Source organism: Anomaloglossus baeobatrachus, chromosome 12 (assembly GCF_048569485.1).
Source record: "Anomaloglossus baeobatrachus isolate aAnoBae1 chromosome 12, aAnoBae1.hap1, whole genome shotgun sequence".
Lineage (NCBI taxonomy): Eukaryota > Metazoa > Chordata > Amphibia > Anura > Aromobatidae > Anomaloglossus > Anomaloglossus baeobatrachus.
The window spans coordinates 111,562,332-111,634,420 of NC_134364.1; the positions used below are offsets into that span (position 1 = coordinate 111,562,332).

At 45.1% G+C, this 72,089-nt stretch overlaps 2 protein-coding genes across 2 annotated transcripts; one reads left to right on the top strand and one right to left on the bottom strand.

Annotated features, from left to right (window-relative positions):
- Nucleotides 1–667: 667 nt before the first annotated feature.
- On the top strand, nt 668–20,041 carry LOC142257525 (uncharacterized). The gene is made up of 3 exons (XM_075329669.1): nt 668–705; nt 3,635–3,729; nt 15,084–20,041. Exons 1-3 carry the CDS (start codon nt 683–685, stop codon nt 16,217–16,219), a joined length of 1,254 nt encoding a protein of 417 aa, XP_075185784.1. The 5' UTR covers nt 668–682; the 3' UTR covers nt 16,220–20,041.
- Nucleotides 20,042–33,822: 13,781 nt separating this feature from the next.
- LOC142257679 (olfactory receptor 5G9-like) lies at nt 33,823–35,612 on the bottom strand. Its single transcript, XM_075329816.1, has 2 exons — nt 35,608–35,612; nt 33,823–34,759 (listed from the first exon to the last, which is right to left on the bottom strand). The coding sequence occupies exons 1-2, from the start codon at nt 35,610–35,612 to the stop codon at nt 33,823–33,825; spliced, it is 942 nt and encodes a 313-aa protein (XP_075185931.1).
- Between the last annotated feature and the right edge of the window lie 36,477 nt (nt 35,613–72,089).

Here is a 72,089-nt window from a genome sequence, read left to right on the forward strand (position 1 = left end):
AACAATGGCAACTTAACTGGTGCCTTTGTCGCCGATTCTGGCGCCAAAAGGACAAGCATATTACTTCTATTACCGCGTCATGCTTTCCGAATCTCCCTGAAAAAGACATCATTGGGGGGGGGATTCCAAAAAATTGTACACATGGAGGTTTTTTTTTAGTTTTTCGACCAGAAATTGAACGAAAACTCCATATCTGCCTCAAAAACCTCCTAAAAAAACCTCATAGCTTTGTTATTCATATAAGAAGATTTTTTTAGGGGTTTTTTCCTTAAACAACGTGTTTTTCAGGGTTGAAGTGAAGGCTCTTTGAAATAAGAGAGGAAAAATAAACAAAATGGTAACTGGGTGTCAGGGAAAAGGATTAATAGGGAAACTGCATGGTTTTTTTTATACTATAGACATTTTTTTCCTCATGGAGGTTGAATTACATTAAATATTTTATTTTTTTGCTTTTTATTGTGATATTATGAAAGAACACAAAGCAATAAAGTTTTCCTGTGGAAAAAAAAAAAAAGATTCATCGGAGGATTTTGGGATTCGTAGTTTATGGCTCTTACTACACACAGCCGGTGAGTGCGCAGAAAAACTTCAAGTCCCGTGATCCACCGGGAGTCGCGCATCAGCCAATCAGGATGGAGAACTGGTAAAAGAGCCTTTGTCCGGCGAAGTAAAGGCTGCACGCATGCGCAGACTGAACCGGGGCAGGTAAGAGGCAGCGCAGGAGCCGGGAGATGACAGTGCGTGCAGGACAGGGGTGGTGATAGGAGGTGGCACTGCAAGGAGCTGCATGATCCGGTGCATAGGATGGTGTAATGGTGTGGAACTACAAGTCCCACACTGCTGCACATGTGTGTACATGGCAGGGTCCGCTCTGTGCATAGATCTAGTGCCCCAGATCGCAGGACACGAGTTGTTTGCACTTTGCATCATCATAATGGCAAAAAAAAAATGAAAAATATGGACCTAACATAATTCAGCTGGTAAAAAATAAAAAACAAGCGCTGTAAGCGACTTATTGGGTCTTTTTGCCAAGTTTTTGGAGCAGAAACTGAGCGTAAAGTCTCCAAATCCTCCTGAAAAAGCTGAAAACTCCTCAAAAATGTGGGGTTTCTGTTCCAAAACTCCTAAAAAGAATAAAAGGGTGTGTTCCTATTCATTTGTATTGCTATTGTTCAAAATTGCTTCAGAAAGAGAAAAACAACCCCCCAAAAAGAAGTGTTTCTCCTTAATGTTGTTAAGGGATTGTGTTTCGCTGTAATAGTGTTGTCAGGAGATAGAGCGTATCACTGTAATGGTGTTGTCAAGGGATCTATCGTTTCGCAGTAATCTGCTGTCAAGGGATCGGGCGCTTCGTCCTAATCTTGATGTCAAGATCGAGCGTCTTGCTGTAACCATGCTGTCAAGGGATTGAGCGCCTCACAGTAATCCTGTAGTCAAGTGATCAGGCACTTTGACTTAATCATGTGGTCAAGAGATTGAGTGTTTTGCAGTAATCCTGCTGTCAAGGGATCGGGCGCTTCATCGTAATCATGCTGTCAGGTGATCGAGCATTTTGCTGTAATCGTTCTATCAAGGAGTCAAGTGTTTTGCTGTAATTGTGTTGTCAAGGGATCAAGTGTTTCATCATAATTGTGCTGCAAGGGATTGGGCGTTTCGTTTTAATCTTGATGTCAAGGGATCTGGCATTTAGTCATAATCATGCTGTCAAGGGATCAAGCGTTTTGCAGTAATCCTGTTGCCAAGGGATCAGGTGATTTGTCGTAATCGTGCTGTCAAGGGATTGATTGTTTCATTGTAATAGTATTGTGAAGGAATCGAATATTTCACCGTAATCTTTTTGTCACGGGATCAAGTGTTTTGCAGTAATCCTGATGTCAAGGGATAGTGCTGTGAGGGGAGGGTCAAGTGTTTTGCTGTAATTGTGCTATCAATGGATCGAGTGTTTCACCATAATTGTGCTGTTAAGGGATCAAGTGTTTCACCATAATCGTGCTGTCAAGGGATCAAGTGTTTCACCATAATCGTGCTGTCAAGGGATCAAGTGTTTCGCCGTAATTGTGCTGTCAAGGGATCGAGTGTTTCACCATAATTGTGCTGTCAAGGGATCGAGTGTTTCACTATAATCATGCTGTTAAGGGATCAAGTGTTTCACCATAATCGTGCTGTCAAGGCATCGAGTGTTTCACCATATTTGTGCTGTCAAGGGATAGAGTGTTTCATCATAATTGTGCTGTCAAGGGATTGAGTGTTTCACTATAATCGTGCTGTCAAGGGATCGAGTGTTTCACCATAATCGTGCTGTCAAGGGATCAAGTGTTTCGCCGTAATTGTGCTGTCAAGGGATCGAGTGTTTTACCATAAATGTGCTGTCGAGATTGGGCGTTTTGTCCTAACCTTGCTGTCAATGGATCTGGAATTTCTTCATAATCATGCTGTCGAGGGATCTAGTGTGTCACTGTAATCGTACTGTCTAGTGATCACAGGAACATCTCGTATTGAGGGAGCAGTACCGAGTATTCAGTGGAGATGCATAATTGCAGTATTCACATTGGGCAGAAGATGGCAGTAACTTCACATTTTACCATAAAAATTTACATGCATGTGGATTTTAGAAAAAGCTCAGGGAGCTCAGAGAGGAGACCCAAAGTGTTCCCCTGATGACATCCTGGAGTGAACCATTCCCATTTTCTGTGGCTCACATATTGATTAGTCGCGGCCGGAGCAGATATTCGCTTTCGGAGCACCACCGAGCTCATTTTGATGACTTATCTTAAGGGTGTGATTCATGGCAGCCCCTTTAAGAAGGATAGTCCCCACAGGATGTCCTGGGGGCTATTCTACATTTAGAAGCCTTTGTATAAACTAGGGAGCTACATGCCAAAAATTGCCAGCATAGCTGTCGGTAATGGAGACAGTTCAGTCCTGCCCAACACCGGAGGGGCCAGTTTGTGGGTAAGCTGTAACATAAATCTTACCCCGAATCAGTAATTTGCCAGTGGTCGTAAAGTGCTTGTCTGATGTCTCCTAATGGGTCCTGTTTTCACACTCGACCATTGACCTTTGAAACTGGACCAGCTACAAAAATTTAAAGGGGGTTATTACCATCTTCACTTTTGGGGATCATCGGATAGAGCTTGTAAAAACAAGCACTTTTGCAATTTACTGCTTTTTAAAATTTCTAGCCGTTTTTGAGATATTAACACTTTTTTTTTGTTGTTTACAACTCGTTGCTTAGGAGACCGACCACCTATGCAGTTTATGTTGCGCTGAAGCTGTCTGAGTTTAGGAGGTAAAAATGTGCAGCACAGATCTCAACTAGCTACATACCAACGCACACAACAAGCCTCAGTTGAAAAACAGCTCATAAATAGTGCACGTTTGGCCATACTGATAGAGAGCAGCGGTGGTCGGTCTCCTAGGCAACCAGCTGTAAACAAATGAAAAGTGTTAATATCTCAAGAACGGCTGCAAATTTGAATACACAGTAAATTGCAAAAGTGCTTGTTTTTTCAAGCTCTATCTTAACAGCGTCCATTTATAAAGATGGGAATAGCCCTTTAAATGAGGTACCAGCAGCACATCTTGAGGCACCTGCTGTAGTTTTGAATGAAATTGATTTCCTGCTCTTTTGCAGGGATATAATCATGGACCAAGATGGGACACCTGAATGCAAAACTGAAGATCAAGCAAGTGTACCCGTGGACGGAGCAGAGTCTGACCCCATCACAAGTAAGTAACATGCGGGACATTGGTTCTTGATTGTCCATAATCTTATTCTGAAGATTCTTTAAGAGGTCTTACCCATAACTATGTAATTGTGTTAATTGGTCTAAAAGTCGCTGTTCTCCTGAATCCGGGGTTGTTTTTGTTTTGTTCCTACGCCTCTCCATTCCTGAGATATAGTCCTCTATTCCTTGTATATAACACTATTCTTTTTTGCCAAATGGGCGTGTCATCAACTTGTCCATGTGGGGTTTTCTTTATGAACAAGCCCAGTTGGGTAGTAACTAAATTTACACAGGCAATGGGGGCCTTTATTACTGCAAGGTAGTGGTCATGCCCCTATAATTGCACGAGATGTAAGGGGTTAATGTTACGTGTGGAATAAGATTCCACTCGTAACATGCAGGCACACATGTCAGCTGTTGAAAACAGCTGATATGTGTGCCGATCAACGCCGCCTGGCAGTAGGGGGCGGGGCTTAACGGGACACGCTCCATGACGGATATATCCGTCCATGGTCGTGAAGGGGTTAATATAGATGAGCCACCCCCCTAGTGTTCAAGTTCGGTTCGGTTCGTCAAACCCCTTCGAACCCCATTGAAAACAATGGGAGACAAACACATAAAAACACATTATACATGTACACATACAGTTAATAAACATTGCCATTACACTTACAGGTCCCCGCAACGCGTCCTGCACTCTGTCTCCCGCCGCTTTTCCTTCCGATAATGGCTACATCCTCCCGGTAACCAGCACTGATGATAGGACCTTCCGTGATGTCAAAATAGCATGTGACCAGTCACGTGTCTAATATTTCATTGGCTACAGACTAGTCACTTGGCTATGACGTCATGCTAGGTCCTGTCAGTGCATCTCTCCGGTACGCGGTACACGTTTGTGTATCTCCGTGTACCGGCGAGATGCTCTGGCACATGGTCGGCTTCCCCGTTCCTGCATGTGGGCGCTCTTTACAGAGTCAGCCCAAATGCAGGGACTGGCTGCCACAGCCGGTGAATTGCGGCACCGGGAATCACGTGATCGGAGCACCGTTGCTATAGTAACCGTCTGTCAGCGATGACGTCACCGCTTACAGCCCGCAGCCTCTGCTCACTCATTGAGTGGTTAGACTGCACGGGGAGCAGCAGCGTCTTCCTCCCATGCAGTGCTGTTTGATGTAGCAGAGCTGCATGGGTTGAAGGAAAGAAGACAGACCAGGATCGTGGAGGGATGAGAGGGAGTAATAAACATGGAGTCTCTAATGTGTCTGTGTATTTATTTCTATTAAAGTATTTTTTCTCTGTGTGGTGTCTTTTTTTTAACCCTTTATTGGAGATTCTTAATGGCCGGGTCAAACTTGCCTGACATTAAGAATCTCTGCCTTAATACTAGCTAGTAAAACAAAGCTAGTATTAACTCATTATTACCCAGTAAGCCACCGTCGCCAGGGCAGCTGGAAGAGTTGGATACAACTATGAAAGTGCCATTTTCTGGGGCGGCTGCGGATTGCAATTCGCAGCAGAGGGGCCCAGAAAGCTCGGGCCAACCTTGTGCTGCGGATTCCAATCCCCAGCTGCCTAGTTGTACCTGGCTGGACACAAAAATGGGGCGAAGCCCATGCCGATTTTTTTTTGGAGGCAGAGGGAAAAGCGCGGGCACGAGATTATGGGCGGGTACTTGCTGATGACAATCACAGCGCCGCCCATAATCTCACGCCTGCGCAATCACATCACCAGCGGTCACACTGCACAGTGCTCACTCCCGCGGGAGTGGCACTGGGCATACGCGAGACCTTGGGAGCACTGGGCGGCGTCCTCAGTTATGGAAATGAGCGATGGGGGCCGGCGTAAAGCGGCAGGAGTGTGACTAACGGATGTAAGAGAGCCCGCCCCCGTGACCATAAAAAAAGATTAGCATACAAAAAGGTTAGACTTTATAAAGTATTTATTTTGGTCTCAAAGGGGGCACAATAGCAACAGGAACCTTTCCAGAATGCAGCCCAGGAGCTGCAGAGGGGGAATCTTTCAGGTTTATTGCAAAATTTCTGCTGACAGGTTCCCTTTAACATCTCGGTGCATTGTCTGTACTGCACTGAATAAATCACCGTGAGCACTCAGCTGGATTACTTCATTCATTTATTGCTGTGCGGCCAGGGCAGGGCCGATATCCGAGGCTGAAGCACGGTGAAGTCAGGCGTGGGTGAGCTGGATCTTTATACAAGGATGTACTACCGTATTTTTCGGACTATAAGACACATCGGACCATAAGACGCACCCTGGTTTTAGAGGAGGAGAATAGGAAAATAAAATTTTAAGCAAAAAATGTGGTCATGACACACTTATGGGGCGAGGATCTGCTGCTGACACTGTTATGGGGTAATGTCCTGCTCATATACTCCCCAGCCTGCTCATATACTCCCCAGCCTCCCCATGCTGCTCATATACTCCCCATGCTGCTCATATACTCCCCATGCTGCTCATATACTTCCCAGCCTGCTCATATACTCCCCAGCCTGCTCATATACTCCCCAGCCTGCTCATATACTCCCCAGCCTGCTCATATACTGCCCATGCTGCTCATATACTCCCCATGCTGCTCATATACTCCCCAGCCTGCTCTTATACTGCCCATGCTGCTCATATACTCCCCATGCTGCTCATATACTCCCCATGCTGCTCATATACTCCCCATGCTGCTCATATACTCCCCATGCTGCTCATATACTCCCCATGCTGCTGATATACTCCCTATCCTGCTATATACTCCCCATGCTGCTCATATACTCCCCATGCTGCTCATATACTCCCCATGCTGCTCTTATACTCCCCAGCCTGCTCATATACTCCCCATGCTGCTCATATACTCCCCATGCTGCTCATATACTCCCCATGCTGCTCATATACTCCCCATGCTGCTCATATACTCCCCATGCTGCTCATATACTCCCCAGCCTGCTCATATACTCCCCATGCTGCTCATGTACTCCCCAGCCTGCTCATGTACTCCCCATGCTGCTCATATACTCCCCATGCTGCTCATATACTCCCCATGCTGCTCATATACTCCCCATGCTGCTCATATACTCCCCATGCTGCTCATATACTCCCCATGCTGCTCATATACTCCCCAGCCTGCTCATATACTCCCCAGCCTGCTCATATACTCCCCATGCTGCTCATATACTCCCCAGCCTGCTCATATACTCCCCAGCCTGCTCATATACTCCCCAGCCTGCTCATATACTCCCCATGCTGCTCATATACTCCCCATGCTGCTCATATACTCCCCAGCCTGCTCATATACTCCCCAACCTGCTCATATACTCCCCAGCCTACTCATATACTCCCCATGCTGCTCATATACTCCCCATGCTGCTCATATACTCCCCATGCTGCTCATATACTCCCCATGCTGCTCATAATATACCCCTATCCTGCTCATATACCCCCATCATCCTGGTATACGGCCCGCATCCTGTGGCACATAAAAAAAAAATAAACGTTCATACTCACCTCACTCCCTGCAGCATCGCTCCTCTTAGCGTCTATGTCAGCGGCAGCGCCGCTGTGTGGAGCCGTCCCCGTTCCCCTGCAGCATCGCGATGTCCTGGACACGTCATTGCTGTGCACGCCGCTAGTCTCCACGCAAGTCAGCTGACCGGAGGAGATCGTGATGCTCCAGGGGAACGGTGAGTAATGTGTACTGATTCACTGCCCCCCGCACTGATGATGATGTGCAGGGGGCAGTGAATACAGCCGCACATGATCACTCCAGGCTGTAGTTGCCAGGGGTGATCATGCAGGCCGGCTGTTTATCCCTCGCCTATCACCCCGCCCACCTGTCAGCTCCGGCTTCAGCACTGAGAGATGATGGGCGGGAGGATGGGCGTGCATATTAAATGAGCGGGTCCACGTGGTCACGGCAGGCTGATACAGCCTGCTCGTGCCCCCGATGACCCACTCCACCGCAACACCCTCATTCCCCGCAGCCACAGTCAGACTATAAGACGCACCCCCCACTTTCCCCCAACATTTGGGGGGGAAAAAGTGCGTCTTATGGTCCGAAAAATACGGTAATTCGTCAAGAGAGGGACACACTTTTTTGGGGTCTTTTTCCATTTTGACCAAAAGATTAGGGTACTAAAAAAAAGGACACCCCTGAGAATTTCCTTAATATGACAGGTTTCCTACACCAGACAAGTCCTTTACATATTGTTTTACAGCCGATGAGATTAGATGTATAGTTTTCTTTCGTAGTACACGACGCATTGAAAGACCTCATTGCCATCTAGTGGTCACTACCCAGAATCGCTGCTACAAAGCATTGATTAGGCTGTGAAAGTGTAGAACATGCCAGTCATAGGTCTTTATTCCGCTGCTTGTGTCTTTGGTTTCCTTTTTAGGCTGTATAGTGGAATTAATCGAAATGAGAACCTTAGGCTGTGTTCACATCTGCTGGTTCCATGTCTGATAGGAAGCATCGTGCTATTCCTCAGAGGTCCGTGGTGTTCGTCACACACCTGCTCCAGCACTTCATCATGGTATATAATGGAAATTGCAATGCAAATGTGAATGCAGTCTTAAAGACGACCAACCACCAGGATTTTCCTATATATACTAAAGCCAGTGCTGTACTGGGGCTATCATATGGATTCTATACATACCTTTAGTTGTGAGATCGGATGTATACTTTCTGAAATACAGGCAAGTAAAGTTTGTGAATTGCACTGATAGCAGCTACAGAATATCTAATAGGTTGGTTGGGTGTTGCTAGTTATTCCGCCACTTTCTATCCTTCCTCCCCCCTGTCTCTGTTATTACAGGGGGAGGAGGGAGGGAGGAAGGACAGACAGGGGCGGGAATACCTAGGAAAACCCAACCCTCCAATTAGCTATTCTGTAGCTGCTATCAATCAAATAACAGTGCATTTCACAAACTTTACTTGCCTGTTTTTCAGAAATTATATATCTAATCTCACAACTAAAGGTGTATATATAGAATCAACATGATAGTGCCAGTATGGCACTGTATTTAGTTGATATAAGAAAATATTGATGGTTTGTCCTCTTTAAAGAGTAACTAAACTTTTTTTTACATTGTTAATTTGCCTTATGTATAGTTATGAATCTTTGTAATATACTCCATTACCTTATTTTGCTTCCTGACCTTTAAAACACCAAGCTGAAAGTGCTGATTTGACTGCTTAGTTCATGCTCTTTTAGAAGTGTCTTTGAACTGCTGCTCTAGCAAGATACCCTACTCAAACACTTCCCTATCTAAGCATGGGGAAGGGAAGCAGTGAAGCTCATGCAGGGAGTGTGTTTGTGAATAGTGAGTACAGATTCTTGTTAGAGCTGCAGTTCAAAGCAGCTACTAAAGGAGCATGAACTATGCAGTTAAAACAGCACTTTTGTTACGGTGAATCTTCCTATTCCGAAGTAAATAATCAAATTTTAGCCACCAATCACATGAAATTTGCAGGTGTTCTTTTTCCTTTTTCTTTGTGTTTTAAAGCACTTTGTAATATACTCCATTAACTTATTTTGCTTCCTGTCCTTTCAAATGCCAAGCTGAAAGTGTTACTTTAACTGCCTAGTTCATGCTCTTTTAGAATCTGCTTTGAATTGCTGCTCTATCAAAATGCCCTACTTAAACATTTCCCTATCTCAGCATGGAAGGGAAGCAGTGATGCTCATGCAGGGAGTGTGTTTGTAAATAGTGAGTACAGATTATTGCTAGAGCTGCAGTTCAAAGCAGCTACTAAAGGAGCATGAACTAGGCAGTTAAAACAGCACTTTCATTTTGGTGAATCTGCCTATTTCGAAGTTAAATAATTAACTTTTAGCCACCAAATGCAGGAATCTATGATATATTTTTTGTTCTTTTTGCAGCTTTGTGTTTTCAAGCACTTCTCATGCATCGAAACCATTAAAATTCATATTTTTGAAGAGTTACATTTAGTTTTTTCAATGCTGTCCTTAATATACACATCTATATATATAGTATTGAGAATAATGCAGAGTACTTGAGAGGAGGTTTTTCCTGGCCATTCAGATGAGGGTCCCCATAAAAGACAGGGCGATAATAATTTTAGTCAGTCAGGAAGAGCCACTTGATTCTCCTATCAAGAAAACAGTGTCCTCATCTCAAAAGTGGTGGAACACCAAATAATTGGCCAGAAGGCTGCGAAAGTACCGAAATCGAAGAAGAAGGCTCTGTGGATCGGTATCACCGGTGCGGTGAACGCCGTGGGCCCGCACGTGCGCAGTGTAGATGTCTGTAAGAAGAGATATCATGATATTAAAAGACGTGAAGAAAAAAATGGGGGAAGCCGAAAAACAGAAGGAGATAAATGGGAAGGAACCAGCAGGGGATGTGGAACTCACCGACTACGAGGAGGAACTGAGAAACATCATGAGCTCGGAAGTGACCGACGGTGTCAGGATCAAGGGATACATAGATACCGGCCTTTCTTCAGGTAATACATCATGTTGTTTTATTTAATCCCTTTAAATTGGTATTCTCATCCTATTAAGTGTTGCCTTGTACGGAATAACTTTTATTATTGGTGTGGGTCTGAAAGCTGGGACACCCCTAAAATCTTAGCAGGTACATCATCAGCTTATAAGATGGCAATACCCATTTGATTTCATTTTCTAACCAGAATTGGTTGTAATACCCCTCCTAACCACATGGTGCGCTGTTACGAAATCCATGAGCTACACAGATCTGACTATATTGTAATGGTCCCAATTTTGGTACAAGAAAGTTTTCACGTTTGAGGAAATTAGATTAAAGTCTATAAAGTGTAATCATCATTTTAATTTTTTTGTTCAATAAATCAATACTAATCATGAAAATAAGAAGCGCTGTAAAATATGTGGGCATCGCCCTTCCTGAAATCCTTTTTTATGCTCTCAGTTTTTATACAGTACAGACCAAAAGTTTGGACACACCTTCTCATTCAAAGAGTTTTCTTTATTTTCATAACTCTGAAAATTGTAGATTCACATTGAAGACATCAAAACTAGGAATTACCACATGTGGAATGAAATACTTAACAAAAAAGTGTGAAATAACTTAAAATATGTCTTATATTCTAGGTTCTTCAAAGTAGCCACCTTTTGCTTTGATTACTGCTTTGCACACTCTTGGCATTCTCTTGATGAGCTTCAAGAGGTAGTCACCGGAAATGGTCTTCCCACAGTCTTGAAGGAGTTCCCAGAGATGCTTAGCACTTGTTGGCCCTTTTGCCTTCACTCTGCGGTCCAGCTCACCCCAAACCATCTCGATTGGGTTCAGGTCTGGTGACTGTGGAGGCCAGGTCATCTGGTGTAGCACCCCATAACTCTCCTTCTTAGTCAAATAGCCCTTACACAGCCTGGAGGTGTGTTTGGGGTCATTGTCCTGTTGAAAAATAAATAATGGTCCAACTAAACACAAACCGGATGGAATAGCACGCCGCTGCAAGATGCTGTGGTAGCCATGCTGGTTTAGTATGCCTTCAAGTTTGAATAAATCCCCAACAGTGTCACCAGCAAAGCCCCCCCACACCATCACACCTCCTCCTCCATGCTTCACAGTGGGAACCAGGCATGTAGAGTCCATCCGTTCACCTTTTCTACAAAGACATGGTGGTTAGATCCAAAGATCTCAAATTTGGACTCATCAGCCCAAAGCACAGATTTCCACTGGTCTAATGTCCATTCCTTGTGTTCTTTAGCCCAAACACGTCTCTTCTGCTTGTTGTCTGTCCTTAGCAGGGGTTTCCTAGCAGCTATGTTATCATGAAGGCCTGCTGCACAAAGTCTCCTCTTAATAGTTGTTCTAGGGATGAGAAGGTGTGCCCAAACTTTTGGTCTGTACTGTATGAAGTAGTTGGCCATCTTTTTGGGAAAACTACCGCACTTCACCAAAGGAATATCCATTACTTATACCTTAAACCCCCTTCTGTACTAGCAGTATCGCTCCAGTGGGCATCGTCCTTTCTGACATCCTTTTTTAAACTCTCAGTTGGCATATAAAGTAGTTCGCCAAGTTTTATGGAAAACCACCAAAGAAATAATCAGTACTTATACTTTGACTCCTTTGCTGCTCTCTCGGCATCACTCCAGTTGGCATCACCCTTCCTGACATCCTTTTAGATCTCTCAGTTGGCTTATGAAGTATCCATTAATAGCATAAAGCCTAGGAGTATTTGGTCTGGAATTGAGTTTTCCCTTTTGTTCTTTTTCTTCAGAAATGTTTCAGGACCTGATGGGCTTTGGGGCATCTCCTGAGCACACAGCCGACAGTGACTTTGGATCCACATCTTCTGGTAATTACAATCATTGGGATTTTCTTAGGAGTTACTCGTGGAACCGTCAATACTAAGTTCTCATTTTCTCGAATTCCTAGATGAGAATCAGGAAATTCTTGTGACCAAAGCGGATCCTCAAGATGTAGAAGAAATCTCAGGAGTGGAGAACGTTTACCGGCAGGGAATGTTACTGGATAAATCTGATTCCGACAATGAAGACTGTGAAAAGTCATAAAGCCTGAAGAATGTTCACATTGTCAAGGAAAAGAGCTGCAAGAACTAGGCAGTAGTATACAATGCTTACATGCTGAGGTGGTGGCCATGAATCATATGTTAGACCTTTTAGCTATCAACCAAGAGAAAGAGCGGGAAGAAACTGCACGACATTGAGAAGTAACAGCCCAATATCGGGCAATGAAGCTCAAACTTCTCATGGAAGCCAATGAAATTTCAGCCAAAAGGCTTTCAATGGAGTCTTCCTCCGAGACAAAATCTCACCATCATAATCTGACTCTTAAGACGGGAGAAGGTGGACCGAGCAACCTGCGAAGAAGTACCTTACGTACAAGAGGAGGGTCTTCTGCTTCACAATGTCGAAAAGGGGGAAAATTATAAAAAATGTGACATTTCAAGGGTCGAGGGTATTATGCTTAATATTAGTATTGTATTTTTTCCCAACTGACTTGTATACCTGTTCCTTCAACTGAATGGCCAGTGTCTTATCCTGAATTTATAGAAAAATATATCTGTTGTAGCTGCTCTGTTTTCTGCCATTTTATTATATCATACCTAGTATTTATCTGTTTAGGTAAACCCAAGGTAACACAAAAAGGTTGAGTATTACTAAATGTGAGGACAAGATAAGAAAGGACATGCAGGGATGACAACAAGAAAACCGTAATATTTAAAGGGAACCTGTAATGTAATTTTTTTCTATATTAAACCGCCCCTAATTTGTTTTAAATTATACATTGTTTAAAAAAGGTTTAAAAAAAACAAAATCCATTAATTTATCTTAAAAAAGACTTTATATGCTTAGGTGAATGAAGTATGAAGTACATACCTTAGGTTTCAGTCATATGGGCGGTGCTTTTCCTAGGTTCAGTCACTGTCACTCAAGTTCAGGCACGATTTTTCTTTGAACTTGCTCACGCCCCACCACCAATTCTCCTCTGCTGAGCTCTGCCCATTATGGTCACATGGTTGTGACATCACCACAGGTCTTTACCACCACTTGTCATCTGCTGATCACCATAGGTCCTTCACCAGCACTTGTCTGCTGAGCTCTACAAATTATGGTCACATTATCGTGACATCACCACAGGTCTTCACCACCACTTCTCCTCTGCTGATCACCGTCGTGAGACAGGTTAGTTTTACCCTACTGATGATGTGTTGTCGCAATAGCAATCCTGCTCAGTACGAGAGGAACCGCAGGTTCAGACATTTGGTGCGTGTGCTTGGCTGAGGAGCCAATGGGGCGAAGCTACCATCTGTTGGATTATGACTGAACGCCTCCAAGTCAGAATCCCCCCTAAACGGGACGTCACCTATAGGTCCTTCACCAACACTTCTCTGTTGAGCTCTGCCCATTATAGTCACATAGTCGTAACATCACCACAGGTCTTCACCACCACTTCTCCTCTGCTGAGAACCATAGGTCCTTCACCAACACTTCTCTGCTGAGCTCTACCCATTATGGTTAGATGGTCGTGACATCACCACAGGTCTTCACCACCACGTCTCCTATCCTCAGCAGAGGAGAAGTGGTGGTAAAGGACATGTGGTGATGTCACGACACGACCATGTCACTGTAATAGGTGGAGACCAGCAGAAAAATGGTGGTGAAAGACGTCGTAATGTCACGACCAAGTGACTGAATTGGTGGAGCTCAGCACAGAAGTGATGTTGAAGGACCTGTGGTGTAATCAATTTCAATTCTGGGAGCGTGACTAAGTTAGAAAAAAGAATCATGCCTGAACTTGAGTGACAGTGACAGGGCATTTTTTTGTTTTTGCAATTTTTACAATGCCCTTGAGGACTTTTTTAGATTCACTTCCTCTCATTTTCAGTAGTTTCATTACCAACAGAGCCAGGGTTACAATGACAGGTAACACCTCTGTATACAGGTGATAACACAGGATCCACCAATCACAATAGGCGATGTCACAGCTGACCCTGCTTCCTCCCCCTTTACAATGACCTTTTCACACGCTCATTAGATGCTTCAATGCAGGGGATTGGGTTAGAGTCTGTTCATTGTGGCTAATGTATGTGTGTTTTTTCCTGTAACAAGAGGAAGTTTGAGTCTGAAAAAGCCCCAGTGGTTAGTGTGAAAATTGCAAGATTTGGATTAGATTTAGATTAGATTGTGTAAAAAAAAAAAATGGCGAAAATAAAAAACAATAGCAATAACTTTCACTTAAGCAAATTGTGAGATAAAACTAGCACTCATTGTTTTGCTGACATCCAAAATCCAAAATTGATTTAGGCTATGTGCGCATGTTGCGGTTTTTCATGCGTTTACGCAGCATTTTAAACTGCAGAGTAAATGCACGCGTTCTGCGTCCCCAGCAAAGTCAATGAGAATTTAGCAAATTCCGTGCGCACGTTGCGTTTTAAACTGCAGCGTTTTCCATCCCAAATTTTTTTCCAAAATCGATGCGTTCTAAAAAGCAACATGTTACTTTTTTTTGTGCGTTTTGGATGCTTTTCCCATTCTGTCTATGGCAGAGCATGCATCCAGAACGCATCCAGAACGCATCCATTCTGCATCCATTCTGCAGCGTTTTGGCTGTGTTTTGAAACGCACATGCATTGACAAAACAATGCAGAATATTTTTTAAAGGCAGAACGCAACGTGCGCACATAACCTTAATGTGTCGGTCCAAAGGATGGACCTTCTTTAGACGGTGTGTGGCATACATGTAATATAAGGTAAGATGAGTTATTGGTCGACGAGTCTAAATTGTTTGGTCAATACTCTGTGTAATCATGACATTTATAGTGTCGAAACCGTGCATAACATTTTTAACTTGTTTTTTGTACTTTTGTCCTAACAGAACCCCTCTCGCCCGACGGACGTGAGTCACTATGCAACCATAAAGAAAGTAGAAGAGATAAGTCCAGTCGTACCCATCAAAAATTAAGGTGCCGCAAGTCCAGCAAACAAAAAACCACAGAGATACATTCAAGTAAAGAATCCACTTGCTGTAAGAAAACAGGTGAAGTCTTAGAGAACACGAGTTCTCCAGAAAACGAAGAAGAAAGTCAAATAGAAGACATTAAAGAAAGGAACATCGGCAAACCACGTCTTCGTAGATCAACTATCGAGTCGAAATATAAGAGTGAAAATAGTAACAAAGATTCCAAGGAGATCTCTAAATTTACTATCCCTTACACCCCCTACAAGGTGCAGAAAACCTATGTATGTACCGAATGTGGGAGAAGCTGTATCTCAAGTTCTCACCTCGTTATACATCAGAGGTCCCATACTGGAGAACGACCTTACTCCTGTAACGACTGCGGAAAAAGTTTTGCCCGAAAGTCTTCTCTGGTCATCCACGAAAGGATTCACACAGGAGAACGTCCATACAAGTGTACACATTGTCGGAAGAGTTTTACTAGCAGTGCCACTCTCTCCACCCACATACGAATCCACACCGGAGAGAGACCTTATGTCTGTTGGGAATGCGGGAAAAGTTTTACCAGTAACTCTTCTCTGTTTATACATAACAGGACGCATACGGGAGAGAAGCCATACATCTGCGTGGAATGCGGAAAGACTTTTTCATGCACATCCGCTCTCGTCATCCACAAGAGGTCTCACACGGGAGAGAAGCCATTCACCTGCGAAGAGTGCGGAAAATGTTTTGCTGATAACTCTCGACTTGTAAAACATAAAGCTGCTCATACAGGAGACTGGGCGTTTGTCTGCACTGTGTGCGGGAAAGGATTTACTTGCTACTCCAACCTCAATGTACATCAGAGGTCACATACGGGAGAGAGGCCGTATGCCTGTAACAAGTGCGATAAACGGTTTGCTCTCAATAGAGATCTTGTCCGCCATCAGACGACCCACACCGGTGAAAGACCCTACGCTTGTTCTGAGTGTGGCAAGTGTTTCACTCGTAAGGCTCACCTAACCACGCACGTTAAAATCCACTTACGTGTAAAAACAGTAAAGGTGGCTGAATGAGCTCAATTTTTCAACAAAATTTAGTAAACCTGCATAGATAGCCACATGGTCGTGACATCACCACAGGTCCTTCACCACTACTTCTCCTCTACTTATCAAATTCAAAATAGCTTTATTGATAGGACCAAATATATGTTGACATTGAAAAATCAAGTGGTAAAAATGGGGATAGGGGCCCGTCCAGGGTGGGGTATAGAGGCCCGTCCAGGGCGGGGTATAGAGGCCCGTCCAGGGCGGGGTATAGAGGCCCGTCCAGGGCGGGGTATAGAGGCCCGTCCAGGGTGGGGTATAGAGGCCCGTTCAGGGTGGGGTTTAGAGGCCCGTTCAGGGTGGGGTTTAGAGGCCCGTCCAGGGTGGGGTTTAGAGGCCCATCCAGGGTGGAGTTTAAAGGCCCATCCAGGGTGGGGTTTAGAGGCCCATCCAGGGTGGGGTTTAAAGGCCCATCCAGGGTGGGGTTTAGAGGCCCATCCAGGGTGGGGTTTAGCGGCCCATCTAGAGAGGGGTCTAGAGACCCATCCAGGGTTGGGAATAGAGGCCCATCCAGGGTGGGGAATGTAGGCTCCTCCAGGGTGGGTAATGGAGGCTCCTCCAGGGTGGGCGATGGAGGCTACTCCAGAGTGGGTGAAAAGGGCTCATCCAGAGTGTGGTATAGAAGTCCATGACATATCAGGCTCTTTTTAGCCTGTGACAGGTACTGACATATTGTGCTGCTTTTTCCCCTACCCCCAGTAGTATGGGCAGTTTCTCTTCTTCCATGGAGTTGAAGTCTGGGAAGAGATCAGACGGTTTCCTGAAGTGAGTGTCCCACACTGCAGAGTTTTTGAGGCACCTCAGTAAGAAGTAAGCCTCATCCTCCACGGCCTCCTGAGGGCACTGCTGGCACAGTCTGCTCTCTCGTATGAAGACAAGCAAAAATCTAAATCCGGTGCTTGTACCGGATTCAAGAACCAGCTTGAAGTAGTTCATATTAAAATATCCAAGTTTATTTAGGAAAGTTGCATATAAAAATACAGGACAGTCATGACTACCCCCTTGTAGCACTAGATGGTCAGTGGGGTCAGTCTGCTCTCTCTCGAGGCTTGTAGTTCTGTTGGTGTTGAACGGATTCAATGAATAGACTGTGGGCGCTCAGCCTGTCCTGGCACAGGATTTGTTTCTCTTTAGGGTTTGCTAGTTTCTCCAGATATGGGGCCAGCTTGTACTCCCTCTATAGGTTCTGGTATATCGTCAGTTTCTGTGATCTGTTTTTTATTCTTCCAGATGCTGAGATATTCCTCCTGTCCTTTGTGCACCATCTTCTAGAGTTTACTTTTGTCAGGCCATGTTGGTTGGTGGCTTGGTCAGGTCAGCTTTGGGTACTTTGTGTTGGAGAGCTTTGATCTCCAGGGTTTTCCTGGTATAGCCAGGCTTTGTGATGGTAGGAGCTGGGACTACTGCTTTGTAGATGAGCCTTTAATGACAGCACCTTCTTTTAGATCTTCTCTGGAGCTCCGCATTGGAGACGTGGTGGTGAAGGACCCGTGGTGATGTCCCAACCAAGTGAGCGGAGCTCAGCAGAGGAGAAGCCAAGTGACTATTTTTCGAGGCATTAGGCTGTGTGCCCATGATGAGCTTTAATCATGTTTTTGACTCTGGGTATTTTCACTGTCTCTAAAATGCAGCGTTTACAGTACCAGCGAGGTGGATATGATTATTAGAAATCTCATGCCCACTGTGCTTCTTTTTTTTTTGAGGTGCGTTTATCCAGTCTGCAGCATGTCAGTTTTTGTTGCAGGTGCACTGAGTTTTCGGTGTAGAATTCCCCATAGACTTGCATTGTATGCGGAAAATCCGCGAGTAAAAAAAAATCAGCGTAAACGCTTGCAAAATGCACATAATCCACATCACTTAATGTCAATACCAGAAAGTTTGAAAAATAAAGTAGCTTTTTTTTTTAAAGCATGATACACCAGAGACAAAAAATGCAGCTAAAAACACAATGTAACAACGCAAGTAAACTAAGGGGTACTTTGCACGTTGCGACATCGCTACTGCGATATCGTCGGGGTCAAATCGAAAGTGACGCACATCCGGCGCCGGTAAAGACAGCACAACGTGTAAAGCCTAGATGCGCCGATAAACGATCGCAAAAGCGTCGTAAATCGGTGATTTGTGTAGCGTCGGACATTTTCATAATGTCGCACCAATAGGAGATACGATGTTGTTCCTCGTTCCTGCGGCAGCACACATCGCTGTGTATGAAGCCGCAGGAGCGAGGAACATCTCCTTACCTGCCTCCACCGGCTATGCGGAAGGAAGGAGGTAGGCGGGATGTTTACATCCTGCTCATCTCCGCCCCTCCGCTTCTATTGACCGCCTGCCGTGTGACGTCGCTGTGATGCCGCACAACCCGCCCCCTTAGGAAGGAGGCGGGTCGCCGGCCAGAGCAACGTCGCAGGGCAGGTAAGTGCGTGTGAAGCTGCCGTAGTGATAATGTTCGCTACGGCAGCTATCACAAGATATCGCATGTGCGACGGGGGCGGGTACTATCGTGCTCGGCATCGCTAGCATCGGCTAGCGATGTCGCAACATGCAAAGTACCCCTAAGGTGAAGAAATTCCGCAGCGTCAAAAAGGCAACAAACACTGATTGTAGGAACGTAGCCTTACCAAAAGCCCTATAGTACAATGGTATATACATGGGTCTGAAAATCACATTCTTTATAACTACTGCATGACCTACCATGATGGATCACAGTACATATGACAAATAATATATGTTCTATGAAATTTACAACTATTGTCACCTTTCAGTTGTCATTAACTTGTCTCCATGATGCTGTGCATTATGATCATAAGATGTAAATTCCGTGTCTCCAAGTTGGGCGGTTTGAGGCTTTTTTTTTTTAGATTTATTCTTGATGCCAAAAAGCATGAACATATCACATGGGCCATCACATTTTGTGGCCAAAGCAGCTCCAATGTTGGCCAAAGAACTGAAGAAGATCCAGATCCCGCAGTTTTACTCCTTTCAATCGTGGACCTTTGCTATTTAGTGCTCTTATGTAGACTTTGATTTCTTCATGAAATCAGTAAATAACATTCATTAATGACTGCTCAAGTGGGAACTCATTCCTAACGATGGGCCTTTATGAATTCTTATGATGCCCTTCATTTGCGTTGACTTGTTCAGTAAAACGACAGTGAATGCATTAGGTTAACAGTTGTGTTACATTTCGGTACCCATAATTATCGAATGGTATTGTCACACTAGGTACGGGGAAGTACCAAGCGAATGGTGAAAGGGAAGGGAAGGGAAACCATATGTCTCAGGAAGGGGGAGATTGAGATCCATGACCAAGCCTACTGCTGGGCCATGGCTTCCTTCACCGTAATTATTGAACGGTATTATCACGCTAGATACGGGGAAGTACCAAGCAAACAGTGAACGGTAAGGGAAACCCTGTGTCTAAGAAAGGGGGAGATGGTGACCCCTGACTAACCCTACCACTGGGCCCTGGCTTCTCTCACCACCCTAGATATGTTCCGCACCTATGCGCCAAGCTGGATACCTGACTCTGAAGTAGGGAGTGGATGGGATGAGCACTTAGTCAACCCCACTAAGCTCTAAATAAGACACAGAAATAACAAACATGGGGAAAGTAAACAAATTATCTTCAGATGCCGTAGGGAAAGGAACTGCAACAACAACAAGATTTCTCCACAAGAACACAAGCCTTAAGGGTATTAGACCTTTCACCATTACAGAGTAATGGGAAATGTGCGTGTATAAAGACACCAAGGGAAGTGCTGATGGAAAACAGCTGAAAGGGTGAGGAACTCTGCAGGGTCCGAAAGAGATGAAAGCCAAGCAGAGGAGATACATAGGATACCGAATACACCAAGCAGGAATAATAGAAGGTTAGATAGCAGTTATGACAGCCAAACGCTGGGACCTTCTATAGCCGGACACCACAGGATTTTCTGTCACCCGTGACATACCCGTATGTTAAGTAGTGAGTCTTGGAATGATGACATTAGGCTCAAGCACAGAGATTTTGTTCCCTTTCCCCAACTTCTGCTTATCTAGGGTCTGTTGATAACCAAGATTTGTATGGACTCCTTGCTACCGCAACTTGACTTTGGCGTCCATCGCAGCTTTTCAAAAGTAAGATATCTTCTCAGTCTCGTGAAAATTCTGTGGTATCCATTATCCATAAATGGATGTTTTTTGGCTTTGGGTAACCCCTACTTTTTAGAAGCGACCCTTGACAACAAGCAACATCAATAATCTGTAGCAAGTATAGGTCCCCATACACATTAGATTAATATATTGGTAGAGTCAGGCAACATTCTATTGAGAGAGACAAGCATCCGGAATGTCCGATTTCGGACTGCCAAGTTTTCGTTCTCTAAGTGATAAGCTACCGCCAGAGATGAACAGGTGACCCCTACATATTGTATTAAAGTGGTATTCCCATATGATACATTTATGCCATATCTAATTGACACGCCTATGGTAGTTGCAAATCGCACAAATGGGAACCACATTTTTTTGGAACCAGGCCTGTAATGGTTTACTATCAGTGGAGACGTTACCCATACACATGAATGGTAACTCCACTGTCATTGAGTCCCTGTCATTAAGTTCATATCATGACTTAGATGTCACAGAATTAATATGGTTTCTCTGCTATTTTCAAAACTCCCATAGACGTCATGGAAAAAGAAAGCCTTCATTCATAGCGGCCCAAAACTGGACTTTTCTTTTGATGAGAATATCATACAGACATTTCTGGCATGTCCTGTAGAAATTTTTTAAGTTGAACTTTCGATGGTACCAAAGGTATGCTCAACAATGGGAGCTAGAAGACAGGAAATCCATTCAGCCATTAAAATAGCGCTACATAGTCTCTCTTGGGGTCAATAGTAAAGAAAACAAAAAAGAAAGGATATTGGTAACCCACCCTGGGGGAAGTAGTGTTATGGGCTGTTATGGGTTGCTGGGGTTGTTTTTCTAAGCTGCAGGTGAAAATGAGCAGCACAGACCAATGGTGATGATGCAGCAGAACTAAACTTGCTGGATGCCACATCCAAAATCAAGGACCCAAACAGCCAATTATGCTGTATGGTAGATGTACCGGCGAGGCCATAAGCACTAGGTGCAGCAGGAATGCGGTTGTACATAGGAATAGCAGAGAAGTATATACAATCTGGTAACATGGATAAAGAAAGTGGATCGGAACCGATCCAAGGACTCCTCTGCTTCTGTAATGTGATGTACCCGGAGATGCAGGGTGAGTGAGTTAGACTAAGGCGGGCTTTGCACGTTGCGACATCGCAAGCCGATGCTGCGATGTCGCACGTGATAGTCCCCGCCCCCGTCGCAGGTACAATATCTTCTGAAAGCTGGCGTAGCGAAAATTATCGCTACGCCGGCTTCACATGCACTCACCTGTCCTGCGACCGTCGCTCTGGCCAGCGACCCGCCTCCTTATTAAGGGGGCGGGTCGTACGGCGTCACTGCGACGTCACACGGCAGGCGGCCAATAGGAGCGGAGGGGCGGAGATGAGCAGGATGTAAACATCCCGCCCACCTCCTTCCTTCCGCATAACCTACGGAAGCCGTGGTGACGCCGGTAGGAGATGTTCCTCGCTCCTGTGGCTTCACACACAGCGATGTGTGCTGCCGCAGGAGCGAGGAATAACATCGGACCGTCGCGTCAGCGTAATTATGGATTACGCCGACGCTGCACCGATGATACGATTACGACGCTTTTGCGCTCGTTAATCGTATCATCTAGGCTTTACACACTGCGATGTCGCATGCGATGCCGGATGTGTGTCACTTTCAATTTGACCCCACTGACATCGCACCTGCGATGTCGCAACGTGCAAAGCCCGCCTAATGGTAGTGCTTAACCTTCTCAGGATCATTAAGAAACAAAAACAGTTTGGAGAAAAAATATAGGCACTCATCGATGCAAAGCACGTCTTTAGTAATTTTTTTTGTTATTGCAAACAACAATTCTGCTGCTCCTGTGGTTAACTGTATCCCTGATGAAAGATACCAGATTATTCAAATAAAGCTTCCAAAGGGCCACTCACCGATGCAAAACACTTCTGTATTTAATCTTCATATTACAAACTGCGGTGTAGGTGTGCGAGCAGCACCCGAACACCTACCCCGCAGCTTGTAATATGAAGATTCAATAAAGAAGTGTTTTGCATCAGGAAGTGACCCTTTGGTTGCTTACTCTGAACAATCTAGTATCTTTCATCAGGGGTACAGTTAACCACAGGAGCAGCAGAATTGTAGACTGCTATAACAAAAAAAATACTAAACAGACATCTTGAGAGCAGAAACAAGGGTGTAACCTGTCACAACAGAGCCTCCTAATTACTCATGCATCAATGGCTGCCTGAGCAAGCTTTAAAAAGCCTTCGGTGATTATATCAGAGATTCTTGCCAGGATACCAAAAAACTCATACTAACTTTCAGGCACAGTGGTTGACCACTGATGATTTATAAGAATGTTTAATTCTCTAGTTTACGGAAAGTTGCCAAGATTACCAGGCACCTCAGAGGTTTCGTAGGCAAAGAGTGGATGCTTGCAAACTGCCATACAACTTGCATTTGCTGGTCTGAACCTGACCCAGCTTTAGTGCAAATGCACTATGTTACTGCAAAAGTAAAGCGGCCTCTGCTAGTAGAATCAGAGTCATCGAGAGAACATCGCCTACCAGCAAGAAAAAAGTCGAGAAGCATAGTTGCATTTTTGAAGATTGAAAGTAAGGCAACCGCCCTATAGGCAAAATTGAAAAGAAGAGTGTGGCAAAATTCCTCCAGAACTGTCTCGTCTCCAGGGCCTGCTCCGGTGACGTCTGTCCAGGTCACTGGGCAGTGTTTGGAAGCCCCGCTGCTGCCGTCCGGTAAGTCCCTGCTGACATATTTTCCTAGCGGTTTTCTTGGTAAGCTGATCCTGCGTTATCAGTATCTTATGTTTTGTATTTATTTTTCTACAGCATGTCTTGTCCAGTCCTTATGTGTAAGGACCGACACCTGACTTAAGACTCCCCTGACGATTACCTTTGTAAGAAACGCGTTGGGAGAACGGGGACATCGGGACCTCAATCCTAATTAAGGGGTCCATTTGATAAGTCCATTAAAAGGACTACTGGGACGCCCAGGAGGATATGAGGATCTTTTTGTTTGGTAGTGGATGGATCGCCGTCTGATTGGGTGAGACTGTTCCATCCTTTCCTATCTCTAAAACACAGGGTTTTTGGACCTTCTTGGTACTGTGGCTGTCCAAGCCCTGCTGGTGAGCTGTCCTGGTGTGCGTATTGAACAGCTCAGCACACTAGTCTTGTTATCTACTCAGGTGCAGTCCTGGCCTTTTTGGAACCCCTATACATGCTAAAAGGGCATTGTTGTGTGCTTTTGGTTTTAAGATAACTTCTGTGAAGTAAGGATCTCCTGCTTCCTTTTAAAGGAATTTATTAAAGGTTATATTTTAATCATTTTTGTACCCCATTTTCTGCTGCTTTGCTATCTATGTTACCTTGAGTGCGGTACATTACCAGTGGCTATTTTTAATGGACTGCTGCCTACTATCGGCAGTGAACCCCTTGACCCTGCAGTAATTCCAGATTCCTGTTAAAGGGTTTCAGGGTACCTCAGGGTCCTGCTTAGTCGGTAGCTTGCAGTTACAAGAACAATGTGATAAACCGATAGTCATACCTTAATAAGAGCGCAGTCTTATTATACAGTCCGAGCTGTATAAATTGAAGTGATATTGGAACACAATGCACGATCTGGCCGGCGGATCTCACAACTCAAGCGGGCCAGCTGCATAGAACTACATGAAGCTGTCGTGATCAGATCGGGAGAGCTGCCATCCAGTCCGAGCATTTTATTCCGATGCACATCCGATTTATATAGCCGTCTGACTAAAGGTGACTCTAAAATTCATTGATAGAGGAGAATTATTATTATTATTTATTATTATAGCGCCATCAATTCCATGGCGCTTTACATGTGAAAGGGATATACATAATAGGGACGAGTACAATAATCATAAACAATACAAGGCACAGACTGGTACAGGAGGAGAGAGATCCCTGCCCGCGACCGCTCACAGTCTACAAGGGATGGGTGAGGATACAGTAGATGAGGGTAGGGTAGTAGGTAGGGTAGGGAGAATGGTAACTTATGATATAAGGAAATGTAATCTCTCTATGTCATGACAGTAGACAACCGTGGAAATATATAGAAAGGAAAAAAGATGAGTGGAGATAAGCAAGCGTGCTCATTGCTCACCACTGCTTGATCAAGCTTCGGGGGGCTCAGGTGCTTGGCTGACTATTGTGGGTGCTCGGATGTGTCGTCCTTAAAACAAGAACTCAAAGAGCTGGATCCTTTTACTGAATGATGGGAGGTGGCACCCCCGTGCGAGCCATTTGCAGTGTCTGATTGGCTCTCCCGGGGGATAAGAAAAACATTTTCAAATGTGTGTCAAGAAAAAAAAAAAAGATAAAATACCCCCGCCCTCTGTTTCCCTGGAAATGCTCTGTTTGTGTATGAAGAGCCGGACTGTTCAATCATTGACTTTGATAATACTCGTTTCTCGAGTTGAGCCTTTTCAGAGAGTTTGACCTGCTCGACTCAAGTAAATTACCCCCAAAAACAATCCTTATAAGCCCCCGATAAACCTAAGATGGTGGTCAGTGTATGGTCAACCAGCAGCGATCTTAACCGTCTCTCCCATAATCAGGCGCGATTGCTCTTCCAAGTGATCTTGCTCTATGAGAGCCGCTGATGTCTAACGGCAGCTCATCTCCTATTGAACAAATGGATCTGCAGTCCGAAATTACACATGCCGATCCTTAAATTCCCCTAGAATTATCTGTGCATGTCTTATATACATTAGACTGTTATTAAGACTCATCAATATCAGCAGGATCGCTTGACCCACGTCTAATATTTATGGACGGCATTGGAATAGGAGACAACATGCTGATTGCCGGGAGTCTAACGACTGGGATTCCCAGTGATCCTGACTGACACCAGGGCTCTGGAACCCTAAAAATGGTGGTCTGCACCCAGTCTTGAATGAAATGAAGGTACTCTACACTAATTTCAACTAGAAGTCCACCTTTATGATCCTCAAGTCATTTAAGATGCTGTCTGATATAAAGCAGATCTATCAAACGAGACCTTCACAACCAGTGAAACATGGAGATATTAAGACGTTGTGAAGATACAGGATCATTTTCCATTTTGGGTTGAACCATGAAATTGGTACTGTATAATAATGTACTAAAAGAGGACCTTACACTGGTTTGTTTTATTACTACAGGGTTCATCCTCAAGTTGGTACTGATTATGGGACAATTGTTCTTCCGTTCCTCTCAGTTCCAAAGTTATACCCTCTGGAAATAAATGCTCAAAATTTTGATTCCTCATGGGCGTATACCATAGAACTCCGCCTTTTCATTGGGCAGCATGAAAGGTGAAAGAGAAAATACGGACAGAGAAGTCCTGCTCAGTTGGTTGAAAGGAAACATTTTTCATCTTTATTTCCGAGGGGCATAACTTTGGAACGGAGGGGCACAGAAGAAAAAGAGAAACTGTTCCAGAATCAGTGGAGGAGCGGCAATTGTAGGAGGTACTCAGTTTAAAATCTAAAATCAAGTGAGAGGTCCATTTTAAGGAGAACATCCTGTTGTCTGTGTCCAGGCAGAAGCAAAAATTAGGTTGTGCAGTAGGACAACCATCAAAAACCTTACAGAAGGTCCACTAGTGTAAACCTTCTTGAGTAAGTTTCAATAGTTATGAAAAGTTTTTGAACTTTATGTTTTAAAGGGATAATGGAAGTAAATGAGGAGGGAGATGGAATATTGTAAACTAACATCTTCTCGAGTCATTGGTCCTGTGATGTACTTGGAGTTGACATGTATGACATCCATTCAACAATGTGTCCCTGATATTTTCTCTTTAGGACTTTACACTGGTGGTTTATGTCTCGTTTTTCTGTCTTCTTTGTTGTTCTTTTCGGGCCACTGCTAATTTATATTTTATTCATGCCTCGTAGCAGCAAGGAGCCTTCGGCACATTTTGGAGGATTCCACCTGCAAAAAGAAAGACGTGTGACATATTTTTATTTTTTTTTATTTTTTAAGGGTTTCTATTTTTTTCTATTTTTATATCAGTCGCCTTTATATAATTATAGCGCATTTTATTCTTGAGGGTGTGAAACACTCTTATTTAATATACAAAAATGTCAGGTTTCCCCTTTTTAGAAAAATCAAGTCGTCTAATAACATTGAGTAACGACATGTTTATTCACTTATTGATTTATTCACATGTTGGAGAAGGTAAGCCTGGCTTTATCATCTTGTAGTGTGGTGGTATACTTGTATGGTTGTTGTTTGGATTGAACATGACTGTTCAGCCTCATTTTATCATATGAATCAGTGGCGGACATACCGCTGATGGATTCGGTGCAGCTGCATCGGGGCCCGGAGGTTCAGGGGGCCCATGCTAGCCAAGTAATAATGAGGGCAATCTGGACAGTTCTCCGGAGCTCAAGGCTCCAGGGGGCCCTTGGCAAGACTGCCCTCATGACAAGCAGTGTGCCAGGCAGGGAGCGATCCCACACCTCCGCACAGTGCAGGCAGCAGGACTCAGGATTCTGTCCCCTGCTCCCTGCCCAACACTTTCTCTGTCACATAGGTGTGCGCACCTTGATGATGTCAGTACAACGCACATGCCTGTGTCATTTGAAAAGTCCTGGCAGAAAAATATGTGGACATGGGGGTGAGGGGTGACTTTTTTTTCTTTAATAGGCTGAGGAGGAGACAACAACGAGAGGGGAAGATTGGAATCGGAGTAAGAGGTTGAAGAGGGGCTTCAGGGCCTTATGATGACCAGGGGGGACATTATATCTGAATTTACAGGCCACCTGTCTGGTCCCCTCTGCCCTCCAGCAGCATTCACATCTGTATGTTTGAATGCCCTCCATAATCAGCCTTGTGTAATGTTATTCCGTAAAAATGTTTAAAAAAGGATTTATTAAGTGCGCTGTTTCTGTGTTAATTATACCTTGACTATTCAATAGGGCTTTGTTTCCCCAGACTAGTCGGCCCTCTTTCCATAATATCACACCCCTGTGGGCATAATCACATGATTTTCACAAGCCAGCATTACCGCCAGCCCCCGGAAATTTTGCGCATGCGCACGGCTGTATTCACTCACATTGAGCCTCATCTGAAGTCGGGTGTACACGTCCCGGCTTAAGAGAGGTGCACTGAGCATGATGAGAGTGCAGAAGCTATTCTTCTCTTTCCCCCGGCAGAGATGCTGTTCATCTGACCTTCCCAGCCGGACGTTCTTGGCTGCTCCGTTCCTGGGGCCTCAACACATTGCACAGGCTTCCTGGGAACGCCCATAGGGTGAGCATGTGGCTGGGCCACTTTTCTTCATTGGCTATTATGCCCTGATATAGAAGTCCCTCTCAGGTTGGCTGAGAGGGTTTAGTTATTTAAAGCACCTACCACTTAAGGGAGGTGCCTGGGCAACAAGTTAGTTACGCTGCTAGTTCTCAGGTCTTCAGTGCTGCTGCTGTTGCTGCTGTTACTGATCTATATTCTGTTGCTGTTTGTGTTTTAGTGCACTTCTAATCTGCTGCTGCTACTACCATCCACATCTGCCGGCTACAGTGATGACCACTGCTGCAAGTGTGAAGCCCTGGACTAGCCAGGTAGTCACAAACATAACATCACACACACACCCTTCCCTGGATAGTCAACATCAGTCAAACAAAATCCTTGTTGCCTCCTCCAGGGTCTGCTGTCCACACCAGGTGGGGCGGAGCCAGGCGGTTGGCCCCACCCACCGAGGAGTTCACAGGCCTGGAGGCAGGAAAAGCAGTTAGTTAAGTTTGGAGTTCAAGTGCAGTGGAGTGAAGAAGTTGAGTAGAGAAACTGTTAGTGTCTGGGTAGGAGCCCAGGCACTGTCAGCAAGGTCGGCAGACGGTGGTGGCCGTCTGCAGGAGGTGGTGCAAGTCAGCGGAACCGTAGGACCGGGGACGGGCGGTGGCCCGCCGGTACCGAGCCGGGGAGCAGATCTGCACTAAGCACAAAGACAGGGCCATCAGACCCCGACCAGGCTAGGAGCCGCCGACAACGGTCAAATCCGATAGTGACCGGAACCCCAGGGGTTCCCTAAAACCCAAGACCCGACAGAAGGCAACCATCCACACAGTGAGGATAAAAAGCCCCCGCTATAGGCTAGAAATCCAAGGGCCAGCGCCTGCGGGCAAAACGGGCTCCTTCGGTACATACACGCCGGGGAGCGGACTACCAGTGGGAAACCATCGGAGTCAATTCATACACAGCGGTGCAGGCAAAGACAGCCACCATCAACCGTTCTGGGGAGAGCAAACACACTGCAGCCGGCTGTGGGACTTGTCCATCCAGCCGTTTAGTTTACCAAAGACTCTGTGAATTTGTGCCTGAGTGAGTACAACAGTGCCATCCGGCACCGCGCCACGCTGCCTCCGCAACCCTGCACCCCAGCTACCATGCCTCCCCGTACCACCACCGGGCGCCGGGATCACCAACCGCTACCCACGGAGGGGGAACCAACATCCTAGCTGCTCCCTGCCATCGCTCCCGGGATCCCCGTCACCAGCAGTGGTGGTGCCCATTATCACCACGACACGTGGGTGGCGTCACGGACTATCTCCCCCAAACAAACCATCCCTTTTCACTCGTGGGCGAGGAGCGCTGCTCGAGTCCCCGGGTCCGGCCCACCGCTTGAGCCACCGAGCAGCAGCAGCCCCGGACCCGAGCGTAGCGAGCGCGGCCCCTCCGCCCGCGACCCAAGTATTCACGTAATTTGTCCACTATGGTACCCGATTGTAACGCCTGCCTGGATCCACAGACTCAGATGGGCTGTAAAGGGGAGGCTAGAGGGAAGCCACTCACCAAGTAGGACCCCCAGAACCCTGAAGCCCTTTAACCCCTATACAGGGATTTGGAATTACACAGGACCCTGGAGATCACTACCTGTGGAAGGCTGCAGTCCGATGAGAGTAGTAGTCAGGCAGGGTCAAACCAGGAATTGCGGAACAGGGACAGAATCGGCAGGCAATGACGTAGTCAGCAAACGTAGCAGAGATCAGATCCGGGTCAGGCAGCAAGGTACAAAAACAGTAGGCAGAAGGGTAGTCAAAAACACGCAGAAGTCAACACAGGAATCACCAACAGAATACGACGTAACAGGAGCCAGGAAAATCAGAACTATATCTGGCAGTGATCATGTGACAGGAGGGGAAATAAGAAGGGTGTGGTGTCTTCCCATTGGCTGTAGCTGAACGCTGGCAACTTCACCTGGAAGACACATGCCACCCACAGTCAGCCAGCGGTACTGCAGATCCCAAGCTAACCCAGCCCAGTGGATGATTGGAGCCTGCGCCCACTGGTGCCGCTGGCATCGACATCTCTCCCATCACCAGCACCATCCACGGCAGGAACACGGCGTCGCCTGGCGATCGGAGCAGAAGTCGCTGGAGCAGACTCTGGCGGTGACGTAACACCGATACTACAAGTATTCTCATTGTCTGCTGCTAAACCATCCATCCATTCCGGCTGAATTCATTACACCGATTGCTGCTGCTGTTCTTATCCCAAGAGACTATTGTATCCGTGGTGCAAGCTGCCTAGGTACCGCAGATCCCCTGGGGCTGCCAGCTGCTTACCAGCTTGTGTACCTATCGCCACCCATGGTAGCAGTAGTGAAGACTCAGCAGCCGATTCAGTTTGTTCCTCCAGACAACTGAACGGTTACCCTATTACTAAGCTCAGCTGAGAAGATGGTACGATTCGCTTATTGTAGTGATTGCCTGCAGTGCTGTTGTTATGATTTCACCGTTGCACCAGAGACCAAAGCAACGGCATAGAAGCACTTCTGGACCCCAGGCGGGTAAATAACGCTCAGTTTGTTTTTTACACATTTCTCGGTCTACATGAAAAAGTTTGTGATTAAGCAGTTTTTGCTACTTCAAATATGTCAGTGATTCTATCAGCACTGGGGAAACTAGAACAAGTTATGAAGTCAAACTTTCTTCCAATTTTCCAATTCCTAAAGTACTGGGTACATCCTAGCTCATGTCGGTATAATCACCGCCGGCTGCTGCGGTGAGCCAGCGGTGAGTCAACAGTAATCAAAGACTTAAAGTAATACAAGCTATAATAACACCAAGACATTTATTTCTTTAAAAAACACACATGATTGTTTTTATTTTTCAGCTTTTCAGGAATTATACATTCTTTTGAGGATAATTGGGATCTTAGTCATGTAAAATATAATTTCCTATGTGAAAATTGCTCATATGATGTCTGTGACGACTCATCATCAATGAGGAATATATGAACACTTGAAGTATTCTTAATAATACCAGACATACTATTCCTTTGTTCAGCAAGTGAATGGACATGAGACATTGTTTCATGTGAGACTGTCCGGTGCCTCTTCTTGTATGTTAATTTGTGAAATACCTGCTGATTATGGAGTGCATCAGCCCCCTGCGGTGTATAAGTCTGCATTCTTTGGAGGACAATTATACAGTCTATTTGAACTAGCGAACAATGAGGGAACAGTCATGATTATCTCCCCACAATCCTATAGGGCATAATGCCCTGAAATGGGAGCTGAGGGATATAACATGGTGCCTGCTCCTGTCACCAGGGTTATTCTACAATGCTTAAGCCTAGGAATCATGGTTTCAGCTGGAGGATTGCAGAACTGCTCCACTTCACAACATTGAGCCTACAAATTTGCTTGGAGAGCCCGGGTCACTTGGCCACATACCTGTCTGTGCTTGCTCGGTTTCCTAAGCTTACTACTACCTCATCTGAGTGGGGGGCTCCCAAAATCAGTGTTTTGCTGGCTTGGGTCAGGCGTCTATCAGGCTTCTGTGCTGGCTTTTTCAGGAGGAATGGCCCCCAAATTCCACCAACTATTGTGAGTAGCCAAGGAGATCCAAGACGTTTCCCCCAAGTCACACAGTGTAAGGGCAATGGTACCAAATACTAAAAACATGGAGAAAACTTTTGACTTTGCAAAAAGTAATAAAAATGTCTTAAAACATTCTCTCTCATTATTCTGGCATTTGGCAAATATAAATAATTTTGGTTCCTAACTGACCTAAAATGAGAAAGTTTTATTCTGATTTCATGTCAGATAGTGAGAAAAACCTCCTCTCTTATAGAGAGTGGAGGGAAAAACCTGCAGATGTGTCTTTATAGAGAGCGGAAGGAAAAACCTGCAGATGTGTCTTTCTAGATAGTATATGTAAACTTCTGGTTTCAATTGTATATATGGCCCCAAGGGGTTAAGGTACTTAAGTGAAGTTAGGGTGTGGTATATTGGGCTTAAAGGGACACTGTCACCAGGTTTTTGTTCTGTAATCTCAAAACAGCATGCTGTAAGGATTAGGATTCAGTTTACAAAGTGAGTTTTTGTTTACCTGAAATGTTAGCTTAAGCCTGTTTATCTTTATCATTAGTGAGTCTCAGCAGCACATGAGCTCTACTCTGACTTTGTCCCTTCTGTGATCAGCATCTTCTGTGTATGGAAATGTACACTGAGAGCCTGGTGTGGTCCCGGGCAGCTGTATGGGCTCTGCTACATGCAAAAAAAAAAATGTTAGATTATGTCAGAACGGCTACACCCAGTAATCTAAGTGATACATTGTTGTATTCAGGATGTCTTTGCATACATTATGCTGTTTTCAGATGAGGTAGCAAAAGCCTGCTGACATTCCCTTTAATCCCAGTTTACAATGCTTTCAGGTGTAATGTAGGGATCCAAGCATACAGGAGGCTGGAAGATGCAGGAGAGTTTTATATACTTAGCCCATTAAGCTCGTTGACAAGGGACAATCTTTGACTGGTACTGCTGGAGGTCAAAGAGAAAGATCCTGTGATTTCTTACCTTTATAAACCCAGCAGAAATGGGGGTGGGGGAGCTAGTCCTAAGTGAAGGGAATGAAGTCCATAGCCTATTATATTTTCCCCACCCACTGATGAAAACTCATTCCCCCCCCATCCCTGCTAAGGGCTAAAATGGCTATCTGGGGGGTGTGCATTGCCAGGTGTATGTTTGTTAATAGGATATATATATATATATATATATATATATATATATATATATATATATATATATATATATATATATATATATATATATATATATATACTAGCTGTACTACCCGGCTCCACCCGGGTTAATAACTGCTGTTAACAAAATAGAATGTATTAACAAAAATGTATTCTGCACACAAACCACAAAACAAATAGATATAAATGTAAATATAATGTCTGTCTCCCCCTCTGTATATATCTCTGTCTCTCTCTCTATCTCTTTGTCTGTCTGTCTCTTTCCCTGTCTGTCTCTGACTGTCTCTGTCTCTTTCTCCATCTGTCTCAATCTCTTTCACTGTCTATCTCTTTCCCTGTCTGTCTATCTCTGTCGCTTTCCCTGTCTGTTTCTTTCCCTGTCTGTCTCTTTCCCTCTTTCCCTGTGTCTGTCTCTTTGTCTGTCTCTTTACCTGTCTTTGTCTGTCTCTTTCCCTCTCTTTCCCTGTCTGTCTGTTTCCCTGTGTCTGTCTGTTTCCCTGTCTCTGCCTCTTAACCTGTCTCTCTCTTTCCCTGTCAGTCTGTCTCTTTGTCTGTGTCTGTCTCTTTGTGTCAGTCTCTTACCCTATCTATGTCTGTCTCTTACCCTGTCTGTGTGTGCCTCTTTCCCTGTCTGTGTCTGTCTCTTTCCCTGGCTGCATTGTGACATGCCAATATTCCATATAAGGGTGTGGCTGCGCATTCTTCTGAAGTTCTGGCTGCACTGTGGCTCCCAGCTCCATTCACTTTAATGGAGGCAGGCTTTTTGGTGAATAACTGTAAAGCGCAGGGTTAAAATTTTCCCTCAAAACATAGCCTATGACGCTCTCGGGGTCCAGAAGTGTGAGTGTGCAACACTTTGTGGCTGTAGCTGCGACGGTGCAGATGCCAATCCCGGACATACATACATACACACACATACATATACACATTCAGCTTTATATTTTATATATATATATATATATATATATATATATATATATATATATATATATAATCTTACACATATACGTATCCAACATTTTGCCTCTACAGTGACCCAATAAAGTCTTACTGGAGTGTGATACCCTCACTGTGCCCATTGGGAAGGAGTACGGGCATTCAATAGGATGAGCCCGTGCAGTCTTTCTAAAGACAGCCAGGCCAACAGACAAGTGGATCCCCTAACCGTCATGTCTACATATTCTCCTTTCTCTAAAGACAGCCAGGCCAACAGATGAGTGGACTTCCTAATCGTCATGTCTACATATTGTCCTTTCTCTAAAGACAGCCAGGCCAACAAACGAGTGGGCCTCCTGACCGTCATGTCTACATATTGTCCTTTCTCTTAAGACAGCTAGGCCAACAGACGATTGGACCCCCTAACCATCATGTCTACATATTCTCCTTTCTCTAAAAGCAGCCAGGCCAACAGACGAGAGGACCCCCTAACCGTCATGTCTACATATCGTCCTTTTTATTAAAAGCATATCTTCTTAGAGCTACCCTTATCGCCTTGTTCCTCAGACTATATATAATAGGGTTGAATAGCGGGGTGACATAAGTGTATAGAAGAGATAGGACTTTGTTGGCATTCAGCGAATTTCCACTTGATGGGACAACGTACAGAGAAGCCAGTGTCCCATAAAACATTCCTACCACAGTCAGATGAGAACTACAGGTGGAGAAAGCTTTTTGGCGACCAGATGTGGATGGGATTTTGAGGATGGTGATGAAGATGTAAATATAGGTCACGGTGATAAAAACCAGTGGAAACATTGTTAATGGAGTAGCTAATAATATATTTTCCAGAATCACAGATGATGTATCCGAGCAAGAAAGCTCAAGAAGAGGAACTAAATCACAAAAAAAGTGGTCAATGACATGAGGCCCGCAGAAATCTTGTTTACTGGTCATAATAACAGTCACCAATGGTATAGTAAAGCCTAAGACCCAACATATGGTAACAAGCTGAATGCACAGATTGGGGTCCATGATGTATATGTAACGTAAAGGGTTGCAGATGGCCAAGTATCTGTCATAGGACATAACCGCAAGGAGAAGACATTCGGCAACCAAAGAGATACCAAAGAACTCAAGCTGAATGATGCATGCAGCAAACGATATGGTGACACCATTGTTTATGATGGCACATAACATCTTAGGAACAATATTGGTAGTAAACATGATGTCGAAAATGGAAAGGTGTCCCAAAAAGAAGAACATTGGATGTTTGAGATTGGGAGATATTGATACAAGTATAGCAATCATGATGTTACCAGATATTGTCACACTGTATAATATAAGAAAAAGAAGGAAGCAAGGGATTTTCAGATTGCGGTGCATTTGTAATCCTATTAGAAATATGTCTTTAACTGTACTGTGGTTGTGTTCATTCCTTTGTAAATATTAAACACAGTGTTAATATATTTAACATTTCTTCTCTAGACAAGTCAACCAAGAGTCATAAAATTATAAACCTCAAATCCTGTTATTTGCTTCAAGCATCATCATGATCCTAAGAGGTATCAAAAGGTTTGTGTCCCAAGAAAGTGATGTTTAAATCCTTTTTTTTGTGTTATATTACATGTATTTTTAGGTCATTATTTTCTATATTACTATCAATATTAAAGGGCACCTGTCATCAGACATTTTGCACTAAACCTAAAATATTCCCCCTCTGCAGCTCCTGGGCTGCATTCTAGCAATGTTCCTGTTGTTTATGTGTCCCCTTTCTGACCAAAATAAAGACTTTGTAAAGTGGTACCTTTTTGTATTCAGATCTTGATAATGGTACACGGGGGTGGGCTCTCTGGTGTCCGTTAGTTGGCCTCCTGTCGCTTTAGGCTGTCCCTCATCGCGCAATTTCAAAGAGGTGACGTGAGGTAAGCTGGCCAGCGCTTGCGCAGAACGGTGGAGGCGGCGGTGAAACCGCGACCACGAGATTATGGGCAGGTACTTGCTGATGGAAGTCACAGCGCCGCCCATAATCTCGCGCATGCGCAACACGTCACCAGCGGTCACACTGTGCACATTGCACAGTCCCGCGAGAGTGGCACGGCGCATGCGCGAGATTATGGGCGGCCATAATTTCGCGCATGCGCCGTGCCACTCTGGCGGGACTGCAATGTGCAGTGTGATCGCTGGTGATGTGTTGTGCATGCGCGAGATTATGGGCGGCCATAATCTCGCGCATGCGTTTTCACCGCCGCCTCCACCGTTCTGCGCAAGCGCTGGCCAACTTACCTCATGTCACCTCTTTGAAATTGCGCGATGGGGGACGGCCTAAAGCGACAGGGAAGCCGACTAACGGACACCAGAGAGCCCACCCCCGTGTACCATTATCAAGATCTGAATACAAAATAGTACCACTTTACAAAGTCTTTATTTTGGTCAGAAAAGGGGCACATAAACAACAGGAACATTGCTAGAATGCAGCCCAGGAGCTGCAGAGGGGGAATCTTTTAGGCTTAGTGCAAAATTTCTGATGACAGGTTCCCTTTAAAGTTAAAAAATAGAATTCTTGTAATTTTCACATTGACCACTGGGGCTTTATTAGATTCTTAATTCCTGGTAATTTAGGAAATCTAAATGTACATTATAGCAATTAGAACCTCCAAGAACATTTTTATTTTGAGAAATCCTTTAAAAATTTTTTTTTTGCTAAACAGGAGAAAAACCCCTTAGGTGTGGATGAGTAAATGAGATATATCATAATTCTGCCACTTGTATTTTTGGATGATTTTGCATTAAAGAGTATCTAAAATTGTTGTGAATGTTGAATTTTGTTTATATTTTAGTGACTATATAATAATTAAAAACTAATTTACGCAAGTGCAGCAATGAAATTAATCATGACCATCATTATTACTAATTTTGTAAAAAAACAAAACAAAAAAACAAGATGTGACGGCACAAGCCAAGCAAAGTGTGACGTTTTTCGCCACCAAGTGTGACATTATATATTTTTAACCTGTAATGTTTCATAAACTTCAAATATTACATTATGTCGTTCAGTAGTTTGTGTTTTTTTGGAAAAAAACTAAATAGTGACTTTATTTGTTCTATACTAGAGTAAACTCAAGTTGGATTGAATTCTACTAATATTTTTAAAAATATTTGTGTTTGCCAAAATTCTGTGTTTTTTCCTAGTTTGCTTCTACTTGATATCACCGAAATCGTAGCTATTGGCCGACCATGCTTTCTAAATTATAAAGGACCATCAAAACATTAAAAAAAATCTTATTCTCAACTCGCTACTCACCATCACCCGTCCAGTCGTTTTCTGATCCTCACAGCTCACATTGATACTTCAGGATTCTCCTAGTGAGCTGACGGTCGCAGCTCTGATAAGGTCTGGGAGTGTTCTGCGCATGTGTGCGCAAGGTTACATTATTGTGTGCTTGCGCAGAACCATCCTGGACCTCATCAGAGCCAGGAGCAGTGCTTTTTTTGCGGTGGTACGCGCCGGTACGGTGTACCGGAAAATCTGAAGAGCGCCTCTGTCTCTGTCCACATGGCTAATTTGTAAACTATACAAATTAGCCATGTGGAGCGGAGGCACAAGCCAGAGGCGTTTCTAGGGAGAGCTGGCGGGGCGCTGTCGCCTGATGTGGCGGTGTGGAAGTCTGCCCGGGAGTGTCGGCTCACTAGGAGAGGACAAAAAAGTGGGGATCCAGCACCATATAAAATTCAAAATGTCGTCTTTATTTCATCGTTTAAAGGGAACCAATCACCAGGATTTTCCTATATAAGCTAAAGCCAGTGCTATACTGGCACTATCATGCTGAGTCTATACATACCTGTAGTGGTCAGCTCGGATGTTTAGGTTTTGAAATCCAAGAAAGTAAAGTTTATAAAATCGGCAGCTTCTTGAGTGACAGCAGCAAAGGAGCAGATGACACGCAGACTGGATTAGTGATGGTGATGACCGAAGGGGCAGGAGAGGTGAGCAGGAAAGTGAGTATGAGGATTTTTTTTTATTTTTACATATTTTGGTTATTAAGCTCTGGAGTCTGGAAAGGGACCTTAAGTTTGAAGAGAATAACATCTCCGCTAATCAAATTTCCCAGACGAATACAAATTTTTCCTGATTCTCAAACCTCTGTTATAGACGCATTTTATACATACGTCATGATATTTCATTATCAAATAATGTCCGGTTCAAGTAGGGACTGGAAATCTAAATAATCTAAAAATCTAAATATAAAATAAAATTGTTTTTTGTTTCCTAATTAGTGATGAACGAACATCACCATGTGCGATTGCTCGGTACTCGAGAAGTTGAATGCTCCGATGAGCGCGACTTGTGTACCGAGTATAATGGAAGTCAGTGGGAACTCGAGCAAATGTTCCGGAAAAATGCTCAAGTTCCCCATTGACTTCCATTATACTCTGAGTAGCGCTTATCGGAGCATCCAACTGCTCACGTACCGAGCACCTGAGCATGGTGGAGCTCGCTCATCACTATTCCTAATCTGAAAAAAATAATTAAAAAATCAATATAAAAAACTTATTTGATATCACTGCATCTTTAGAAGTCAAATCTTTCAAAATATCAAATTATTTAACCCACCTGGTAAACTCTCTAAAAATAAATAAAAATACCAAAATTTGGGGGTTTTGCTCTCGGCTCAAAAAATAAAAAATGTTACATGTTACAATGGGGCATCTTCCAACAATTTTTTGGGTAGCACAAAACAGAACCCCTTGAGATTGAACCAGGTGGCCCCGGAGGGATCCCTCCTACCGCTCCTAGAGATTGTAGAGAATCGCAATTTCAAAATGCGGTTCCATTTTGAATATGCCCAACTCAAACACTTCATAACCTCACAAGACATTGTCATGGCTCATCCCTCGCCCCAAACACCTTTTGAAAACCTCTGCGCCGTGCCCTCCGATACACGTCAAGCAATATCAAAAGTGTACAAGCTCATAACAAGCGCGACAGAGACGTCTCTTCCTCGCTCAATCAGACGTTCCTTGAGAATCAGTGGGAGCGTTGTTTCCGCCTGACCCACAAGTCCGTGGTTGCCACCAGGATGCAAGAAACCAGCTATAAAATACTTTCTAGGTGGTACAGGGTCCCAGCTTCCCTCCATGCATGGTGCCCAGAAGTACCTAATACCTGTTGGCGTTGTGGAGCGCAGGAAGGCACCATGTCCCACATCTGGTGGTATTGCCCAAGCTTGGCGGTCTTTTGGAACAAAGTACTAGCAGCCATACAGGAGGTCACCGGGATCACAGTCCCTAGTCGCCCAGAGGCAGTTTTATTGTACATCTTTAACGTACCGGAAAATGTCTACAAAAAATCCCTCTTGGGCCACCTTCTTCAGGCAACCAAGACAGTGATTCCACGACGTTGGAAGGACCCTGCCCCCCTACACTGGATGAGTGGGTAATGGAGGTGAATGTGATTCACCGCATGGAAACGGTGCTGGCCCAGTCGCATTGACAGACGGTAGAGACGGCCACTAAATGGTTTCAGTGGGAATCATTCCTGTCTGGTAAAAAAATTTCTGGAGCTAATTTAATCCCAGGAAAATAGATACTTTGGACCTATCCCCCTCAGACAACATACTTCACTTCCCCGACAAGTCTTGGTCCAACGGACAATGCATCAGACCTGGCCGACTCGTTCTACTCTTTATCTCTTCTCCCTTTTTTTTCTGACCTATTCTCCCTTCTCTACATATCGTGACTGCTACTCTCCTTAACCTCTCTTCTTTGTTTTATTATTTTCTGTGGTTTAAATTGACTATCCATGTATTATATCAATCATCTGCATACTGCTATGAAGTCTGCGAGGGTGTTGTATCGAATAGACTTTTGATTCGTATCATTTGTTATAACATGGATCCATGTTCTCTTAATGTATTCTTTTTAAAAATTCAATTCAAAACTTTAAATTGGAAAAAAAAAATGTAAATAAAAAATAATTTTAAAAAAACACACTTATCCCGAAAATGGACCACTGAAAAATCAAGGGTCGGTAGAGCTCTATTGAGTAAACAATTAACTAAAAGCTATGGGTCTTAGAAAATGGTGACACAAACGCAATATATAACAGCTCTGAATATTTAAAAAAAAAAAAAAAAAAAAAATAATAATTTTTGTATGTTTTGAGAGTCCTAATTCCCCTAATAAGGAGCACACCCAAAAAAATGTTTCATTGCATTATCAAAAAGTAGCCCTTTGTCCAGATCCCATCGGTGAATGTATTCTGAGTCTAAAGGATTTTTGCTATCACATTTCCTAGAAAGATTGTGATAATGTATTGTAATAAAATTAATTGAACAAGTGAAAAAATATTTCTAAAAACCTTATTTTTTAGTGATGTTGGATTTATTAATGCAACAAAAAGATCTGTCATAGCTTTCGAATAACCTGGATTGCTAAGAGATCGTGAAAGATGTAAATGCAATATATACATATACTGTACATATGTATAGCTCTATAGAAACATCTTAAAAACGGAATTCTGGTCCTTTCCTTACCATCTCAATGTCATTCTGTATCTTCTCATTGAGGCTTGGAACACAAGAAGAAATGTAATAAATCTTAGCCTGATCCCTTCCCAATATGTATTTTCTAATGGGAACCTTTTATACTTTTAGACCAGACCTTCAGATATGAGGATGCTGTCTGGAGAATTGAGGCTGAAATTCTTAGGGGAATCATCTAATAGTACAGCAAGGAATAAGGAATATCTTATATACACTGGAGATCAAAATTAGAGAACAATACACAATTTATTAAATGTTGCGGTCATTGTGTCGTTCTATGTGATTATATCCTAAGATGAGAAAACTCACAGTATTTTAAGTTTACGGTATTTCATTAATTGAATTTATTCCAAAGCACATAATAACAATAAATGTAAATGAGATAAATGAAAAAAAAAAAAAAACAAATCAAAATTAGAGAACACTTTCAGATACCTGCAAGTTATTGGTGTTAATCTGGCACCTGGTGCTGATTTCCTTAAAGAAGTTGTCCAGTTACCAAAACTGATTTTTTTTTTTTCTGATAAATCTTGCTAATATGTGCCCCTCAACACATCTATTATGTTTTTTCAGCAAAATTAGGTTTTATTGTGCACTAGCAGCACATGCTCATTGCTGGCTCCAGCTCTGATGGGGTTAATCTCTCCTCTGACTTCCTGTGTTCATTTCCTACAAGTTCCAGAATTCTTTGTGGCTCTAGGGCGGTGTCTAGCTTATCTAACACACCCACTGTGTCTAATACACCCACTCTGCTCTCCGACCAAACCCTCCTCCCTGCCTCTTCCCAGTGGATGAGAGAAATCACACAGAGACATCCGAAGCTGCCAGCTCTGCACACAAGCAGGGGAAGAAAGTGTGTGAGTGTTTGTGTGTGGGTGTGAGTGTGTGTGTGTGTGTGTGTGTGTGTTTTTGTGAGTGTTTGTGCGTGTGTGTGTGTGAGTGTGTGTGTGTATAATGTGAGTGTGTGTGTGTATAATGTGAGTGTGAGTGTCTGTGTGTGTGTGTGTACACAGAAATTATGATAATTAGCCGGCGCAACATGTGAAAAAAATAATTGGGGAAAAAAAAGTGAGGGGGTGATGAGATTGCTTTTTTCCCTCTGGCCTAGTCTGTGTGTCGTCCGTATCATCCGCAAACCGCATATGACCGGATCCTGTGGATTAAATGTGCAGCGCATGCAACCGTTATTTTACCGGATCCTTCTGCAGCGGGACACAGAATGTATCAGCCGGCGCTGGAGTCAGCGGACTCCTGATCTCACAGCCCGCACACGTTGCAATGGCTGCAGGTGGGCTCATTCACATGACCGTTCCGTTTGTCCTGGTCAGTTCCTGTTTTTTTGCGGCCCCACAGACAGGACCATCTTTTCAATGTCTTTTGTGTAGGATCGGATGGTACATGGTAGCACTTCCATGTGCATCCGATCCTACAAAAAAAAACACATCGGATGCCGTATGTCCGCTCCGTTATTATGGAACATGTCCTATTCTGTTCCGTAATAACGAACCATGACTCAATACAAGTCAATGGGTCGGCAAAATTCCCGGAAGCAACACGGAAGCACTTCCATGTGACTTCCGTTGGGTGCCCGTGCAGTCAGTGTCCCGCTCTAGCCCCAGCCCCGTGGCTGCCCACTCAGCAGTGTCAGCAGCGGCCCGCACTGCAGTGTCAGCAGCTGCGGGGATGACAAGCACTACCGTCAAGAGATTAGTAAGTTCATTACATACGGTGATGAAGTCCTGCCCTCCTGACGTCAGCGGTCGTCACTGCCTTCTATGCCCGCCGCTTGTCACATCACCTCTCGCTGTCAACCCGAGACTGTGACTAGTGGTAACGTCACGGGCCGCTCGCAATACTTTGCTTGTGAAGGCGGCGGTCATTGAACTCGGTGACAGCGCTGCTGTCAGGAGTTCAGCGATCATCGCAGGTAATATACTTCGCTAACCTCCTGATAGCAGCACTCGTCAGTGTTTTTTCAAATAAAAATGTGTTTGTTGTCTATTTTTTTTTTTTTTATTACTGCCTGGGTTCGTGATGTCGGGTATCTGATACACGCCTGACATCACTAACTCCAGGGCTTGATGCCAGGTGACATTACACATCTGGTATTAACCCCATATATTACCCCGTTTGCCACCGCACCAGGGCAACGGGATGAGCTGGCGCGAAGCACCAGGACTGGCACATCTAATGGATGCGCTACTTCTGGGGCGGCTGCAGCCTGCTATTTTTAGGCTGGGGAGTGTCCAATAACGGTGAACCTCCCTAGTCTGAGAATACCAGACCACAGCTGTCCGCTTTACCTTGGCTGGTGATCCAATTTCGGGGGACCCCGTGTTTTTTGTTTTAAATTATTTAGTTAATTTAAAATAACAGTGTGGGGGGGCCTCTGTTTTGGATTATCAGCCAAGGTGAAGCTGCCAGCTGTGGTTTGCAGGCTGCAGCCGTTTGCTTTACCCTAGCTGGCTACAAAAGATAGGGGGACCGCATGTCATTTTTTTTATTTATTTATTTTTTGGCTAGATACAAGACTAAGCACCTTAGTGCCACATGACAGTCACAAAAGGGTGCCAGCTTAGAATATGCAGGGGGGTAGGACATTATACAGTTAGGTCCAGAAATATTTGGACAGTGACACAATTTTCGCGAGTTGGGCTCTGCATGCCACCACATTGGATTTGAAATGGAACCTCTACAACAAAATTCAAGTGCAGATTGTAACGTTTAATTTGAAGGTTTGAACAAAAATATCTGATAGAAATTGTAGGAATTGTGCACATTTCTTTACAAACACTCCACATTTTAGGAGGTCAAAAGTAATTGGACAAATAAACCAAACCCAAACAAAATATTTTTATTTTCAATATTTTGTTGCGAATCCTTTGGAGGCAATCACTGCCTTAAGTCTGGAACCCATGGACATCACCAAACGCTGGGTTTCCTCCTTCTTAATGCTTTGCCAGGCCTTTACAGCCGCAGCCTTCAGGTCTTGCTTGTTTGTGGGTCTTTCCGTCTTAAGTCTGGATTTGAGCAAGTGAAATGCATGCTCAATTGGGTTAAGATCTGGTGATTGACTTGGCCATTGCAGAATGTTCCACTTTTTTGCACTCATGAACTCCTGGGTAGCTTTGGCTGTATGCTTGGGGTCATTGTCCATCTGTACTATGAAGCGCCGTCCGATCAACTTTGCGGCATTTGGCTGAATCTGGGCTGAAAGTATATCCCGGTACACTTCAGAATTCATCCGGCTACTCTTGTCTGCTGTTATGTCATCAATAAACACAGGTGACCCAGTGCCATTGAAAGCCATGCATGCCCATGCCATCACGTTGCCTCCACCATGTTTTACAGAGGATGTGGTGTGCCTTGGATCATGTGCCGTTCCCTTTCTTCTCCAAACTTTTTTCTTCCCATCATTCTGGTACAGGTTGATCTTTATCTCATCTGTCCATAGAATACTTTTCCAGAACCGAGCTGGCTTCATGAGGTGTTTTTCAGCAAATTTAACTCTGGCCTGTCTATTTTTGGAATTGATGAATGGTTTGCATCTAGATGTGAACGCTTTGTATTTACTTTCATGGAGTCTTCTCTTTACTGTTGACTTAGAGACAGATACACCTACTTCACTGAGAGTGTTCTGGACTTCAGTTGATGTTGTGAACGGGTTCTTCTTCACCAAAGAAAGTATGCGGCGATCATCCACCACTGTTGTCATCCGTGGACGCCCAGGCCTTTTTGAGTTCCCAAGCTCACCAGTCAATTCCTTTTTTCTCAGAATGTACCCGACTGTTGATTTTGCTACTCCAAGCATGTCTGCTATCTCTCTGATGGATTTTTTCTTTTTTTTCAGCCTCAGGATGTTCTGCTTCACCTCAATTGAGAGTTCCTTAGACCGCATGTTGTCTGGTCACAGCAACAGCTTCCAAATGCAAAACCACACACCTGTAATCAACCCCAGACCTTTTAACTACTTCATTGATTACAGGTTAACGAGGGAGACGCCTTCAGAGTTAATTGCAGCCCTTAGAGTCCCTTGTCCAATTACTTTTGGTCCCTTGAAAAAGAGGAGGCTATGCATTACAGAGCTATGATTCCTAAACCCTTTCTCTGATTTGGATGTGAAAACTCTCATATTGCAGCTGGGAGTGTGCACTTTCAGCCCATATTATATATATAATTGTATTTCTGAACATGTTTTTGTAAACAGCTAAAATAACAAAACTTGTGTCACTGTCCAAATATTTCTGGACCTAACTGTATATGTCTTTTTTATCTATCTATCTATCTATCTATCTATCTATCTATCTATCTATCTATCCAGCCCTCTATTCATTCATTCATTCATTCATTCATTCATTCATCCCTCTATCCCTCTGTCTCTATATCTATCTATCTATCTCTATATCTACTCATCTATTTATCTTTCTTGCTGCTTCCGTTTTTTGCGGTCCGCAAAAAAACCCGGAAGGCACGCAGATGTCACACGGATGCCACTAGGATGCATCCGTGAAACAAAAGGACCGTTTTTGTGGCCCGCAAAAACGGAACGGTCATGTGAATGTAGCCTTAACAGCAGTCGCTGCCTTCTGCCGATCACATGTGACCGTGTGCGGGCTGTGTGTGCGGGCTGTGTGTACAGGAGTTCAGATCAGCTGACTCAAGTGTCGGCCGATCAGGCTGGGGCCACACGGGGATTACTGCGATCCCCTCGCATTACACTCGGCTCACGCTTAGTACAGCAGAGCTGAGTGTCATGCGTGTGTCCCTGCGACTGAGGACCGACTCTGCGAGCAGACCTCAGCTGCGGCACTCGAGGGGTGGGCCAGTACTGAGGAGGGGTGGGAGGGATTTCTCTCCCTCTCTCCTCCGTAGTCCACCGATGTACCGCAAGTGCAGTGCGATTTTTCTCTCACCACATACACTTGAATGGGTAAAAGAGAGAGTCTTGCATTACAGTGGTAGCATGCTGCGATTGTTTTCTCGGTCCAATTAGGGCGGAGCAAATAATCGCTCATGTGCGCTGACACACAGGCTAATATTGGTCCGAGTGGAATGCGATGTTTTATCGCACTCCACTCGCACTGTTTTTATCGCCGTGTGGCTTAGACCTTACTTGTTTTGTGTCCCCCTGCATCCATCGCAGCGTGTGCAGGCTGGAGTTCAGCTGAGTTCAGATCAGCTGACTCCAGTGCTGGACTGAACTCCACTGACCTCACAGCCCGTACACGCTGCAATGGATGCAGGGGGACACAGAACAAGTAATCGGCCGACACTGCAGTCATCTGATTACTTGGGATGAATTGAGCAGTAAAATGCTCTGGTGCTCGATGGGCGAAGCACATGTCGATTTTTTTTTTTTAAAAATTCACTAAAAAAAAAAAAAAACAAACAAAAAATCACATTGTTTGTGGGCTCCCGCTGCATTTTCTATTGCTAAGGGTAACCCAAGCAGCTACTGGCTGCTAACCCCCGCTGCTTGGTGTTACTTTCACTGGCAATAGAAATCCAGGGAAGCATTTTTTTTTATAAAGGTTTTTGCCTGAAAACCTTTTTAAAAAAATGACGTGGGATTCGCCATATTTTTGTATGCTAGCCAGGTACAGCAGGCAGCTACGGGCTGCACCCAACCCCCAGCTGCCTATTTGTACCCGGCTGGGAACCAAAAATATAGAGAAGCCCTTTTTTTTTATTTATTTCATGAATTTCATGAAATAATTAAACAAAAAAAATGACATGGGCTTCGCCGAATTTTTGAGTCCAGCCAGGTACAACTAGGCAGCTGGAGATTGGAATCTGCAGTGAAGGGTGCCCAAACTTTCTGGGCCCCCCGCTGCGAATTGCTGTCCACAGCCACCCCAGAAAATGGCGCTTTCATAGAAGCGCCATCTTCTGGCGCTGTATCCAACTCCTCCAGTGGCCCTGGTGGCACTCTGGGTAATAAGGGGTTAATACTAGCTATGTTTTACCAGCTGGTATAAAGCCCGAGATTCTTAATGTCAGGCCAAGTTTGACCTGGCCATTAAGAATCTCCAATAAAGGGTTTAAAAAAAAAAAAAAAAAAGACCACACAGAGAAAAATACTTTATTAGAAATAAATACACAGACACAGTAGGGACTCCATGTTTATTACCCCCTCTCACCCCTCCACGATGGAGAGATTTCTGTACTGACCATGCCAGGAGAGAGCGAGGGAAAAGAGAGCGAGGGGGGGAGGAAAAGAAAGCGAGGGGGGGAAAGAGAGCGAGGGGGGGAAGGAAAAGAGAGCGAGGGGGGGAGGAAAAGAGAGCGAGGGGGGGAGGAAAAGAGAGCGAGGGGGGGAGGAAAAGAGAGCGAGGGGGGGAGGAAAAGAGAGCGCGGGGGGAGGAAAAGAGAGCGCGGGGGAGGAAAAGAGAGCGCAAGGGGGAGGAAAAGAGAGCGCAAGGGGGAGGAAAAGAGAGCGCGGTGGGGGAGGAAGAGAGAGCGCGGTGGGGGAGGAAAAGAGAGCGCGGGGGGAGGAAAAGAGAGCGCGGGGGGAGGAAAAAAGAGCGCGGGGGGGAGGAAAAGAGAGCGCGGGGGGGAGGAAAAGAGAGCGAGGGGGGGAGAAAAAGAGAGCGGCGGGGGGAAGGAAAAGAGAGCGTGGGGGGGGAAAGAGAGCGCGGGGGAGGAAAAGAGAGCGCGGGGGGAGGAAAAGAGAGCGAGTGGTGGAGGAAAAGAGAGCGAGGGGTGGAGGAAAAGAGAGCGAGGGGTGGAGGAAAAGAGAGCGAGGGGGGGAGGAAAAGAGAGCGAGGGGGGAGGAAAAGAGAGCGAGGGGTGGAGGAAAAGAGAGCGAGGGGGGAGGAAAAGAGAGCGAGGGGGGAGGAAAAGAGAGCGAGGGGGGGGAGGAAAAGAGAGTGAGGGGGGAGGAAAAGAGCGAGGGGGGAGGGAAAGAGAGCGAGGGGGAGGGAAAGAGCGCGGGGGGGAGAAAAAGAGAGCGAGGGGGGGTAAGAGAGCGAGGGGCGGAAGAGAGCGAGGGGGGGAAGAGAGCGAGGGAAAAGAGAGGGGAGAGGAGAGAGGGATAAGAGGGGGCAGAGAAGAGGGGGAAGAGGGGAGGGGGAGAAGAGTGGGGGGAGAGAAGAGAGTGGGGAAAGAACGGGGGGGGCAGAGGTGCTCTGTCACCAACTGTCTCCACTCTGTGACTTGTGATGCAGGTGACAGAGTGCAGACAGTTGGTCCCATGCAGCAGGACAGGTGGCAGAGCACAGCGGTGACATGCCTGTCAGTGTCTTGCTGCGTCCTGCAGTGCTGCTGGGAGGAGCAGATGATCACACTGCCCGACACCGGCCGCTCTCCTGACATCGCAGCAGAGCGGGCGGGTGGACAGTGTGATCAGATACTTACGTGCAGGGGGGATTCAGCTGAAGAACCCCCCCCCTGTACTGCACACTGGCGCCCCGTGCCTCACCATCTGCAGGACGCCGGCTCCACACTGATGTCCTCCGGATCCTCCCCTCGATACTGGGCTGTGATGTGCGGTAGTTACTGCCCACAGCCCTGTCACTCAATCTGAGTGGTGCCAGCCTCCTCTGACGTACCCGTCTTGTTTGAGAGCCCGGAAATGCCGGGACGTCAGAGGATGCTGGCGGCCACAGCTCCAGGGGGTCATGTGACAGGCACTGAGCGTGCAGGATAGCGCCGCTCAGTGCCAGAACTGGAAACAGAAGACAATGGAGAAAACGCCTAGAAAGGTAAGTAGAACTCCTACAGAAAATAAAAAAAATGGGTGAACCACCCCTTTAATTATCTGACAAACCCTATGTAACTGGCTCCTAACTTTCCAGTTTTCACTGACTTTGCAAAAATGGTGTGCCGTTCTAAAGTTACTGAAACCCTCCGGCAGCAGGTTGTCCAGATGAAGGCCAAAGCGGTGGCCCTATCAACCATAGCAAGAGAAGTTGGTTGTTAGGTCTGTGATTTCGAGAATATCGCATCTTTACAACATCACAAACTCTTTCAAGTCCCTCAAGAGGCTGGTCATCCTCAAAAGACAAATGCAAGAGAGGACAGGATAATGTGGAGAATCTCCATGGGTAATCGTTTCAACACTGCAGCTGGAATTGCCGCCAGTTCAGCACTGAAGCAGAAAAAATGGATGACCCAAGGTGTCTACTGTGTCAGGGACTTGGAATATTGCACAGGTCAATGGATGACTGCTGGCCGAGCCCTTACCATGTGTGAGCTGTGGTAACATCAAAAGAAACATTTTGTTAAATGAACTTGAACACTGTGTTGCAAGGTTGGGACATGGGCATGTGGACCTGTGATAAAAAAAGACCTTGAAATATACATGAACAGAGACTGTTATGTATAATACATGTTTTAGGAGTTTTAAGTTTCACAGATTCTTATGGTCGAGGATGACCATATTTAAGCCGGGAGGAATGTAAGGGGTGGTAAAATCCCTGTTGTACAGAAAGTTGATATAATGAGTGATGTGATGTAAGTATGTTTCTGCATAGTGATGTATAGGAATATGGTATAATGCATAAGGTAATATATGTATATTAAGATATGGTATAAGATAGATTGCCCAGCAACCGACTCCAGGGTATGTGACAGTTGGCAGTTAGGATTAGCCCTTTAGTGGAGGAACTAGCGCAGAGAAAAAGGACAGTCTCCATCTTGTAATTCAGATAGGTTTTTTGACTGAGAAGAGAGAGGACCTCTGGCTTAGATGCGTAAACTCCTGAACGTCTGGAGCCGATGGCTCATATTTGGTGCCAGGGTGAGCATCCATTTTTCCTCCGATGGGGGATACAGATGGGGAGCTCGGCTGTAACAAACCTGATAAAAACCGCAGACCTAAGCCAGGGTGGTCGGACAGACTTAAATGGAGATAGATCAGCTGGGCACCTAAATAAAGTCCTGAAGTGAGTTGTAACCTAAGAAAGAAGGAGGGCAGGAAATTGTATTACCACGTTGTGTTGTACCAAAATTTGTTGAAATAGACTTCAGTAAAGTAAGTTTTGAAGAAGAATTTTGGGTGTCCGTCCGTGATTCGTGTGGCCGACCCTGAATGCCGAAACCTGGAAAATGGCAGCAAATTACAAGAAACCTGTGAGTGTAATTTACGGCACTCACATCAAAACACACAACCAATGATCCGTTATCAATTTGCAGTGCAACAATATGGCTACTACCGCCCTCAGGCACCTTGTAGCGGTGTAGGGATCTGTTCAGACTACAGATTCTGACACTGCACCTGATCACTTCTCTGAGAGCTGTAATCAGTGCAGGCTGACTTGGGCATCGACCAACAGATTGGTAGTTCATAGGCAAGCTAGCAAGAGTTAATTTCTGCTGGTCTGCTTATGAGTCATCTTTGATCACATGTTGTGGGGTAACCAATCACATCTGCTCCCCTCCTATATGTGCTGACTGGACACTTCTATTAGTGCCAGCTATAGTTTATCTTAGCTGGTCTGTTGAGGTGTTGTGAACCAGACTAACTGGTGGTTGTAGTATTTGTTGCTGTGTCCAGTTGTGGAGTTAATCCTTGTTGTCTTTTTGTCGCTACCTTTCTGCACTTGCTTTTCTCCTGAGTCTCTCATTGTTAATTCCTGTGGGCTTGCAGAATGTTAGAGATTATTTTTCCCCTGTCTATTTTAGGCCGGTTTCAGACGTCTATGTTTCATGTGCGTGTAACACGGTTGCAACACGTACCCATGTTATTCTATAAAGTTACACACACATCCGTGTTTTCACATGGACCATGTGGCCCCGCACGGAGACATGTCCGTTTTTTCTCTGGCAGCACTGATGGGATCAGTGTGACATGTGTACCGCCCCGTGGGCTCGGCTGCGACCGCCGAGCTGCTCGGATCCGTGCTCACACTGCGGGTGGTGGCTCGAGCCTCTCATGGACCTGGGGGTCACGTCGCTCTGCAAGGGAGTTGGCGCTACATGCGGGGATTTGGGGTGTTTGGATTTGAGGTGATAGTTTGCGACGCCACCCACGGGTTGTGGTGATTGTGGACACCACCGCTGCGGTGAAGGTACAGGGGCCCCCGGGAGCGGTGTTGTGGCGCAGCTAGGTGTTGACCCCTCTGTGGGTAGGGGATGTTGGTCCTGGGGTCCGGTGGGCCGGGGACCGGGTGCAGGGCGTAGTGTTGCGGTGCAGCGACGCGGTGCCTGATGGCACTGGTGTACTCACTCTGACACAAGACACTGGAGTCGCTGGTAAACCAAACGGAGTGATGAACGGGGCCTGCAGCCGGCTGCAGCTTTTACCAGGTTAGGTTGGTAATGTCCGCCTTTCTCCTGCACCTTTGTATGTGAATCTTGACTCCTGTGCCTAAGCACCGGTAGTCCGCTCCCCCGGCGTGTATCTGTCGTAGGAGCCCGTTGGCCCGCAGACGCTGGCCCTTTGGATCTCTGCCCCGTGGCGGTGGCACTTATCCGGATTGGTTGGGCTGTTGCATTCAATCGGGACTTAGGTGGGAATGAACCCCTGAGGTCCAGAGAGCAAGCAGTTAATTTGACTATGGTGGTGGCTTATAGCCTAGTTCGGGGTCTGAGTACCCTGCCTGGTGCTCCGGTATCCAGTTGGCTCTCCGGTTCGGTTCGGCGGGGCCACTACCCTGTCCCGGTCAATTACGGTTCCACCGGTCATATTCCCGGTCTCCTGCAGGCGTCCACTACCATCTGCCTCCTTGCCAATGGTGACTGGGCTCCAACCCAGCCACTGGAGTAGTCTTTGGGAGGCCTTAGCACAGGTCTTCTTCTGGACACAACCTCCCTCCTTCACGGTCAAAACCACTCTCCTCACTACATTGAACTTGACTACTAGGCTCCCGCCTCCAGGCCTGTGAACTCCTTGGTGGGTGGAGCCAACCGCCTGGCTCCACCCCCCTGGTGTGGACATCAAATCTGGAGGGTGGTGACACGGCTTTTAGGTTGACTGATGTTACCTAACTGGGAAGGGGGTGTGTAGTGTTGTTGTGTCTACCTGGGACGACCTGGATAGTCCAGGGCGTCATACATGTACTGGAGAAAACACAGGTCTTTGAAATAAAAATATTTTCTATATTCACCTGTATCCATCTCTCCTGCTTCTGACCCCTGCTAATTATTATATATATTCACTCCACCTCGGAGCTAGAAGCAGGAGCATTGCTGGAGACAGCATGGCTGGAGACAGCGCCAGGGAAAGCATCCCTGGGACAGCACCAGGGACAGCGTCACCGGGGCTAGCATCACTGGTGACAGGTGAGTATCCACCAAGCAATGTGTGTGCAGTGACTTCCAGGAGGTCATCGTAGTTCCCAATGAACTCTGATGAACCAGTGAAGTCACCGTCGTGACACCCCCTGTAGCACGGATGTGGCAGGAGGTCATCAGAGTTGATTGGGAACTCTGATGACCTCCTGGAAGTCACTCCACACACATTGCTTGCTGGATACTAACCTGTCCTAAACTATTATGCACCCCCTTAGACCTCCATATAGTATAATGCATAGCCCATAGTCATCCATGTAATATTATGGCCACCATGTATCCACTGGCTCAAAAAAAAATTGCTCACGTCACCTTAGTCCCTCCCGCTGCTGCGGTCTCAGCAGGGAGCGTCATGAAGCTATGTCTTCACTGCTTAGTACAGCAAGATCGATGAAGTGACATCAATGCACCCACTGCACTGAGCTGTCTGATCTCAGATGAGGCGGGAGAGGGATGAACGAGGGAGTGGAGAGTGGAGCGCTCCCTCTTTCATCATTGCTTTAGGCCTCTGCCACACTCACGTGAATTTCACGCACGTGCCGAGAGACACGTATTTTCCCTGCGTGTTGCGTGCAGGTAAGTACGTGTCTCTGGTACGTGCGTGACACGTGTGTTCTACGTGTGCTATCCGCGATAGCACACGTAGAACCGGTAATTATTATACTCACCTGGTCCTTCCTGATGTCCGCGCTGCTGTCCGTGGTGCTGATCCTCGGTCTCCAGCCCTCCCGTCTCCCCGCTGCTGCTGCTGCCAGGCAGTGAAGTGAATATTCAATGAGAATAATGAGCGGCGGTCGGCAGCAAGAGGCAGCAGCGGCAGAGACAGGAGGGCTGGAGAAGGTGAGTTAATGTTTTTTATTTTTTTCCCTGACATGTGTGTTTACTCCGGCGCGTGTCACACGGGACCGCATCCACACTACACCCGTGTGGTACGGGTGCGGGCCGTGTAACACCCGTGCTGCCGGAGAAAACACTGACATGTCAGCGCTTTGAAAATCGCACACACGTACAAACGCACACGGACACACGTTCCGTGTGGTTTTACGTGTGTGTGCCTGCTACCATAGGGTAGCATTGCTGTACATGTGTCCGTGCCGCCGGTACGTGTAAAAAATGACAAACACGTGCCGGAGGCACGGATGTGTGGCGCAGGCCTTAAACTGTATTGGCATCCAGGTCACCTATGCAGTTGAAAGTGTGATGACGGCCAAAGAACGTCCTGTGACCGCTGGTACCGGGCCGCACTGACTCACAAGCCCCATAGCAGCCTGACAGTCTGCCACCATTGGGAGTACACCACTATTAGCAAGTATTGATGTTGAGATGTTATTTTGTTGGATTCTAATAACAAAAAATTACCTGCCGATGTCTTTCAGGAAGATACATGTTGCTTGATGGGTTTGAACGATTCAGTAACATCCCTCATGATTAGAGTTAATAAAAAAAATTGCCTAATACCCTAGTATTATTATTTATTATGAATTATTGCACAATACAAAAAAATGTATTTATATATAGGTGGGAGGTAGTATAGCTTGGGGGTGTATATACAGTGTGTCCACCCATATCCTGTCCACCGCCATTAACTTGAGAACGGCGGCAGCTATAGGCATAGAAGTGGTGTCTAGGTATAGTAAAGTAGCTATGCGCTATGCAATGAAACCACCTATAACGCCACCTGATGGAAGACAATGGAGTTAGCATTTTTATTTCGAAAACAGAACAAGATAGAGAAAAAAAGTGAATTACAAAGTTGTAGGGCATCATCAATTCAATACGAATCGACACCTTGCGTACACCATCTGAACCAAATAAGTTTATCTTGGTCTCATCAGAACACACGACGGTTCCAGTAATCGATGTCCTTAGTCTGCTTGTCTTCAGCAAACTGTGGGCTTTCTTGTGCATCATCTTTAGAAGAGGCTTCCTTCTGGGACGACAGCCATGCAGACCAATGTGATTCAGTGTGTGGAGTATGGTCTGAGCACTTACAGGTGGGCCCCTACCCCTGTAACCTCTGCAGCAATGCTGGAAATCACTTATATGTCTATTTTGAAAACACAACCTCTGGATACTATATACAGATGTGGAGTAATATATGGAGCATATTGTATACAGTGGCTATTTTATACAAATGAGCTACTGTCTAAATGTAGGGTGATAATATTTTATACAGGGGTAGTATTATATTATTATATATGGAGTGTAATATATATATATATATATATATATATATATATATATATATATATATATATATATATATATATATATATATATATATATATGTGTATATATATATATACACACAGTATATACACACAGGTAGTAGAGTGATATAATTCAAGGGGACTTATACACAGGGGGAGTAATACAGTATTGAGGCTATTATATACACTGGAGAGTAATACAATGTTGAGGGTATTATATTCAGGGGGGAGTAATATAGACAAGAGAAGGGTAGTATAATATGGGGGGTATTATATACACAGAGGAGTAATGTTAAAGGGGATGTATGATATAAAGGTCGAGAGATATATACAGGTGAGGGAGTATTATATAGGGGTGTCGAGTATTATATGTAGGTAGGGGATATTATGTAGAGGTGGGGATCATTATATATATTATATAATGGTGGGTATTATATATAGGGTAGTAGTATAATACAGGGTATATTATATACAGGGGAAGGAAGCTAATAAGGGATATTATATGATGAAATTACGGTATATACAGGCGGTGGAGTATTATATATGGGACAGGGGTATTTTTTTTTACAGGGGAGTATTAAGTTTATAGGTGGGGGTATTATATATGGGGCAGAATATCATACAGTGAAGGCATTTTATATTAGTAGGGGGTATTATATACACAAATGCATTACTTTGATTTATTTATTAATTTTATTTTAAGGACTACAGTCAAAAACTGGATGCATGTCAATTTGGAAGCCCTTTAAATGCTAAAAAATCATATTTCAGAATGAAATGTTATATTTTAATATAAAAAAATAATGCAAAAATACACAATTACAGAACAAAAAAATGATCCTGTGAAAGCATTGTTGTATGTGGCTCACAGCTAAATCTGCTGCCTTCCATGCTACAGGTTGTGAGGTTGAATCCTGAACAAATCACTTTTTTTTATTAAACTAGGGTATGTGTGAAATCATCTATTAAGTTACAGGGGACATCTTAAGTAGGAGAAGATGAATCTATAAAGTGAAAGTAGAACAACAACTGTCTCCAATTTGCGTCCTTACTATGACTGTAACCCTAACCGTAGGTCAGTCCATAAACATAGCCCTAATCCTAAAGTCTTCTTATAACTGAACCGTTTAAGGATAGTGATTTTATTTATTTATTTATTTTTTGAACAGCCGATAGAGAAGATTTATATATTATTTACACCTTTCACACCATAGTGGCTCAGTGGTTAGCATTGTTGATTTTTACCTTTTACGTCCTGTGTTCAAATCCCTGAATGAACAGAATTGAATTGTCCTTTCTTATTTTCTTATCAGCAAATATGTGTGTCGTTCTTTAGTAAAAGCCGTCTGAGAATTGTATTTTTTCATAAGTAACATGTGAATCACTCCCTGAACCTTCACCAGGACTCAACAAATTAATGAAGTTCTAGAATTGCCTGAGTTAAAATGTTTTATTTTTAATTTTGCAGACATTAAGGATAGTGACTTTATATTTTTTCAATATCAAAGTTTTCTATGTTGTATATACCCCTACAACTAAGTTGACCTTGTAGCTCAGTGGTTAGCACTTTTGCTTTGGAGCTTTTAGGTCCTGGGTTCAAATCCCATGAAGACCAAACATGACTCTCTGTTTTTTCTTCACTTATCCATAAGATCGGATATAGAAGACATATACACCACATTTTCTTATTGTGACTTGGTAGCTCAGTGGTTAGCACTTTTGCTTTGGAGCTTTAAGGTCATGGGTTCGAATCTCATAGAGAACATATGAAAAAGTTCTCTACTTCCTTTATCCACCGGAAGGGAAAATCCCTGCAAAAATATTCTATTCCAAGAGACGTTTAAGAATTGTCATTTTTTTAATAGGTAAGACTTTGCCTCATTCTGTGAAGCTTCACTAGAAGATCCCTCAACAAGACACAAGGAGTCACTGCTGAATGAAATCCATTAGGTACATGAGTAAGAATGTTTTTCCTTTTTTTGCAGACATAAAGGGTTGTGATTTTAGTAGCTTTTAAAAACAAATAGCCCATATAGAAGATTTATGTATTATATGCACCAATTTTCCCATCTTGACCTGGTAGCTCAGTGGTTAATGCTGTCGTTTTGGAGCGTTTGGGTTCTGGGTTCAAATCCCATTAAAACAAAACCTGACTTTCCTTTTCTTCTTCCCTTATCCATAGGATCGGATATAGAGGATTTATGTATTATATACACTTTGTAGTCTGTCATGACGTTGTAGCACAGTGGTTAGTGCTTTTGCTTTGGAACTTTTAGGTCCTGGGTTCGAATCCCATAGAGGACAGATATAAATGTTCTCTACTTCCTTTATCCACTGGATGTAAGAAACCCTACAAAAATATGTGTTCTTCTTTAATGAGAGGTTCAAGAATTGGTCATTTTTTAATAGGTAAGACGTTGCCTCATATGAAGCTTCACTAGAAGGTCCCTCAACAAGACACAAGGAGTCACTGCTGAATGAAGTCCAATAATTATATGAGTAAGAATGCTTTTTTTTCTTTTTTTGCAGACCATAAAGGATAGTTATTTTAACTTTAAAAAAAAAATAGCCAATATAGAAGATTTATATATTACATGAACCATTTTTTTGTATCTTGACTTGGTAGCTCAGTGGTAAGTACTTTTGCTTTGGAGCTTTTGTGTCGTGGGTTCAAATCCCACGAAGACCAGAATCAACCCTCCTTTACTTCTTCCCTTTTCTTGGGGAAATTCTGCCGAAATATCAGGGTGCCGGACGCCTCATCTGCCAAATCTCCCATTGCCGCTTCTTCTCCTTCTCGCGTCTCCGCCTTTATCTCAGACCTGCTGTGGCAGTTTTGGGCTTCACAGTGTAAAAAGTAGAATTTTTCCATTTTTCACGCCACGTATATACACAAAGTGATAAGAAAAACTAAGCACACTTAGGAATTATTCCTCATTCGAGAGCTTTTTTTTTTTTTGTTCAGATTTTTTTAGTTGATGTCATTTGAATCAAACTCATTAAAATAGCGCCCAAAGTATGAAAAATTTGGCGCAAATTCAAAAATCTGACCTTTTTAGGGAGGCTAGAAAGACCCAAACCAGCATGAACCAAGCATTTGGGAGGGGCTTTGGAGCCGGATTGGGTTGGTCAATGCCGTCCTCCATTCACATGGGACCTTCTGGACCAATCCTGACCAGAAAACTCAGGTGAGGCTGGGAAACTAACTGAAAAGCCAACCCCAACCCTTCCAAAGAGCAGTCTACCCGGATCTCCTGAAGAGAAAGGTAGGTCAGGGGGAAGCTCCTGAAGCCACGTGCTCCAGCATAGACCGGCTCAGCTCGGAGGGGAACATGGATTTTATTTCTACTCTTAAAGCTTGATATTAAGGATATTTTATGTCTTATTTGCTACAGAAATAAGGTGTTTTATGTTTCTATTTTCTTAGACATGTGTAAATGAATTTTGAACTTTTATGGTGCATTTTGAGTTTATGCTTTAAAGCCTGATATTAAGGATATCTCATGTCTAATCTTCTATGGAAATAAGTTCTTTTATGTTCCTATTTTCTTAGGAATGTGTGTAATGAACCCCAAACATTTTACCTACTATGGGGCATTTATACTCCAATTTTTGGAGCCCAAACTCTCCAAGAACTTCTCATTTTTAGTAGGGCTAGAAGAATGTCTGCTACAAACATCACTGATTCTACCCTTACAGGTGTGTGCTGGTTTGTTTGGCTATTCTGAAGGTCATATTTCACACAATGAGTAATTAAAATGAATAATATATGAGGGGTGCAGTATCTGAAGTGTATCAAGTATATACACACCATATAGAGTCCACAATGGTCGGCACTAAGGCTTGTCCGCTGTCCTCGTCTCAATCCAAATTGGTAAAAAGTGTGTAAATACCTCCAGGAGCCACCACAAAGACTGGAGGAACCTGGGTCAATATGTTTTAAAGGAAATGTGCTCTACCCCAAAGTATGTGTCACCTGGAATATACCTTTTCCATGTTCCTTACTTATTCTTGGGTAGGATGCACAGAATAACGTAGACCTCAGGTATATCGGGCTAAATACACAAGAAAACTACATAAAACAAGGAGCTGTAATGTTCAGGGAAATGTGCTATCAATACCAAGAGGATTTAGGGTCCAGCTGCTCTCGGGCTCCAATCGGGTGTGGTGACTTGTAATGTTCCCACCAAAACGACCAACGTTGATTCTGTCCAGATACGTGGAATGTCACTAAGATGGAGTTTAGAACTTTTTGGGGAGTTTTTCTGAGATTGACTTTTCTATATGTAATATGTTAAACACAAAATAACATCTATAAAGGGTATAGAAACACAAAAGCAAATGCACATGTTAGTTTCCCTATAATTGCCAACCACACCTGTAATTAGCAATTAGTAGCCACACCCTAGCCATAACTGGTGGCCATGGCACACCTGCACTCAGTGGTCGGCAGTGTTGGAGAACAGTCTCCATGCTCTAAGCTTGCTGCCAACTCATGGGGTAAGGCTGTGGTTATGGTATGTAACAACTATGCTAGTGTTCATGTTAATGCTTTTATTTTTGCCAATTTATTACTTTGGCTTGGAGCAGAAATGGGGTCCAGTGTGTGGTTTTTTTTTTTTTTTTTGTAGATCATTGCAGGTTGAAACTCTGGTTTAAATTATGGTCAGTACCAGACAATGTCCTACATGTGGTGACGAATGCAGTGCTAAACACTGTGTGACTATTTTTCAATGTAAAAAAAGAAAAACCTTCACACGCTCAAAGCTATATCATGGGATGGAGGAAACCCCAGAGGAAGCCTGAGAAGGTGAAACACATTCTCACCTCAATAGATAAATGTGAATACTGGCTCCATGTGCTCGTCTGCATTGTGGACAGGTACCCGAACTGCCTTTCATCTCATGTATTTTGATCCCTGAAACAACCACAGTCCATGAATTCTATAGTTTGTTTTTGTTTTGGGTTTTTTTTTTTTTTTTTTTGCAACAAATGTTTTGCTGCACTCTTTCCCTGTAGATTTTTGTCATTTTATAATCATGCTATGTTCTAATCATGTGTATACACCTTTAAGACTGATTCTGGGTAATAGAAGCTTGTGAATTTAAATTGTAACTGTCATTTCTGGAGAACCTGCAGTCACTGGCTGTCGGCCTCTAGCTCCTCCTCGTCACTGGCTGTCGGCCTCTAGCTCCTCCTCGTCACTGGCTGTCGGCCTCTAGCTCCTCCTCGTCACTGGCTGTCGGCCTCTAGCTCCTCCTCGCCACTGGCTGTCGGCCTCTAGCTCCTCCTCGTCACTGGCTGTCGGCCTCTAGCTCCTCCTCGTCACTGGCTGTTGGCCTCTAGCTCCTCCTCCATAGATGACAGTTATAGTCTAGTATTAGTATCAGTCCTCACTGAATGTATGTTTTACCTGGAAAATTAAATTACAGCCCAGTCCAGGAGAAGAAAGAAGACTCTTCAGGTAAGACACTTAACAAAGCTAATTTGTGTATAAATTCATAAGGCATTTATGATATACTGGCTGCGTATATACTAGGCGCATGTTGGCAATTGAGCCATATGTTTGGCTTTCAAAGAAGGTGGACTTAGTAAGGTGACATGTACACTCAAAAAAAAAAAACCTACAAAAGTCAGACTGGAAGTGAAAAATTAGTCTTTCAAATCCAGTTTGGCAATAGAAAAGATTTGTGGCGTTCCAGACATGTGACTATACATTGGGGTGTAACTAACAATTCTACTTGGGTCACACAAGGCAGGTAGATCTGTAATAGAAATTGCATGTCACAGTGCAGACAGCAGTAAAGGTGAAATCACTATTAATCTTGGCACCAGATGAGACATCACCTAATCATATATGTAACTATGTAATGCATTGTAAATGATAACGTGCCAATGCAAGGTCCAAGGAATTTCCCCAATGCATGTTTCGCCTTTTGCTTTTTTCAAGGAAAGTGACTAGGTAAATGTCCTGCCCAATGCATAGGGATTTCACTGCTCAAAGGACTCAATAATTGACCACCAACATGCGCATGCATTCTGCGGCCCTGACTCTCCATTGTTTCTATGATGGCTTCACACTTGGAGGTGCGCATGTCTGTGACGTCATCGGGAGATTTCTCCCTGACATGCAATCTTCCCCCTGAATGCCGGATATGTGAAACAAAGACTTCCAGAGCAAGCCACTCCACGCATGCGCTTACAGATCGTTGGTCATTAACTGATTTCCGTATTCGCTAAGCAATTAATTTAAATTGCTCCCCTTGAAAAAGCATAGGCGAAACGTGCATTGGCATTTTATGATTTAGCACTGTTCATTCCTAAAAGTTCAATAGTTGCGTCGTCCCATACATAATTGTGACGTCTCATCTGATACCTAGATGAAGTGATTGTCTTTAATGTCTGCTGTTTGCACTTTGGATGTCACAATTTCCATTTTAGATCTACTCGCATTTTGTCACACATGTAACTCAGTTTACCACAAGTAACCTATAGTCGCAAATGCCCGCAACTTCTCAGAATAGATTGTGATGGGTTATTTTAGTTAGCAAAAAAAGTAACCTCATGATAGAACCTCAGCCTGACTCATGTGGATTTTATTTGTGTTACTATCACACTTAGTCTCTAGCTCCTCCCCTCTGACTATTCCTCTAAGTCCTCCCCCAAATAAAAAGGTAACTTCTGTCTAAACTTAACATTATAACTGTAAATTAAATTACAGCTCAGCCCAAGAGAAGGAAGACAACTAAGGTAAGACTTTATAAAGTGACCTTATTTAGAGACATAAAGATGTAAAATGTGGAGAAAAGAACCATTGTAAATCATGTGACCATGGGAAAATAATAATAAAGTTTATCATAAAATTTCACTTGTATTAAAACTTGTGTATTAATACCTGAACTTACAAATTGTGCAAAGTTATAATCTTTGGTAAGGAACATTGGGATAAATAAGAATTAGCTGATGCATGAAACAATTGTTACATGGCGATTTTGGATTTTTTTTCACAGCTGTTAACCACTTAGATTCTGCTGCCAATCCCTTACAGAGGCACTCGAACCAGCAGGCTGCTGATGGATGGCCACGACATGCTGAAGACCTGTAACTAAATTACAACAAGTGACTGCATTTGAGCAATTTATGGATAAAGTCCCAAGACTGGACAACATTCATCCATGGATACTGAGGGAGTTGAGCTTAGTCATTGACAGACCACAGGATTGGAGGAGGCTACCGTGGTACCGATATTTCTGATAGGCAAAAAGGTGGAGCCAGGGAACTACCGTGCGGTAAGTTTGACATCAGTTATATGTTTTATTAGAGATAACCTGCAGGAATATATTGTAAAGAACAATATAAATAACAGACAACCAGCAGGAAATCTTAAGAGATTACATAGAAACCCAGCATGTTGGTTACATGAGGAGTGGTATCTGGATGTTGGTTGTGGCGGATTTAACTGGAGTCTACAAAGATGTTTCATACTGTGGCATGCAACGGCATTGTACTGAAGCACCAGAGGCAGGGACTAGGGGACACTGTGCACAAGGGTTAAAAAATAAATAAAATTAAAATCTAAATGGCTGGATGATTTTCACATGTACAATCACTGCCACTAGAGATTATTTAAGTGGTGGAGAATGGTGGTGTGGGGTTTTCATTCTATTCAATACTCAAGGGGTGACTGGGCTATTGCACTGGAGGGGGCTTGGAAATCTTATGGGAGGATATTGTGTTTGGATATCTTGTGGTATGATTGGATGGGGGGGGGGGGAAATTGGTCAGTGTACACACTGAGTAATCAGTTGCAGAAATTTCCACATCTCTTAGATAACACACATTTTTGCTTGCATGTTTTCTATGCATTCCTGGGTAGGAAAACTGCTGAAAAATGACATGCAACAGACATATATTCTGCCCCAAAACTGCAAGGGGAAAAAGCAACATGTGCACAACACTTCAGATCCTCATTGTCTTTGAGGATCAATAAGGATTTGTATACAGTGTTGTAGCGCCTGCATTAAAATCCAATAAACACACTGTGTGCACATGCAATTATACTGTACAGATCCAGAACATTTAGTGTCTGTATTGTGGAGACCTAAGGCTGGGCATGTGTACTGTAAAAAATGTTCTGTACAAGGAGGGAATGTACTGTGGGGACATTATACTGTGTGTGCAGGGAATGTACTGTGGGGACATTATACTGTGTGTGGAGGGAATGTACTGTGGGGACATTATACTGTGTGTGGAGGGAATGTACTGTGGGGACATTATACTGTGTGTGGGGACATTATACTGTGTGTGGAGGGAAGGTACTGTGGGGACATTATACTGTGTGTGGAGGGAATGTACTGTGGGGACATTATACTGTGTGTGGGGAATGTACTGTGGGGACATTATACTGTGTGTGGAGGGAATGTACTGTGGGGACATTATACTGTGTGTGGGGAATGTACTGTGGGGACATTATACTGTGTGTGGAGGGAATGTACTGTGGGGACATTGTACTGTGTGTGGAGGGAATGTACTGTGGGGACATTATACTGTGTGGAGGGAATGTACTGTGGGGACATTATACTGTGTGTGGAGGGAATGTACTGTGGGGACATTATACTGTGTGTGGAGGGAATGTACTGTGGGGACATTATACTGTGTGGAGGGAATGTACTGTGGGGACATTATACTGTGTGTGGAGGGAATGTACTGTGGGGACATTATACTGTGTGTGCAGGGAATGTACTGTGGGGACATTATACTGTGTGGAGGGAATGTACTGTGGGGACATTATACTGTGTGTGGAGGGAATGTACTGTGGGGACATTATACTGTGTGGAGGGAATGTACTGTGGGGACATTATACTGTGTGTGCAGGGAATGTACTGTGGGGACATTATACTGTGTGTGGAGGGAATGTACTGTGGGGACATTATACTGTGTGTGGGGAATGTACTGTGGGGACATTATACTGTGTGTGGGGAATGTACTGTGGGGACATTATACTGTGTGTGGAGGGAATGTACTGTGGGGACATTATACTGTGTGTGGAGGGAATGTACTGTGGGGACATTATACTGTGTGTGGAGGGAATGTACTGTGGGGACATTATACTGTGTGTGGGGACATGTACTGTGGGGACATTATACTGTGTGTGGAGGGAATGTACTGTGGGGACATTATACTGTGTGTGGAGGGAATGTACTGTGGGGACATTATACTGTGTGTGGAGGGAATGTACTGTGGGGACATTATACTGTGTGTGGGGACATTATACTGTGTGTGGAGGGAAGGTACTGTGGGGACATTATACTGTGTGTGGAGGGAATGTACTGTGGGGACATTATACTGTGTGTGGGGAATGTACTGTGGGGACATTATACTGTGTGTGGAGGGAATGTACTGTGGTGACATTATACTGTGTGTGGAGGGAATGTACTGTGGTGACAGTATACTGTGTGTGGAGGGAATGTACTGTGGGGACATTATACTGTGTGGAGGGAATGTACTGTGGGGATATTATACTGTGTGTGGGGACATTATACTGTGTGGAATGTACTGTGGGGACATTATACTGTGTGGAGGGAATGTACTGTGGGGATATTATACTGTGTGTGGGGACATTATACTGTGTGGAATGTACTGTGGGGACATTATACTGTGTGGGATGTACTGTGGGGACATTATACTGTGGGGGGGATGTACTGTGGGGACATTATACTGTGTGTGGAGGGAATGTACTGTGGGGATATTATACTGTGTGGAATGTACTGTGGGGACATTATACTGTGTGGGATGTACTGTGGGGACATACTGTGTGGGGGGGGGGGGATGTACTGTGGGGACATTATACTGTGTGTGGAGGGAATGTACTGTGGGGACATTATACTGTGTGTGGAGGGAATGTACTGTGGGGATATTATACTGTGTGTGGGGACATGTACTGTGGGGACATTATACTGTGTGTGGAGGGAATGTACTGTGGGGACATTATACTGTGTGTGGAGGGAATGTACTGTGGGGACATTATACTGTGTGTGGAGGGAATGTACTGTGGGGACATTATACTGTGTGTGGGGACATTATACTGTGTGTGGAGGGAAGGTACTGTGGGGACATTATACTGTGTGTGGAGGGAATGTACTGTGGGGACATTATACTGTGTGTGGGGAATGTACTGTGGGGACATTATACTGTGTGTGGAGGGAATGTACTGTGGGGACATTATACTGTGTGTGGGGAATGTACTGTGGGGACATTATACTGTGTGTGGAGGGAATGTACTGTGGGGACATTGTACTGTGTGTGGAGGGAATGTACTGTGGGGACATTGTACTGTGTGTGGAGGGAATGTACTGTGGGGACATTATACTGTGTGGAGGGAATGTACTGTGGGGATATTATACTGTGTGTGGGGACTAGTGATGAGCGAGCATGCTTGTCACTACTCGGTACTCGCACGAGTATCGCTGTACTCGGGCTGCTCGGCGGGGACCGAGTAATCTCGCGATACTCGTGCTGTACTCGTGGTCTTCATTTCTGCATGTTGGCGCTCTTTTGAGAGCCAGCCCTCATGCAGGGATTGGCTGGCAGACCACTGCAATGCCACAGCCCTGTTAGTTGTGGAATTGCAGTGATTGGCCGGCCTGCACAGCGTCACCGAGCCTTTATATAGGCCGGCGCGCTGTGCTCTGCTCACAGCTATTCTGACAGTGAGTGTAGGGAGAGTGTCGCTGATTCAGGGAAAGCTTTGCGGCCCTTTATAGCTTTTTCAGTTGCAGGGCTGCAAACAGTGTGACCAAAAGTCCTTCTCAGGACTATTCTAGTTGTATACAGGCAGGCAGGGTATAGCCAGGTCGGCGTACAGTAGCAGAGTCCTTCTCAGGACTATTGTTGCTATATACAGGCAGGGTATAGCCAGGTCTGAATACAGGCTAGTGACCAAAAGAGTCCTTGTCAGGACTATTGTAGCAGTATACAGGCAGGCAGGCAGGCAGGGTAGTGGTGACCGTATACCAGCCTTCATATCTGGGGCTGGTGTACACAGTGTAAAACAGTCCAGATAGTGTCTGACTTGTCTGTACTGTAATTGTCGCTCCCCAAAAAAACCTGTTAGGTTATTATTGCGTCCGTGCTTGGTTTTTAAAACCGCACGTGTGTGCCTGTTGGTGGCAGCGTACAGGTGCACTGGTGTGCGTTTTTACCAAACTATTATATAACGCACAAGTGTAGTGTATAATACACGTCAGTCAGCAGTGGCTGATAGTGTCAGAGTTCTTAATTTTTGCTCCTAAAACCTGTGTTAGGTTATTATTGCGTCCGTGCTTGGTTTTTAAAACCGCACGTGTGTGCCTGTTGGTGGCAGCGTACAGGTGCACTGGTGTGCGTTTTTACCAAACTATTATATAACGCACAAGTGTAGTGTATAATACACGTCAGTCAGCAGTGGCTGATAGTGTCAGAGTTCTTAATTTTTGCTCCTAAAACCTGTGTTAGGTTATTATTGCGTCCGTGCTTGGTTTTTAAAACCGCACGTGTGTGCCTGTTGGTGGCAGCGTACAGGTGCACTGGTGTGCAATTTCCAGAAACTTTGATATAACGCACAAGTAGTGAATATACACGTCAGCAGTGCACAGCATTGCAAAATGCGCAAGGGCATTGGCAAGGAACAAGGAAGTGGACGTGATGGTGGTGCAGGCAGAGGCCGAGGTCGTGGGCAAGCTCTAATTTCGCCACAACAAAGGGCCACATCTAGTCGCTCGCACGTCCTGTCCCAAATTCTTGGGGACCGCAGCAGTACACCGCTCTTGAACCAAGACCAGTGTCAACAGGTTGTTAGTTGGATAGCGGATAATGCTTCCAGTCAGATTGGCACCACCACAAACACTCTGTCTTCCACACGGTCAAGTGTCAGTAGCCGTGATACTGCACCGCACATTTCTGAACCTGATCCTCCTTCCTACCACCAGGCTGAGTACACGTCCTCCTCGGACATTAATGATCCCACACTTGGACACTCGGAAGAGCTGTTCACGTTTCCATTCACACATTCTGGCCTCTCGCCAGCTCATATTGAAGTGGGTCATGAGGAGATCGTCTGTACAGATGGCCAAATATTTGAGCAGCCACGTTCTCACGAAGTTGGCAACGTGTCTCAACAAGTGGTGGACGATGATGAGACACAATTGTCAGCAAGTCAGGAGGAGGAGCAGGGTGCGGAAGAGGAAGACGACGTGGTGGATGATCCAGTAACTGACCCAACCTGGCAGGAGGATATGCAGAGCGAGGACAGCAGTGCACAGGGGGAGGGAGGCGTAGCATCACAACAGGCAGTAAGAAGCAGGGTGGTGGCCCCAGGCAGAAGTCAGGCAACCGTTCCCCGGAACAACACGACGACACAAGGTGCCTGTACAAATGTTAGGTCTTCACGAGTCTGGCAGTTTTTTAAGTTGGATCCAGATGATTCAAAAAAGGCCATTTGCAACACCTGCCGTGCCAGCATCAGCAGGGGTACCAAAACTAGCAGCCTGACCACCACCAGCATGATCAGGCACATGTCAGCCAAGCACCCGACTTTGTGGGAAGTACAACAGAGTCGAGGAGCAGTGCTTGCTGATGTCACTGCTACGTCTTCGCTGGTTGTGCATGCGAGCCAATCCTCTGTCCATGCTGCCTGCGAACAAGCCTCCTCCACTCCTGCACCTGCAGTTGCCTACGCAGAAAGAACACCATCATCAAGCACGTCCTTGTCCCAGCGCAGCGTTCAGTTATCCATTCAGCAAACCTTTGAACGCAGGCGCAAATACACTGCCAACACCCCACATGCCACAGTTCTAAATGCTAACATTTCGCGACTGCTTGCGCTGGAAATGTTGCCTTTTAGGCTGGTGGAGACAGAAGCATTCCGTGACCTGATGGCGGCAGCTGTCCCACGTTACTCGGTCCCCAGCCGCCACTATTTCTCCCGGTGTGCCGTCCCCGCGTTGCATAACCACGTGTCACAAAACATCACACGTGCCCTGAACAACGCTGTTTCACCCAAGGTCCACCTAACCACAGACACGTGGACAAGTGCTTGTGGGCAAGGCCGCTACATCTCGTTGACGGCACACTGGGTTAATATTGTGGAAGCTGGGACCCAGTCTGAGCGAGGGACGGAACACGTCCTTCCCACACCAAGGTTTGCAGGCCCTACCTCAGTCAGTGTTTCACCCACACTCTACAGCTCCGGAATGTCATGCTCTTCAGCCTCCTCCTCCTCCTGCGCATCCTCATCCACTGTGCCCTCCACACCAGTCACAAGCTGGAAGCACTGCAGCACTGCCTCGGCGAAGCGGCAACAGGCTGTGCTGAAGCTAATCTGCATAGGTGACAAACCCCACAATGCAGAAGAGCTGTGGACAGCTCTGAAACAGCAGGCAGATCACTGGCTCACACCTCTGAACCTAAAGCCAGGAAAGGTCGTTTGTGACAATGGCCGGAACCTGGTGGCGGCTTTGAGGCGAGGCCAGCTGACACATGTTCCATGCGTGGCCCATGTGCTCAACCTCGTGGTTCAGCGGTTTATAAAGTCATACCCAGAGCTGTCTGATCTGCTGGTAAAAGTTCGCCGCCTGTCCGCACATTTTCGAAAGTCACCTACTGCTTCAGCCGGCCTTGCCGGCTTTCAGCGCCGTTTGCATCTTCCGGCCCACAGACTGGTGTGTGATGTCCCCACGCGTTGGAATTCAACTCTGCACATGTTGGTCAGGATATGTGAGCAGAAGAGGGCAGTTGTTGAGTACCTGCATCACCTAAGCCGTCGGGAAATGGGTCAAACTCCACACATAACACCTGAGGAGTGGAGATGGATGTCAGACCTATGTACCATCCTCCAAAACTTTGAGGACTCCACCAAGATGGTGAGTGGTGATGACGCCATTATTAGCGTCACCATACCGCTACTCTGCCTTCTAAAACGGTCCCTGCTGAAAAACAAACATGATGCATTGCAGGCGGAGCGCGATGAGTTGCAGCAAGAAACAGTAGTGGGTGTGGGTGATAACACACAGCCCAGCCTCGTCTCATCACAACGTGCAGTGGAGGACTATGACGAGGAGGAGGATGAAGACATGGAGCAACTCTCCGGCCAAATTGAGGATATGACATGCACACCAGTCATATCCTCGCTTCAGCGTGGCTGGCCAGAGGACAGGGTAGATGAGGAGGAGGAGGAGGAGGAGGAGGACAGCATGTTCAGTCATCTTGTTGGTCAGGCTACTGAAGTCCTGGCTGTTAAGAGTCTGGCGCACATGGCTGACTTTATGGTAAGCTGCCTGTCTCGTGACCCTCGCGTTAAGAACATCTTGGCCGACAATCATTACTGGTTGGTAACACTGTTAGACCCACGCTACAAGGAGAACTTTTTGTCTCTTATTCCCGTGGAGGAGAGGTCAACCAAAATGCAGCAGTTTCGGAAGGCCATACTCACGGAAGTAGGCAAAGCATTCCCCTCACAAAACGCTAGCGGCATAGGTCAGGAATCAGTGGACAACCGAGGCGTACAGCCGAGAGAGGCACAAGTCCAATCCGCCAGAGGTAGGGGAACAGTCTTTAAGATGTGGGACAGTTTTCTCAGCCCCTCACGTACCACAGCCCCTGAGGTGCGGGGTAGTGCCACAAGAAATCCTAAGTTTGCCCAGATGCTGAAGGAGTACCTTGCAGATCGAACAACTGTACTCCGACATTCCTCTGTGCCTTACAATTATTGGGTATCCAAGCTGGACACGTGGCATGAATTGGCTCTCTACGCCTTGGAAGTCCTGGCCTGCCCTGCTGCTAGCGTTTTGTCAGAGCGTGTTTTTAGTGCCGCAGGTGGAATCATTACAGATAAACGCACCCGCCTGTCAACTGAAAATGCTGACAGGCTGACTCTGATAAAGATGAACAAGGGTTGGATTGGGCCAGACTTCACCACACCACCAGCAAATGAGAGCGGAATTTAAAGTTTGCAATGTACCTCCACTCACCCATGGGTACACTTCTCGACTTTGGATAATCGCTGGACTGCTCCTCCTTCTCCTCATGCGCCATCATGATGACCGTTACAATAGTTAGGTCTTTGTTTCAGGTATACCCCCAGTGGTAAATTTTTTCGCCCATTCTTTGCAGAATGGACATTACAACGACAGGAGACCCGCTCCTTTGCAATGGGAACAATGTTTTGAGGCCCTCATGCACGTCTCTACCCAGGGACAACGTGGAGCCTCCCAATTTTTGGCTGCCCTGCCTAAGGGCTATACTGAAATACACCCACTTCCTTAAAATGGACACTTAATGTTTTGAGGCCCTCATGCACGTCTCTACCCAGGGACAATGTGGAGCCTCCCAATTTTTGGCTGCCCTGCCTAAGGGCTATACTGAAATAGACCCACTTCCTTAAAATGGACACTTAATGTTTTGAGGCCCTCATGCACGTCTCTACCCAGGGACAATGTGGAGCCTCCCAATTTTTGGCTGCCCTGCCTAAGGGCTATACTGAAATACACCCACTTCCTTAAAATGGACACTTAATGTTTTGAGGCCCTCATGCACGTCTCTACCCAGGGACAACGTGGAGCCTCCCAATTTTTGGCTGCCCTGCCTAAGGGCTATACTGAAATACACCCACTTCCTTAAAATGGACACTTAATGTTTTGAGGCCCTCATGCACGTCTCTACCCAGGGACAATGTGGAGCCTCCCAATTTTTGGCTGCCCTGCCTAAGGGCTATACTGAAATAGACCCACTTCCTTAAAATGGACACTTAATGTTTTGAGGCCATCATGCACGTCTCTACCCAGGGACAATGTGGAGCCTCCCAATTTTTGGCTGCCCTGCCTAAGGGCTATACTGAAATACACCCACTTCCTTAAAATGGACACTTAATGTTTTGAGGCCATCATGCACGTCTCTACCCAGGGACAATGTGGAGCCTCCCAATTTTTGGCTGCCCTGGCAAAGGGCTATACTGAAATAGACCCACTTCCTTACAATGGGCACTTCAGGTTTAAAGGCCATCATGCACGTCTCTATCCAGGGACAATGTGGAGCCTCCCAATTTTTGGCTGCCCTGCCTAAGGGCTATACTATAATACACCCACTTCCTGACAATGGACACTTAATGTTTTGAGGCCCTCATGCACGTCTGTATGCAGGGGCATTGGTGAACCTCACAATTTTGGACTGCCCTGGCAAAGGAAAATACTACAAAGACTCACTTCCTCAAAATGGGCACATTAGACTCAAGAGGCCTTCATGTACGTCTCTTCTCAGGGACATCGGAGTGCCACACAATGTTTTCACTTAAAATCTTTCATGTATTAATCTCAAAAAGTAACATACACCAGATCTATCTCACTATTGGGTATGTGCCCTTAACATTTCCGCCATGAAAAATCATTTTGGGGTCATTTTGGAAGGTTTTCTGGTGAGTCCGTAAAAATGGCGTAAAACGCGGACAAAATTGTTCACAGCTGTGACTTTTGAGTGATAAATGCTTCAAGGGGTCTTCCCCATGCTGTTGCCATGTCATTTGAGCACTCTTCTGAGACTTTTGTGCCATTTTTAGGGTTTCTCCATGCTGCCGGGAGGTCATTTCACAAAAATACTCGGGTCTCCCATAGGATAACATTGGGCTCGTTGCTCGGGCCGAGTACACGAGTATCTTGGGAGGCTCGGCCCGAGCTTCGAGCACCCGAGCTTTTTAGTACTCGCTCATCACTAGTGGGGACATTATACTGTGTGGAATGTACTGTGGGGACATTATACTGTGTGGAGGGAATGTACTGTGGGGATATTATACTGTGTGTGGGGACATTATACTGTGTGGAATGTACTGTGGGGACATTATACTGTGTGGGATGTACTGTGGGGACATTATACTGTGGGGGGGATGTACTGTGGGGACATTATACTGTGTGTGGAGGGAATGTACTGTGGGGATATTATACTGTGTGTGGGGACATTATACTGTGTGTGGGGACATTATACTGTGTGTGGAGGGAATGTACTGTGGGGACATTATACTGTGTGGAATGTACTGTGGGGACATTATACTGTGTGGGATGTACTGTGGGGACATACTGTGTGGGGGGGGGGGGATGTACTGTGGGGACATTATACTGTGTGGGGGGATGTACTGTGGGGACATTATACTGTGGAGGGGATGTACTGTGGGGACATTATACTGTGTGGGGGGGGGGATGTACTGTGGGGACATTATACTGTGGGGGGGGGGATGTACTGTGGGGACATTATACTGTGTGTGGAGGGAATGTACTGTGGGGACATTATACTGTGTGTGGAGGGAATGTACTGTGGTGACATTATACTGTGTGTGGAGGGAATGTACTGTGGGGACATTATACTGTGTGTGGAGGGAATGTACTGTGGGGACATTATACTGTGTGTGGGGGGAATGTACTGTGGGGACATTATACTGTGTGTGGGGGGAATGTACTGTGGGGACATTATACTGTGTGTGGAGGAAATGTACTGTGGGGACATTATACTGTGTGTGGGGGGAATGTACTGTGGGGACATTATACTGTGTGTGGAGGGAATGTACTGTGGGGACATTATACTCTGTGTGGGGACATTATACTGTGTGTGGGGGGAATGTACTGTGGGGACATTATACTGTGTGTGGAGGGAATGTACTGTGGGGACATTATACTCTGTGTGGGGACATTATACTGTGTGTGGAGGGAAGGTACTGTGGGGACATTATACTGTGTGTGGAGGGAATGTACTGTGGGGACATTATACTGTGTGTGGAGGGAATGTACTGTGGGGACATTATACTGTGTGTGGAGGGAATGTACTGTGGGGACATTATACTGTGTGTGGAGGGAATGTACTGTGGGGACATTATACTGTGTGTGGGGACATTATACTGTGTGTGGAGGGAATGTACTGTGGGGACATTATACTGTGTGTGTGGGGAATGTACTGTGGGGACATTATACTGTGTGTGTGGGGAATGTACTATGGGGACATTATACTGTGTGTGGAGGGAATGTACTGTGGGGACATTATACTGTGTGTGGGGACATTATACTGTGTGTGGGGGGAATGTACTGTGGGGACATTATACTGTGTGTGGAGGGAATGTACTGTGGGGACATTATACTCTGTGTGGGGACATTATACTGTGTGTGGAGGGAATGTACTGTGGGGACATTATACTGTGTGTGTGGGGAATGTACTATGGGGACATTATACTGTGTGTGGAGGGAATGTACTGTGGGGACATTATACTGTGTGTGGGGACATTATACTGTGTGTGGGGGGAATGTACTGTGGGGACATTATACTGTGTGTGGAGGGAATGTACTGTGGGGACATTATACTCTGTGTGGGGACATTATACTGTGTGTGGAGGGAAGGTACTGTGGGGACATTATACTGTGTGTAGGGGGAATGTACTGTGGGGACATTATACTGTGTGTGGGGAATGTACTATGGGGACATTATACTATGTGTGGAGGGAATGTACTGTGGGGACATTACACTGTGTGTGGAGGGAATGTACTGTGGGGACATTATACTGTGTGTGGAGGGAATGTACTGTGGGGACATTATACTGTGTGTGGAGGGAATGTACTGTGGGGACATTATACTGTGTGTGGGGAATGTACTGTGGGGACATTATACTGTGTGTGGAGGGAATGTACTGTGGTGACATTATACTGTGTGTGGAGGGAATGTACTGTGGTGACAGTATACTGTGTGTGGAGGGAATGTACTGTGTGGAGGGAATGTA

Excerpts from the sequence above, each read along its gene's own strand:
- LOC142257525 (XM_075329669.1), top strand. The coding sequence starts at position 683 with ATGCGCAGACTGAACCGGGGCAG. Across the intron at positions 706-3,634 it reads CGCAGACTGAACCGGGGCAG|GGATATAATCATGGACCAAG; the intron begins GTAAGAGGCAGC and ends GCTCTTTTGCAG. Across the intron at positions 3,730-15,083 it reads AGAGTCTGACCCCATCACAA|AACCCCTCTCGCCCGACGGA; the intron begins GTAAGTAACATG and ends TTGTCCTAACAG.